General features: G+C 37.2%; 1 protein-coding gene across 2 annotated transcripts; it reads left to right on the top strand.

Moving 5' to 3' along the window:
- Positions 1-34,778: 34,778 nt before the first annotated feature.
- PATL1 (PAT1 homolog 1, processing body mRNA decay factor) lies at positions 34,779-63,395 on the top strand. 2 transcript variants are annotated; one of them, XM_063094401.1, is made up of 19 exons: positions 34,779-34,904; positions 36,844-36,955; positions 42,847-43,064; positions 43,372-43,452; positions 44,235-44,429; positions 45,359-45,460; positions 45,937-46,026; positions 46,235-46,452; positions 47,747-47,836; positions 49,936-50,116; positions 50,993-51,116; positions 51,680-51,777; positions 52,381-52,440; positions 53,877-54,025; positions 55,045-55,204; positions 58,726-58,881; positions 61,054-61,145; positions 61,234-61,383; positions 61,706-63,395. In XM_063094401.1, exons 1-19 carry the CDS (start codon positions 34,890-34,892, stop codon positions 61,725-61,727), a joined length of 2,313 nt encoding a protein of 770 aa, XP_062950471.1. In that variant the 5' UTR covers positions 34,779-34,889; the 3' UTR covers positions 61,728-63,395. The 2 variants fall into 2 exon arrangements, with proteins under 2 accessions (XP_062950471.1, XP_062950470.1); XM_063094400.1 differs by lacking the exon at positions 34,779-34,904 and adding an exon at positions 35,259-35,363.
- Positions 63,396-72,089: the final 8,694 nt, after the last annotated feature.

The following is a 72,089-nucleotide window of genomic DNA, read 5'->3' as shown; positions in this document are numbered from 1 at the left end:
CATAATGATCTTCCTTAACTTTTTTTTTAACTTCCTTGGTTTGAAGTCTACTTTATCTGATATAAGTATAGCTACTCCTGCTCTTCTTTGTTTCTATTTGCATGAAATACCTCTTTCCATCTCTTCACTTTTTCAAATGATGTGTGTCTTTATAGGTTAAGTGAATATCTTGTAGGCAACATATTATTGGATCTTGTTTTATAATCCATTGAGACAGTCTGTGGCTTTTAATTGGGGTATTTAATACATTTACATTTATAGTTATTACTTATATGTAGGAACTTTTTACTGCCATTTTGTTACTTTTTTCTGGTTGTTTTGCTTATTTTTTTCCTTTTTTCCAATCTTATTGTCTTCCTTTGTGATTGAGTGGCTTTCTCTAGCAGTGTATTTTGATTTCTCATTATTTATTTTTAGTATGTCTCTTCTAAGTTTTTGTGTTATGCTTATCATGAGGCTTACAGAAAGCATGTTATAGTTATAACACATTAGACTAATAATGCCTTAACTTTGATTTCTAAGGAAAAAATGACCGAAACCAACTCTATGCTTTGACATCATTCCTTCTGACTTTTTGACATTTTGTTGTTTCAAGTTACATCTTTTAATACTACCTATCTTGTATATGGTTGCTGTATATGTTATTGTGTTGTTTGGTTTGTCCTTTAGTCTTCATACTAAGTATGAAAGCAGTTTATTCACCACACATATGACACTGGGATGTTCTGAGGTTGCCTGTGATCTTACTTTACTAATGAGTTATGTACCTTCACATGTTTTCTTCCTACCCTTTAGTGTTGTTTTCTTTCCAATTGAAGAACTCCCTTTAGCATTTCTTGTAGGACAGGTCTAGTGTTGATGGATTCCCTTAGCTTTGTTTTTCTGGGAAAGACTTTATTTCTCCTTCATATTTGAAGGTTAGTTTTGCTGCATACAGAATTCTTGGCTGACAGTCTTTTTCCTTCAGCACTCTGAATATATCATCCCATTCTTTTCTGGCCTGCAGAATTTCTACTGAGAAATCCACAGAAAGACATATTGGAGCTCTGTTGAATGTTGTTTTTCTTTTCTCTTGCTGCTTTTGGTATTCTTTTTTTGTCTTTGTTTTTTGATAATTTGATTATGATGTGCCTTATGGTGTTCCTGTTTGGATTGAATTTGATTGTTGACCTCTGAGCTTCCTGTACCTGGATGCTGTCATCTTTCTCCATATTTTCAGCCACTATTTTCTTGAAGATGCATTCTACATCTCTTCCTTTATATTCTCCTTCAGGTATGCCAATTATGCGGAGGTTATTTTGCTTGAGGGAGTCCCATATTTGCTGTATTTCTGTTTCATTTTATCTTATTCCATTTTTTTTCTCCTCTGATTTGATAGTTTTTTTTTTTTAAAGATGACTGGGAAGGGGATCTTAACCCTTGACTTGGTGGTGTCAGCACCATGCTCTCCCAAGTGAGCCATGGGCTGGCCCACATGTGTTCTATCTTTGAGCTCACAGATTCTTTCCTGTTTGATTAAGTCTGCTTCTGAAGCTTGCTATTGAGTTTTTCAGTTCAGATAATGCATTCCTTATTTCTAGAATTTCTATTTGTCTTTTTAAAAATTGATTCAATGTATTTGTCAGTTTCCTCATCCTACTCCTGGATTGTTTTCCATATATTATTTAATTTTCTCTCTGTATTTTCTTGTGACTCCCTGAACATTCTTAAGAGGGTTATTCTGAATTCTCTTTAAGACATTTCATAAATTCACTGTTCTTCTAGGTCCACTGCTGGTGTTTTGTTTCTCTGTTCTTTCTCAATCTTTGTGTCTTTACATTGATGCCTGGGCATTTGAGGAAACTGCTACCTCTTCTAGATTTTACAAATGTCCTTTGGTGGTATTAGACCTTTACTGGCTAATATTAGAACTTTGTCTCTGTACAGTTTTTTCTTTAAAAAAAAAAACTTAAAGGGTGCACTGGAACTAATTTGTTGTCCTTTGGTTAATTCCAAAATTGGGAAAACTTTCTGTGGTGACCAGCACTTGAGCTCTCTGGTTCAGGTAAATTTCCACTTTGCTGTTGTTTCTATGGGGAAGGCTCTTTTTGTGCACATTGAATTTTAATTGTAAGCCTTTTAATCCCTTGCAGATCTTATGAAGTAAGATGCACAGAGGCTGTGTGGAAATTCTGCCTGGGACTAAGTCTTTCCAGCAAACTATGGCCTCTGCAGTTCTATCACCCTGACCAGTCTCCACTGAGTGGGACTGTGCTGACAGGATGGCAAATCAGCCTCCCGCACTTAATCCCAATGTTTCCCTGGTACGTCAGCCTCCACTCCCCTACACTCCAAATGTTTCCCATGGGGTGGGCCATGCACATGTCCCTCATGATGACTCATCAGTCTCTGGTTGGTTCCTTTCTTCAGTTGTCTAGAGCCATTGGCTCCTATATGGGTCCATGGGTATCCTCTCAGTTGTCTCACTGGCCTGGGTGCTGGTATTGTGCACTCCAAAGCCCTCTTTTCCCCCACAGACTTCAAACAATTTCACACAAAGGGCTGAGCTGTGGCTTTTGCTGGCTCCTTCTCCATGTGGTGCAACTTCTTCCCACCCTTCACTGGGCTGGCTCCGAAGTGGCTGGGGCTCAAAACAGAAGGAGAGATCTTTTTATCCCTCCCCCAGCAGCTTCTCCCACCTTCACTAACAATGCAGGTCTCTCCTCCTCTTTCCCTGAGCTCCAGTGGTCCCAGGTTGGCAGTCTTTGCTTTTCAATAGTTATAAATTGATGTATTGTAGGGGAGAATAATGCTAGGGACATCTATTCCACCATCTTGATCAAAGTGCAGATTTTATGACTTGAAATCCTTTTTCTTTTGTTATATTAAGCTGCCTTTAGTCTGTACCATTGTGGCTGTTATAATTGTTACAGCTTGTTATTGATATTATGCCATAATAATTTTATTAGACATTCTTTCTAGTAACATTTACTCCATCACCCCTTGTCTTTTTCATTCCATATTCCTTGTGGTCATATAACCCATAGAAGAGGATCATTTTTAGGGTCACTTGGCTAATGAAGCATCTTTCTGAATTAGTAAAAGATGCTTCTTTTTCAAGTTAAAAAGTAAAATTTAAGAAATTGTTTCTCAATTACAGTTAGAACAATGAATTCCTTCTGTATAAAGTATACTGATTAAACTTTTGAACATAAACAATAGAAAATTGAATTTTTAATCATAATAAGTAGTAACTCAAAGCTACTAGGATTTAATAAATATGAAATATTTGTACATCTCAATTAATGGAAATAAAATGTTTGTAACTATTTCAATACTTACTAGTTATAATATCTCATTTTCTAAAGAAGTCATTACTAGATTTGACCATCATCTTTCTCATGTCATTGTAAACCTTAAGTTTTTAATAAATATTAAGTATGAGAAGCTATGTTCTCCACCAGGATCTGATATTAGCAAAGTTAAAAATGACAGTTAAAAATCCTGAGAGCCAGATAGTATTTGAAAAGGTGCTTAATAAATTATTACTATAAATATACTGTCCTATTTCAACAGGATTCTCATACTAAAATTTAGAAAACTATTTAAGGCTTTTAATTCCTTATATTTTGAATTTACATCAATGTCACATTCCTTCTTGTATTACTCTATGTCACCTACACATTTTTACATATGGCTCCAACAGTTCATTTTCTTCACAATTCTGCAAATTACATGTCAACTATGAAACTGAAAAGACCACAAAGTTCTCATAGCAATTCAAATCTTTCTTTGAAAGATAATATTGTTGTATTCAGTACAGAAAAACAAGAAATTGATTTGAAACTACATTTTAAATAAAGATGAGCTGATTGTGGTATTCAGAGTTGAAACGAAAATGAATGTTGCTTTTATTATTATTTAATTTTTTAGGTTGGAGATGTTGCCATTAGATTCAGAGACTCTGAAAACTATATTTAGCATCAATAATATACGTATTATGTTAATATTATTGGGTTTTTTCCAAGAGAGTTTCTTGATCCCTTCAGTTGCTTCAAAAGCATTATGTAGAATGGTTGACTACATCACATTTCTTAAAAGATTAATTTACATAAAATATTATTATAAATTGTAATCTGGGAAAAGCAAATTTAAAATAGGTATTTTCTAAGGTATACCTTTGGCTTGAAATCCAGGAACTATATCCATATTAATATCATCAGCAATTTCTTTTTTATTAATACTTTTTATCTGCTTTATTGAAGCATACTTGACAAATAAATTGTATATATTTAAAGTGTACCATGTCATGTTTTGATGTACATATGTATAGTGAAATAATTACCATGAACAAGTTAATTAACACGTGCATCACCTTACATAGACACCATTGTTTTTTGGCTTTTGGTTTGGGAGCCTTTTTTTTTTTTTTTTTGGTGAGAACACTAAAGATTTCCTCTCTTAGCAAATTTCAAGTATACAATACAGTATTATTCAGTATTATTAACTATAATCATCATGCTGTACATCAGGTCTCCAGAATTTACTCATAATCAAAAGTTTGCATGCTTTGACCAACATCTCCCCATTTCCTCTATCCCCCATCACCTGGCAACCACTATTTCATTCTCTATTCCTGTGAGTTCAATGAAGTTTTTTTTCTTTTAGATTCCACATAAATTATACCATAGAGTATTTGTCTTTCTCTGCCTGACTTATTTATTTATCTATTTATTTATTTTCTGATTGAATTAGCAGAAATGCCTGGCTTCTTTCACATACCATAATGCTCTCCAGCTTCATCCATGTTGTTGCCGATGACAAGACCTCTTTCTTCTTTACGGCTGAATAATATTTCATTGTATATTTATATGCCACATTGTTTTACCCATTCATCTGTCAACAGACATGTAGCTTGTTTCCATATCTTGGCTATTGCAAATAATGCTGCAACAAATTTGGGAGATATCTCTTCAAGATATTGATATTGTTTCGTTCAGATATACACCTGAAATTGTGATTGTTGGATCCTATGGTAGTTCTTTTTTTTTTTTTTTAGGAACCTCCATACTGTTTTCTATCATGGCTATACCAATTTACATTCCCACCAACAGTATACAATAGTTCCCTTTTCTCCACATCCTTACCAAAACTCCCCAATCAAAAGACATACAGTAGCTGAATGAATTTTTAAAATCAAGGTCCAACTATATACTGTCTGTAAGACACTCACTTAAGAACACATATAGGTTGAATGTGAAGGGATAAAAAACATGCAGATGGTAAACAAAAGAAAACAGGGATAGCTATTCTTGTACCAAGCAAAACAGATGTTAAGTCAAAAACAGCCACAATAGACAAGGGTGTCAAGTAGTAGTAAGAGGGTCCATTCACAAGGAAGAGATAACAATTATATATATATATATATATATATATATATATATATATATATATATATATATATATATATATTGAGAGAGAGAGAGAGACCCAATATCAGAGCACCTAAATATATAAAGCAAACACTAACAGATCAGAAGGGAGAGATAGACAGCAACACAATAACAGCAGGAGACTTCATACCTCACTTCAACAATGGATAGAACATCTAGACAGAAAATTGATAAAGAAACAGCAAACTTAAACAATACAATAGATCTAATGAACCTAATAGGCATGTACAGAATATTCCATCCAACAGCAACAGAATAGTCACTCTTCTGAAATGCAAATGGGACATTCTTGAGGATATATCACATTAGGCCCCAAAACAAGTCTTAACAAATTCAAAATAAAAACCATATTTTTTTCTGACCACAGTGGAATAAAACTAGAAATCAATAGCAGAAGAAAAACTGGAAAATTCACAAATATGTGAAAATTAAACACACTCTTGAGCAACTAATAGATCAAGGAAGAAATAAAAAAGGAAATAATAAATTATCTTGAGAAAAATGAAATGAAAACACAATGTACCAAAATTTATGGCATGAAGCAAATGGAGTTCTAAGAGGTATGTTTAAAACATTAAATGCCTACATTAAAAAAGAGGAAGATCCCAAATAAACAACTTAATTCCACACCCCAAAGAAATGGAAAAAGAAAAACGAAGCCCAAAGTTAGCAGAAGAAAAGAAAGGATAAAGATTAGAGCAGAAATAAATGAAGTAGAGAATAGAAATATAATAGAAAGAATCAACAAAACTAAGAGCTGAATTTTTCAAAGAATTTAAAAAATTGACAAAACTTTAGCCAGACTAAGAAAAATAGAAGACTCAAATAAATAAAATCAGAAATAAAAGAGGAGATACTACAACTAATGCTACAGAAAATATGAAGTATCGTATGAGACTATGATGAGCAACTATAAGCTAATAAATTGAATAACCTAGAAGAAATGGATAAATTCCTAGAAACATACAACCTACCAAGACTGAGTGATGAAAAAGAGAATGTCTGAACAGGCCTATAACCAATGTAGAGATTGAATCAGTAACAAAAACCAATCAGAAAAGCCCAGTACCAGATAGGTTCGTTGGAAAATTCTACTGAACATGCAAAAAAAAAAAAAAAATTAGTGGCAATTCTCCTAAATATCTTCCAAAGAGTTGAAGAGAATGTAACACTCCAAACTCATTTTTTAAGACTAGCATAACCCTGATACCAAAGCCAGACAAAGACATCACAAGAAAAGAAAACTACAGAGCAATATCCTCTATGAAAATAGATGCAAAAATCCTCAACAAAATATTACAAATTTAATTCAACATCATATTAAAAGGACTATATACCATGACCAAGTGGGATTTATCCGTAATGTGTAAGGATGGTTAAACATGTGAACATCATACAGCAGATTATAAGAATTAAGGATAAAAAATTATATGATTACCTCATAGTTGCAGAAAAAGCATTTTGATAAAATTTGACATCCTTTCACATTAAAAACTCTCAACAACCTGGGAATACAGAGAAATTACCTCAATGTAATAAGTCATATATGAAAAGCCAACAGCTAACATCAAATTCAATGATAAAAAACTAAAAGCTTTTCCTCTAAGATCAAGGACAAGGCATGGATGCCTTTTCAACGTAATACTGAAAGTTCTGCCAGAGCAATTAGTTAAGAGAAAGAAATAAAAAGCACCCAATCAGAAATTTTCCAAAATTTGTCTCTGTTTGCAGATGACATGACCTTATGTATTGAAAACCCTAGATTACACACACACACACACACACACACACACACACACACACACACACAAAGTTACAATTAATAAATAAATTTAGTGAAGTAGTAAGATCCAAAATCAACATATGAAAATTAGTTGCACTTTTATTTATTTATTTTCAGTGGCTGGCCTACAGGGATTGAACCTTGGACCCTGGTGTTATCAGTACCACGCTCTAACCTAATGAGCTAAACAGCCAGCCCAGTTGCATTTTTATACACTCACAATGAACTAGCTGAAAATGAAATTAGGAAAATAATCCCGTTTACAATAGCATCAAAAAGAATAAAATGCTTAAGAGTTAATTGAGGAGGTAAAAGACTTATACATTAAAACTGCAAAACTTTGATGAAAGAAATTTTAAAAGACAGAAACAGTTGGAAAGATACCTTGTGTTTATGAATTGGAAGACTTTATGTTGTTAAAATGTCCATATTACCCAAAACAGTCTACAGATTCAATGCATTTCCTGTTAAAATCCCAGTGGCATTTTTTACACAAGTACAAAAAATTTTTTTACTTCACAAAAGAACCAGAACAGCCAAATCACAAAATAACTCAAATGCCAAAGCAACCTTGAAAAGAAAAAAAAAAGCTGGAAGCATTACACCAACTTATTTCAAAATATATTACAAAACTACAGTAATTAAAACAATATAAAGAGAGACAGGAAGATGGCAGAAGAGAAGTTCTCTGGTTCTAGTTCCCTTCACAGAAATACAACTAGGAACTATCTATCTATAAGAAAACCTTTGTGACTATCTTGGAACTTGGAAGTGAGGCTGAGACACCTCCTTGGAGCACAGAACTGAGAAAAGCCACATTCCAAGGGTAAGAGGAATAGTTTCACTTTGACCACATAGCCCCTCCCTCCAAGCCAGCACCCCACCACACAGAGAGGATTCCATTGGGTCGACAGTTTCTACAGTGGGAAAAGGGAGTTGGAGGTCGATATTCAGCTTCTCCACCATTCTGGAACCCTTTGTAGGAGGCCTACTCCTGTCTCACCTCATGGTGAACATTGGGGATATTAGCAAGGCTAGATCACCTCAGGTCAGTTAAGAATGAAGAACAGAGGTGGGGCTCACAGCAACTAGCACATGAATCTCGCTTGACAGTGGCTCTGCATCCTGGCCAATAAAAGTGCCCCACAAGAGAAACCGGCCAACAACATTGCTCTACAGTAAGCACAGTCAAGAGGTCTGCAAGGCTCAAATCCTTAGCCACCTTCTGCAGATCTTGCAGGTTTAAGAATATCTGCATCATCTGGCCCCATCCAACCCCTGTGGCCGAGCAGTGACTTCACCAACCTCAGCATCATGCTTAAGCCTTCCTAAGGTGGGAGGCAAGTGCAGGTCTGCAAACACCTGTGAAGGGAAGCATCTGCACTTGCCCAGTGCAAGTGACTGAGTGGCAACCCCATTATGCTTTCTGCAGACTTTCCCAGGCTTGGAAGCAAGTGCATGTCAATGAATATCTGTTCATGGGAGCCTCTGGCTCCACACAAACCCACTGGCATAAAGGTGACTCCACAAAGCCCTGGTGCTCTACTTAAAGTTTTCCCAGGCCAGGAGGCAATCATGCATCCACACATATCTGTGGAGCATAGTCTCTGGCCCTGCCCACCCTGAGTGGCCTAGCAGCACCTACAGAAACCTTGCCCAATGTAGTAGCTCAGCCACATTGCCCTATCTAACTACAGATTCCAAACAACAGTACCATCCAGCCAGGGAATACATCCTGCAAACCTGCACGATCAGAGGTAACTACAGAGCCCAAACAACTGCTCCACTTAACAGTAGAGGATAGCCAGTGGTCTCACCAGACCACAGAGCACAGCCAGCAGTTTCACTTGAACTCAGAAGACAGGCAGCAGCCCAGTCTAACCAGACAACCTAACAGGAAGATCTGCTTGTCCAGAGTCACTACGAGTTGACTCATCTAGAATCCCAGGCTAGAGTAAATAGTGATGATAATATACTGCCAAAGAACACCTGCAAAGGCCAGAAAATATGGCTAGTTTCTCAAATGCACAGACACCAATACAAGAACACGTGAATTGCCAAATTATCAGGGAAATATATGACACCACCAAAAGAAACCAATAAAGCTCCAAAAAAGGATGCAGAAGAAATGCAGACCCATGAAATGACTGAAAAAATCTCAGAATAATCCTCTTAAAGGAGTTCAAGCAACGACAAGTATATGGATAGAAAATTAAATGAAATTTGGAAAACAGTTCATGAGAAAAATGAGAAGCTTGACAAAGAAATAGGAACAATTTTTAAAAACCCAAATAGAAATCCTAGATAATAACTAGGATCAATAACAATAACTGAACTGAACATTCCAATAGAAAACTTCAGTAGCACCCTTGATAAAGCAGAAGAATGAATTAGTGAGCTTAAAGACATTTGGAATTATCTAGCAAGAGGAGCAAAAATAAAATAATAACAATAATAAAGAATGAAGAAGGCCTAGCAGAATTATGGGACACAACCAAGAGAACTTACATTACCATAATTGTAGTTCATGAAGGAGCAGATAGAGAAAAAGCCTAGAAGTCCTATTTAAGTAAACAATGGCTGAAAGTTTCCCAAATCTGGGAAAAGATCATTACATTCAGGTACAGGAAGCTCAAGGATCTCCAGTCGAATTCAACCAAAAGAGGAATTCACCAATGTACATCATAATCAACCTATCAAAAATCAAAAACAAAGAAAGGATTCTGAAAGCAGCAAAAGGTAAGAAGCATATCATGTTTGAGGGACACCCAATATGGATATCAGAGATTAATCAGCAGAAACCCTGCAAGGCAGTAGGGAGCAGTACAATACATTTGAAGTACTTAAGGAAAAAAAACTGCCAAACAAAAATACTTTACTCAGTGAAGCTGTTCTCAAGAAATAAGAGAGAAATAAAAAATTTTCCATACAAAGACTAAAAGTTAATCACCATTAGGCCTGCCTTATAGGAATTGCTAATAATTCTTTAAGTTGAAGTGAAAGATTGCTAATTAATAACATAAAACATATAAAAGTAAAAAACTCAATGGTATACTTAATACATAGTCCTATTCAGAATATTCTAACACTGTAAGAGTGGTGTGTATAGCAATTTTATCTCTGCTATGATGGTTAACAGACAAAATTATTAAAAGCAACTGTAACTACAATAAAATGTTATGAGATATACATTACACAAAGATGTAAATTTTGACATTAATATCATAAAAGGTGGAAGGGGGGCAAAAGTATAGAATTTTTGTATGCAATTAAAGATAAGTTGTTAGCTTAAAATAGCCTGTTAAATGCATAAGATATTTTATTTAAGCCACAAAGCAAAAACCTATAGTAGTTGCATAAAACATAAAAAGAAAGAATTCAAATCATATTACCACAGAAAACTATCAAATTACAAAGGAAGACAGCAAGAAAAGAAGAAAGAAATGATCTACGAAACAAACAGATTACAAAATGACAGTAGCAAGTTCTTACCTGTCAATAATTATCTTGAATGTAAATGTATTAAATTCTCCAACCAAAGAGCAGCCCGATGAATCTAAAAAAATAAGACCCAACTATATACTGCCTACAGGAGACACACTTTACTAGGAAGGACAAACATAGACTGAAAGGTAAAAGATCAGAAAGGATATTCCATGCAAATGAAAACCACAATGAAGGCAAGGGTAGCTATAGGTATACCTGACAAAATAGACATTAAATCAAAAACTATAAAAAGAGACAAAGAAGGCCATTATATAATGATAAAGGAGTCAGTTTGTCAAGGGGGCATGACCATGGTGAATATGTATGGGTCTGACACTGTAGCACCTAAATATATAAAGCAATTATAAAATGATCTGAGAAAAGATATAGACTGTAAAGCAATAGTAGTAGGGGACCTCAAACTCCTTTCAACAAAGAACAGATTATCTAAACAGAAAATCAACAAGAAAACATTGGACTTGAATCACTTTAGACCAAATTGACCTAACAGACATACACAAAACATTCAACTCAATGGAAATGGAATACATGTTCTTCAATACAAAACATTCTCCAAGACAGATTATATGGTAGGCCACAAAACAAGTCTTAACAAATTTAAGACAACTGAAATAATATCAAGTATCTTTTCCAATCACAATGTCATGAAATTAGAAATCAATAACAGGAGATATCATAGAAAATTCACAAAATAGGGAAATTAAACAACATGCTCCTAAACAACCAATAGGTCACATAAGAAATCAGAAAGGAAATCAAAAAACACCTTGAGAGAAACAAAAGTGGAAACACAACATACCAAAGCTTATGTGATGCAGCAAAAGCAGTCCCAAGAGAGAAATTTATAGCAATAAATGCCTATATCTCCAAAAAAAAAAAAAAAAAGAAAGAAAAAGAAAAAAGGAAACACAAAAAAATCCAACATGAAACATCATGGAACTAAAAAAAGAAATTACTAAGCCCAAAGTTAGAAGATGGAAGGAAAAAAACAAGGATCAGAGCAGAAAAGAAAAATCAACAAAACTAAGATTTGGTTTTCTGAAAAGATAAATAAAATTGACAAGGTTTTAGCTAGATGAACTATTAACAAAAAGAGAGAAAACTCAAATAAATAAAATCAAAAGTGAAAGAGGAGACATTAGAACTGATACCACAGAAACACAAAGGATCATAAAAAACTACAATAAACAGTAACACAACAAAAAATTGGATAATCTAGAATAGATAAATTCCTAGACACATGCAACTTACCAAAAATGAATCCTGAAGAAACTGAAAATCTCAACAGATTAATAATCACTAAGACGATTAAATCAGTCATAAAAAGTCTCCCATCTAAGAAAAGCTCAAGACTGGATAGCTTCACAGCTGAATTCTACCAAATATTTAGAGAATTAATACCAATCTTCCTCAAACTCTTCCCAAAAATTTAAGTGAAAAAATACTTCCAACTTATTTTATGAGGCTAGCATTACCCCAAAACAGACAGGGGAACTACAAGAAAAGGAAATTACAGGCCAATATCCCTGATGAATATAAATGCAAAAATTCTCAACAAAATACTAATGAACCAAATTCAGCAACATATTAAAAGAATCATTCACCATTATAAAGTGGGATTTACCCCTGACATACAAGGATGATTTAACATACAAAAATCAATAAATGTGATAAACCACATTAACAAAATAAAGCATAAAATCATATGATCATTTCAATAGATGTAGAAAATTTATTCGACAAAATTCAACACCCATACATGATAGGCCACTTATTTTTAATATAGTGCTCAAAGTCCAAGCCAGAGCAATTAAGCAAGGCAAAGAAATAAAAATCATGCTAATAGGAAAAGAAGTGAAATTCTCTGTTTGCTGATGACATGATCTCATATATAGAAAACCCTAAAGATTCCACTGAAAAAAACAATTAAAAATGATAAATTCAGTCAAGATGCAGTACAAAATCAAAATACAAAAATGAGGAATATTTCTACAGACTTATAACAAACTATCTGAAAAGGAAATTAACAAAACAGTCTCATTTACAATAGCAACAAAAAAATACAGATAAATTTAATCAAGGAGGTGAAAGATTTGTACACTGAAAACTATGAAAAACTGATGAAAGAAACTGAAGAAAACACAGATAAATGAAAATATATCCCTTGATCATGGATTGGAAGAATTAATATTGTTAAAATATCTATACTACACAAACCCATCTACAGATTCAATGTAGTACTTACAAAAATGCCAATGTCATTTTTGCAGAAATAGAAAAACAATTCTTAAATTTGTATGGAACCACAAAAGACCTCATCATAGCCAAAACAACCTGGAGTAAAAAGAACAAAGCTGGAGGCAACACACTTCCTCATTTCAAAACCTATTACAAAGCAATGTAATCAAAACAGCATGGTACTGACAGAAAACAAACACATCACCCAGTGGAACAGGACAGAGAGTCCAGGAATAAACCCATGCTTTTACAGCCAATTGATTTTTGACAAAGATGCCAAGAACACACAATGGGGAATGGACAGTCTCTTCAATAGTGGAATTGGGAAACCTGGACATCCACATGCAGAAGAATGCAATTGGACCCTTGTCTCAACCATATACAAAAATCATCTCAAAATGTATATTAAAGACTTAAACATAAGATCCAAAACTATAAAACTACTGGAAGAAAAATAGGAGAAAATCTCCATGACATTGGTCTGGGCAATGATTTTTTGGATATGACCCCAAAAGCACAGGAAACAAAAGCAAAAATGGACAAATGGGATCGCATCAAACTAAAAAGTTTCAGTACAGCAAAGGAAAAAACTGTGTGAAGAGACAACCCACAGAAAGGGAGAAATTATTTGCAAACCATGCATCTGATAAGTGGTTAATATCTAAAATACATAAAGAACTCAAACAACTCAATAGAAAGAAAACAAATAACCCAATTTAAAAACGTGCAAAGGACCTGTACAGATATTTTTCAAAAAAAGACATACAAATGGCCAACAAGTATATGAAAAATTGCTCAGCATCACTAATCATTAGGGAAATGCAAATTAAAACCAGAAGGAGATATCACCTCAGACCTGTTAAAATGGCAATTATCAAAAAGATAAAAGAGCAAAACTGTTGTCAAGGACGTGGGGAAAAGGAAACCCTTGTCCACTGTCAGTGGGAATCTAAATTAGTACAGCCATCATAGGAAATGGTATAAAAGTTCCCCCCATAAAACAAAAGAAAAAAAAATCTTATGATTCAGCAGTCCCTATTCTGGGTATATGAGGGTACTTCAAAAAGTTCAAGGAAAAAATGGAATTGAAGGATAATGTGAATTGTTCCATGAACTTTTTGAAGATCCCTCATATATCCAAAGGAAATGAAATCAGTATGGTGAAGGGATATCTGTACTCCCATATTCACTGTAGCATTTTTCACAGTAGCCAAGATATGGAATCAACAAGTGTTCATCAACTGATGAATGGATAAAGAAAATGTGGTATATATACAAATACATAATGAAATAATATTCAACCTTTAAAAAGGGATGAGTCCTGTCATTTGTGACAACATGGATGAATCTGAAGGACAGACCCTATGCTAAGTGAAATAAGCTAGGCACAGAAACACAAATATCACATGATCTCATTTACATGTGGATCTAAAAAGTTGAACTCATAGAAGTAGAGAGTTGAAGGATGGTTACCACAGGCTGGGGGGATCAGGAGAAAGAAAATGGGGATTTGTTGATCAAAGTGTACGAAGTCTAAGATACACAGGAGAAATAAGTTTTGAAATCTATTGAACAGAAGGGCAGCTACAGTCAATAACAATGTATTGTATATTTCAAAATAACTAAGAGAGTAAATTTCAAATGCCTCACCATAAAAAATAATATGTAAGCAAGGTGATGGATATGTTAATAAACTTGATTTAATCATTCCACAATATATACCAAAACATTACATTGTACCCATAAATATACACAATTATGATCTGTCAATCAAAATTAATATCAATTAAAAAGGAAGAAAATCCTGCAATGTGCAAAAACATGGAAGAACCTTGAGAATATTATGCTAAGGAAAAGAAGCCAGTCACAGAAGGTCAAATACTGCATGATTCCATTTATATGAAATAAGGTATCAAAATAGTCAATGTCGTAGAAGCAAAGAGCAGAAATGTGGTTGCCATGGACAGGGGAGAGGGGGTAATGCGGAGTTGCTAATCAACAGGTATAAAGTTTCAGTAATACAAGATGAATAAGTTCTAAAGATCTGCTGTGCAACATTTTGCCTATAGTTCTGCCTGTTATGGTACACCTAAAAATCTAAGAGGATAGATGTCATGTTAAGTGTTCTTACCCCAATAAAATTAAAATTTTTAAAAAAGAGAGAGATTTGGGAAAAGAATTTTAAAGAAACACCAAAAAAAAAAGTGTTATGACTACACATGAAACGAGAAACTATCTCTGAACTATTTACCCCAATATTTGGGAACTGGTATCCTTTACTTAGATGTGTTGAGTCTTTGTTTCCAGTTATTCCAGTTTACCATTAGAGTTAATTTAATACAAATTCAACTTTCCTCTTGATTCTGATGATTATGCCTTAAGGTCACAGTGTCATTTGAGAATTATTACATCATGCCCACATATATGTCCCTAAAGGTCCTAACTTCATGTAATAAGGCCCAAGGTAATGAATCTGGGGAATGAGTAATTATTACACTTCAGCCTTGGTCTCCTGACAAATCTCTTGCTCCAGTGTCAACACTCAAAACTCCAGCTTCCATTTCTGCTTCTTGTTCAAGTTTTGAAACTAATTATTACTTGTTTCCTTTTTTTAAAACCCAAGGCCTTTGGTTATTCCCTCTACCACCTTCGCTCATTAAGATGAATGGAAACAAGCAATGCTTTAAGTACTTCCAGATTCACCCCTTCTAATGTCAAAGTAATGACATTTAACATATGTATAGTACATTCCAAATACAAAGTTCTTTCTAGAATACTATCATTTTTATCCTTTTAACAGCATCCCTATGACTATGACATTAGAGTAAACATGTCAGATTAAGAAATGGAGCATCAAGACAGTTAAAAGATTTGCCCACAGACATTGAGCTGGTAAGAGAAGTCTAACTTCAACTTAAATACTCTGATAAAGTTCAACTCACACTGAAGGCAGGATATGAGTTGCCAAAGTGGTCTGTTTGTATGTATTGTGTAGTTCTAAAATGAAACTCCAGAATCTACTCTGCCATCACCTTTATGAAAACTTGGATTCCACATTTTAGTTGATCCATTTCTTCTCTGTAAATTTGTGCGCAGAGCATGAATACCCAGAGAGACAGTAAATAAATCAACCAAATGACTGTATGCAAATGCTGGCATTATGCCTTCTATGAAAAATTAGTTACTATTTCCAAATGTTTGGATTAGTCATTTTGCCATTGTCTGTCAGAGAGGCAGGGCCCTTAAAGATGATCTAATTCGACCTCCTAATATTTGCAAAAAAAAAAAAAAAAAAAAAATAGAATTTTCAGAAGGGTACAAGGCTAGTTAGTGCCTATAGTAGACCTAGAACCCAAGCCAACCTGATCATCACCCCAGTGCTCTTTTCCAAGTGACCAAATTAAACTAAAGAATAAGATAGTTTCCCACAGTGCTATCTAGAACATGCCATTATGGTTATCTACTTTCAGGTTCCTGCTAGGAATTTGGTCTCAGAAATAATATTTTACAATTGTGTAGCAAGTTTTTATTTACAAAATGGTTTCACGTGTACTTGATCTTCCAAACCAAAATGTTCCTAGTTTGGTATTATATTTTCCTCTTTTGGCAAAAGAAAAGTACACCTAGATTCTGTGAGTTTGAGCAATTTGTCCAAGGTCTTCTGATGGCAAATATAATGCTCTTTCTACTTTTTTTGCTTTCTTTTCAGTAAACTAGTAATAGGAATACTAGGAAAGATGCATATTAAAATAGACAATCTGATTTGCCCATGGATTTGAGTTTATGTTGAAATTTAAAATCATTATTTTCATTATAAAAGTAATCCATAGTTATTAAAGAAAGTGTTTAAGTGGATACAAATCAGAAGTTTTCAAGTGACCTTTATTCCCACCACCCATGAATGACTATTATTAACATTTTGTTTATTTTCCATTCCATCTCTTGTATAGCATGTTAACATAGATGTAATTATACTGTATCCTCCTTCACTCAAATTTATATTCATTTCCTATGTCATCACAAACTCACTGCTGACATAGGTTTTGATACTTGGTTAAGATTCTATCATGTGCTTAAGAAATTGTTTGTTCAAGGAATTGTGGCTATGCTTTAAAAAATAAAAATCTTATCTCTTACAGGTAGATCCTAAAGTATGTGATATCTAGGAGTTAAAATAATCCAATTCAGAGGAGTGAATGGAAATACAGATGAAAAAACGGTAGCCAGGAGTCAATAACTGTTGAAGGTAGAAGCTGGGTGATAGATACATGGGGGCTCATTGTACTCTTCTTGATACTTTAGTGTTTTGACATTATTCACAGTAAAATACCCCATCATGTGATTGTAAAAGTGTGTGGTTGAGTTAGACTGTTGTTCTCAATTCTGTTGCTCTCAGCTCTCTCCCTCTGCCACGTAACCTTGTGGTGCCCTACAGGAGGTAAAGTACATTGGCCAGCTGTATTGATGTTGGCCTCTGACTAATGAAATGTTAGTTGACATGATGTAAGCAAGGCTTCAGACATGCTTACCGAGTTTGGCTGATCCTCTTCCTGTATCACAATGAGGAGGGCATGCACCAGGAAGCAGATGACCCTTTGGTCTGGTCACACAGCTGTCCCATCTGACACACACAATCTTCTGTCCAAATAAGTAAATAAATACGAAATGCTTATAAGTCACTGGGTTTGGGTAATCCATTTTGGCAGCAATAGCTGATTAATACAAAGAATCAAACCATTCCCCTCAAACTTAATACTTTATATGTTTCCAATGTTTCAATAATACTAATAATGGACATTTTTTGTAGGTAAAGCTTCTCCACTATTTCTTGTCATTAAATTCAGATAGAATATTATGATGCTATTATATAGATAGGCTTAGAAAGTTTTATTAGTGGATTTTTTTCTGAGACGAAAATAATGAAACGAATCAAAACAAACTATTATTCTCCATTTGTTGATGTCAGAAAGATTATAAATATAGGTTTTTTTCCCCTTCTAACATTTGAAAGATTCTTTCCTGTTTCTCATGGCACTTGGTAAAAATTGCCCCTCTGTTACTGTGATGTAAGCAAACACCAACTCTTTTTTTCTATATCACTCAACACTTTGGCCAAATGTGTGAGTGTGTTTTTACCACCAAACAACTATCCTATTCTTAATAGACACCACCTGGGTGTCCTACAATTTAACTCAATTCGGGCACTATTTACCTGGAGATAGCGAGGAAGAAAAAGAGTTTTATTTTTTACAGTTCTGGAGTCTGGGAAGTTCAACATCCAGGAGTGCACCTAGTGAGTGGCTTCTTGCTGGTAGAGACTCTCTGCAGAGTCCTGAGGTAGCAAAGGGCATTACATGATGAGAGGAATGAGTGTGCTTGGCCAGGTCTCTCTTTCTCTTCTTACAAAACCACCAGTCTACTCCCATTAATCCATTAATCCACTTTAATTCATTAATCCATGAATGGCTTTGCCCTCATGACCCAATCACCTCTTAAAGACCCTACCTCTCCATACTGCCACATTGGGGATTAAGTTTCAACACAAGTTTTGGAGGGGACAAATATTCAAACCATCATACTAAGAAATGAGGCAAAATGCATTAGAATAAAAGCAACGGGGATCCAGTATTCAGTGTTGCAACAATTTATGAATAATTATTTGAAAAAGAATTATGTGGCCTCTCTAAGTCATCATTCTGATGAGAATTCTAAGTGTTCTGATAAAAATTCAAACGATGTTTTGTTTCTGTTGTATCCAGAAAAAGAATAGGGTATAGAGTAAGGGTATGGGAAAGGGAAGAAGGAGGGGAAACACAGGACAAAGAGGATAAAGGAATAGTTATTGTTGTTCTGGAGGCCAGGGAAGTCACACACACACACACACACACACACACACACACACACACACACACACACATACATTATAAATTTATAATATACATATTACAATATATATATTATATATATAAATACTTTATATAACGGACAATATTTAATATAACAGAGAAAAAAGAAGAGAATGAGGAGTGATGATGAAGGAAATGGAGGAGGAGATGAGAAAACAGAAGGGGAAGGAGAAACAGCAGCTATTCCTGCAGATTAGGGTGAAGGTCAAAATGTGTGTGTGTGTGTGTGTGTGTGTGTGTGTGTGTGTGTGTTAGTTCTTTTCTACTGCTTATAACAAAATATCTGGAACTGGGTAATATATGAGAAAATGAAATCTATTGCTTACAGTATCAGAGGCTGGGAAGTCCAAAGTCCAAGAAACACATCTGATGAGGGTTTTCTTTGGTGATGGTTTTACAGCAATTCAGGGGTCTCACATAGCAGAAAATGGCAGAGTAGAGAAAGAGAGAGTGACTCTTAGTGTGCTCCCCTTTTGAAGCGCTCTGAATGCCCCTGACCACCATTATTAATCCATTCATTATGGCACGGTCCTACAATCTAATCACCTCTTCAATTACCCACCTTTCAATTACCATAACAGGATTTTCCATCCTCAACTGTTACAGTGGGAATTAAGCTTCTATGAGGTTTATATGAACTTTAGGGGACACAATTCAATAAATCCACAGCAGAGTATATATTTGTGTGTGTGTGTAGTGTTTTCAATATCTAAAGCCATTGCTATGATATTCAGATATATCCCATATGTGTTTCACCCAGGAGCCAGTCTTGCACCTAGAAAGCCAGAAGATGGTTTATCTCCTAGTTCATGTTTCAAAGTCTTTATATGCAGTTTGGAATTATTTCCACCCATGTGCAGTTCAGCTGTGAACACATGTATTAATTAAAAATTTTATTGGGTCACAAGCCCCTCCCTCTCAAAAGTCTTCCTGGTGCTTTCCAGTTCTCTGGGATTTTCCTGTGCTCCAGACCAAGCTCTGTGGCTGCTCCTCACGTGCACACACATCAGATACCAATGCCACCACCACTGACAAGGTGACCACAAGCTGTACCTGGCCCCAAAAGTGATCCCCCTGCTATGACATTCACCATGGGAAGAAAAGCTGACATAGTTCACAAGAGCCTTCATCAGTGAAGACCCCAACAGCCCTTGGTGCCACTAGCCATTGAGAACCTCTGCAATCTTTGCCAATGCAGACCATAGCTGAGAGAACTGCAAAGGCACCAGGCTGCTGGGCCTACCCCAGGACCAGAATGCCACACTCCACACAGCTGTTGCCCTTGTACCCATCCCCAGGTGAAGGTCTTTACCCAGCAAAGTAGTTCATAAAGTCTATAAGAGGTGACTGCTTCATCAAATGCATACAGCCTACAAGAAACACTAAGAAAACATTACACCACCAAAGGAACACAATAATTTTCCAGTAACTGACCACAAAGGAATGGAGATCACACACTGCCAGGCACAACACTCAAAATAATTATTTTAAGGAAGCTCACCTGTTTCAAGAGAACACAGATAGACAACTCAATTATCAGGAAAACAATCTACGAACAGAACAAGAAGTACAACGGAGAGATAGAAATCATAAAAAAAAATTAAAAGAACCAAAGAGAAATCTGGAGAGCTAATGAATACAGTAAATGAAATTAAAAATTGATAGAGAGCATCAACAGCAAACTTGCTGAAGCAAAAGAAAGAATTTGTGATTTTGAAGACAGGTCATTTGAAGTTATCTTGTCAAGGAAAAAAAAACAGTTAAAAAAGAATGAGAAAGCCTATGTGAATTATGGGCCACAACGAAATGGAATAATATTCACATTATATAGATTCTAGAAAAAAAGAGAGAGAAAGGGAGTAGAAAGCTTATTTACAGAAATAATGGCTACAACATTCCAAGTATGGGAAAGATATGGACATCCAGGGAATGTGAAGCTCCTAAGTCCCTGAATAGATTCAACCCAAAAAAGACTTCACCAAGATATATTATACTAAAAGTGTCATAAAAAAGAATGAAATTCTCCCATTTGCAACAGCATAGATGAGCTTGGAGAAACTTATGTTGAGTGAAATAAGCAAAGCACAGAGGGATAAATACTACATGTACTCACTCATAAGTGGGATCTAAGAGAGAAAGAAAGAAGGAAAGAAAGACCACAGTGGTGCATTAGACTTGCAGAGAGAGAGAACACACCTTAGGATACAAAGTGGAGTGGGAGGGGGATAAGGAGGAGGGGGAGGGGAGTGAGGAATAATTGGGTGGGGGACACAGGGTACAAATGCAATTTGTGGTAATGGGCATGCTTGCCAGTGTGAATCTGGCCTTCACATCTTGGACACGAGGGGTGACAACCAACTCTGTATCTCATGAATATTCATAACCAATAAAAAACTGCCAAAAAACAAAGACAACAAGAGAATTTTGAAAGCAGCAGGTGAAAAGAAACTCATAAAAAGGAATCTCCATAAGGCTATCTGCAGATTTCTCAGCAGAAACTGAGAGTGGGATGATATATTCAAAGTGCTAAAATTACAAAAAAACTGCCAAGCAAGAATACTTTACCTGGCAAATCTCCCTTTTGGAAATGAAGAAAAGATAAAAATTTTCCAAGACCATCAAAAGCTGTGGGAGTTAATCAGCACTAGACCTGCCTTACAAGAAATGCTAAAAGGAAGGAGTTCTAGTCAAGATGGCAGAATAGACAGTCCCCAGTGTCACTCTTCCACACAAATCAATGAATTTACAACTATAAAACTGTAACAACAGCCAAGCTGGGGCCTCTGGAGCTCAGGGGAAGAGGAGAAGAGACCTACAGAGTTCATGAAGGGGGAGAAGCCATGATGAGAGGAAAAAAAAAAAGACTCGGAGCATTTCATGCTGTGGCTGCTTTAAGGCTAGTACTGCTGAGTGCATGAAGCAGGAGCTGGCAGAAGCTGCAGCTGTGCCCTTTGGATGGAGTTGCTTGGAGGTGGCACGGGAGAAGAGGGCCTTGATGGCCTCCAGGACAGCAAGACCACTAATAGGGTTCCCATGAACCCACACAGGAGTGAAGAGCCAAAACAGCTGAAAAAGGGGAACAATTCAGAGGCCGATGAGTCATCACAAGAGACCAGCACAGGGCCTGTCCCCTGGGAAGTGTTTGGAGCATGGGTAGTGAGGGAGATGGGCCCACCCGGAGAACACTGGAACACAGCAAGAACAGTCGATCTGCCCCCCCAATCAGTGCAGGACCACTCAGAGGAGACTGGTCAGGAATGCAGAATTACATGGGGTGCAGTTTGATGTAAAGTCTCAGGCCCATATCAGAGTTTCTACACAACCCAGGTGCACCTGGTTTCTGGAGAGCTGAAAGTACCTATAAGGTCAACCATTAAACCCTGAGTTGCACAAAAAGTCTTCCCTAGGGAAACAGCAGCAAAGCAGCAATTTCATTCAACCACAGAGCTCAAGTACTTGTTCCCACAGGAAGTTCCCGTGTTAGAAGTAAGCAAAGGACAAAATATTAGTTACAGCCCAGGCATACCATCAGCATCTCAGGGCCCACCAGGGGACCTGAGGCACGAAGCCAGGGACCAGACGCCCCACCCACGTATAGGCGCACCACCAGCACCTCAGTGCCCTGCCCAGGGGCACGGGGCTGGGTGCTGGGGACCAGACCCCCTGTCCACAACCAGGCATACCACCAGCACCAAGGAGCATGCCAAAAACATCACCTCCATGTGGGTGGCCCACCACAGCTACCACAATAACCACAGCTGCCATGAAAGTGGCTAGATGTCACAACCACCATGCAGATGGTCTGCCAGCCACTGGAGTGCATCAACATAAGGAGAGTCACCAGCAGAGATCAAAGAAAAGAATAAGATGTCCCTGTCCACAAAGTCCACTACAGAATGACAGAAGAAGCATGTGCTCTATGATAATATTGGAGGACCTAAACACACCTTTCACCATTCAACAGATCATCTAGGCAACAAATCAACAGAATAACCATTACTCTTTTAGAGGGAGAGAAGAAATCTAGGTTTATCAGTGGTGGGAGGGGGGAGGGAGAGGGGTATAGATAGAGATTGGACAAGGGGCATAAAGAATAAGTACGATTTATAACAATATACATATTAGTAATATTGAAAAAAGAATGCCCATTAATAATGGTTCTATTCAACATCATACTGAAATTACTAGCCAGTAGATGGCTAAGTCAAGAAATAGAAATAAAAGCTATGAGGATTAGAAAGGAAAAAAAAAAGAAATTCTAAAAGTTCTTTAAGCTAAAATGAAGAAAGCTATCTAGTAACGTGAAATACATGAAAGTGTAAAACTCACTGATAAAGTAATAATTATGGTCAAATTCAGAATACTATAATAACACAATGATGGTATATAAATCACTTACCTCCTGTGTAATGGTCAAAAGACAAAAGAATGAAAAATAACAATATCTACAATTTTTAGTTGATACATAATATAAACAGATGTAAATTGTGACATCAAATACATAATGGGGGAAGAAAAAGGGTTGATTTTGTATGCAATCAAAGTTATTATCAACTTAAAATAAACTGGTATAAGATGTTTTATATAAGCCTCATGGTAACCACAAAGTAAAAACCTGTAATAGATACACAAAAGATACACAGAAATGAGTCAGTGCATACTACTATGGAAAATAATCAAATCACAAAGGAAGACAGCAAGAGAAATAAATGGAAAAAAAGGAACTATAAAACAGCCAGAAAACAATTAAAAAGATGGCAACAGTAAGTCCTTATCTACCAACAATTACTTTAAATGTAAATGGATTAAATTCACCAATCAAAATACTTGGAGTGGATGAATGAATTTAAAAAAATCTATATGCTGTCAATAAAACATTCACTTCAGCTTTAAGGACACACATAGGCTGAAAGTGAAGGGATGGAAAAGGATATTCTATGCAAATGGAAGCCGAAAGAAACCAGGAGGAGCTATACTTACATCAGACAAAATAAACATTAAGTAAAAAAACTGTAACAGGAGACTAAGGAGGTCATTAACTAATGATAAAGGGATCAATTCATCAAGAGGATATAAGAATTGTAAATATATCCATACCCAATATTGGAGCACCTAAATATATTAAGCAAATATTAACAGATCTGAAATACAGAGATGACTCAAATAAAATCATAAGTAAAAGAGGAGACATCACAACTGAGACTAAGGATCACAAAAGATTACTATGAACAATTATACACTAACAAATTGAATGACTAGAAGAAATGTACAAATTCCTAGAAACATAAAATTTACCAAGACTAATCATGAAGAAATAGAAAATCTGAATAGGCGTATAATCAGTAAGCAGATTCAGTGATCAAAATCAGTAAATAAAAATCTCCCAACAAAGAGCCCAAGACCAGATGGATTCACTGGTGCATTCTACCAAGCATTAATGCCAATTGTTTTCAATCATTTCAAAAAAAAATTAAAGAAAAGGGAACACTTCCAAACTTGTTTTACAAGGTCAGCATTACCCTGATATGAAAGCTAGACAAGGACACACAAGAAAAGAACATTACCAATACCCCTGAAGAACACAGATGCAAAAATCCTCAACTAAATACTAACAACCAAAATTCAACAGCACAATTTTTTGATGGATGATGTAATCTTTTTTAAAAATTGAAACATAACTATTGTATATATCTGCAGGGTACAGTGTTGAATATCAATACCTGTATGCAATACGTGATGCTCAAATGAGGATAATTAGTATATTCAACCGTACACATTGTAATCATTTTTTGTGGCCCTTTTCTCCCTATAACCCCCCCTCACCCCTCCCACCTTTGTTGGCTTCAGTTCTGTTCTCTCCTATTGAAAATTTAATGTATTATTGTGATTGCTGTATCTTTCTTTTATTTACTTGTTTATTTGTTTTTTAACTCCCACTTATGAGTGAGGACATGCAGTAATTCTCTTTCTGTGCTTGGCTTATTTCACTTAACATAATTTACTCTAAGTTCATCCATGCTGCTGCAAATGGCAGATTTCATTATTTTTAAGTCAGAGTAGTATTCCATCGTTAACAGATTTTTCTTATCCAGTCACCCACTGATGGACATTTAGGTTAGTTCCAACTCTTGGCTATTGTAAACAGAGCTGTGGTAAACATGAGAGTGCAGGTAGCCGTTCAACATGATGATTTCCACTCCTTTGGGTATATAACCAAGTGGGATTTCTGGATTGGATGGCAGTTCTATCTGCAGTTGTTCGAGGCACCTCCATACTGTTCTCCATAATGTCTGCACTAATTTACAGTCCCACCAACAGTGTAGGAAGGTTCTCGTTTCTCTGCATCCTTGCCAGCATTTGTTATTCTCCATCTTTTTAGTAATAGCCAACCTAACTGGGACGAAATATCTCAGCACAGTTTTGATATGCATTTACCTGATAGTGATGTTGAGCATTCTTTTCATGTGTCTGTTAGTCATATGTATTCCTTCCTTTGAGAAATGTCCTTTGTCCATTTTTTAAACAAGTTATTTGTTTTTTAACTTTTAAGTTGTTTGAGTTCTTTGTATATTTGGGATATAAATCCCTTGTTGGATGTATAGTTTGCAAATATTTTCTCCCATTCTGTAGGTTGTCTTTTTGCTCTGTTAACTGTTTCTTTGACTGTGTAGAAGCTTTTTAGTTTGATACAATCCCATTTGTTTATTTTTCCTTTTGTTGCCTGTGCTTTTGGGGTCTTATTCATAAAGTCTTTGCCCAGTCCTACTTCCTTAAGTGTTTCCCCTATGTTTTCTTTTAAGAGTTTTATAGTTTCTGATCATATATATAAGCCTTTAATCCATTTTGAGTTGATTTTGTTATATGGCAAGAGGTATGGGTCTAGTTTCATCTTTCTACATATGGGTGTCCAGTTTTCCCAGCACCATTTATTGAAGAGGCAGTCTTTTCCTCAGTGTCTGTTTTTGCTGCTTTTGTCAAAGATCAGTTGGCTGTAAGTATGTGGGCTGATTTCTTAGTTCTCTATTCTGTTCCATTGGTCTGTGTCTTTATTCCAGTACCATGCTGTTTTGATTACAATAGCTTTGTAGCATAATTTGAAGTCAGGTTGTGTTATGCCTCTGGCTTTATTTTATTTTATTGCTCAGAATTACTTTGGCTATTTGGGGTTTTTTGTTGTTCCACATAACTGTTAGGATTGTTTTTTCTATTTTGTGAAGAATGGCATTGGTATTTTGATGGGAATTACATTGACTCAGACCATTTTGGGTAGTATGAACATTTTCACAATGTTAATTCTTCCAATCCAAGAGCATGGAATATCTTTTCATCTTTTTGTATCCTCTTTAATTTCTTTCAGCAGTGATTTGTAGTTCTCATTGTACAGATCTTTCACCTCCTTGGTTAACTTTATTCCTAGGGGTGTGTGAGTGTGTGTGTGTGTGTGTGTGTGTGTGTGTGTGTGTGTGTGTGTGTGTGTGTGTTATAAATGGGCTTGTTTTCTTGATTTCTTTTTCTGCTAATTCCTTATTGGAGTATAAAAACATTACTGATTTTTACATGTTTATTGTGCATTCTGCAACTTTACTAAAAACACTTATCAGCTCTAACGGGTTCTTTTTGTAGATTCTTTGGGTTTTTCTATATAAAGGATTATGTCATCTGCAAACAGGAACAGTTTGACTTCATCTCTTCCAGTCTAGATGCCCTTTATTTCTTTCTCTTGCCTAACTGCCTTGATTAGTACTTCCAATACTACGTTATATAGGAGTGGTGAAAGTGGGCATCCTTGTCCTGTTTCTGTTCTTAAGGGAAAAGGTGAAAGCCTTTCCACATTCAGGATGATATTGGTGGTGGGTTTGTCACATATGGCTTTTATTGTGTTGAGATACTTTCCTTCTATACCTAATTTGCTGAGAGTCTTTATCATGAAGGGATGTTGAATTTTGTCAAATGTTTCTCTGCATCTATTGAGATGATCATATGGTTTTTATTCTTGATTTTGTTGATGTGCTATATCACATTCATTGACCTGTGTATGTTGAAACATCCTTGCATCCCTGGGGTGAATCCCACTTGATAATGGTGTATAATTTATTTGATGTGTTGCTATATTCCAACAGCACATTTTAAAAGATCATTTACTATGACAAGTGGGATCCATCCTAGGGATGCAAAGATGGCTTGACATATGCAAATCAATAAATATGATGCACCACATTAACAAAATGAAGGAAAAAAATCATATGATCATTCCAATAGATGCCAAAAAAGAATTCGACAAAATTCAACAACCTTTCATGATTAAAAATTCTCAACGTATTAGGTATTGAGGGAAATTACCTCAATATACTAAAACGCATATATGACAGTCCCATAGCTAACATCTTATTCAAATGGTAAAAAGCTAAACACTTTTGCTCTAAGATCAGGAATAAAACAAGTATGCACACTCTTGCCACTTCTATTCAGCATGGTACTGGAAGTCATAGCCAGAGCAATTAGGGAACAAAAATAAATATAAGGAATACAAATTAGAAATGAAGAAGTACAATTGTCTTTGTTAAAAATTCTACCAAAAAAAAAAAAAAACACAACTGTTAGAACTGACAAATAAACTCAATAAAGTTTCAGGATACAAAATCAATATACAAAAATCAGATGCATTTCTATACACTAACAACAAACTGTCTTAAAGAGAAATTGAAAAAGTAATCCCATTTACAATAGCACCAAAAACAAATCAATACTTAAAAATAAATTAAATCCAGAAGGTAAAAAAAAATCTATACACTAAAAACTGTTAAGACATTGATAAAACAAATTAAAGAAGACACAAATAAATGGAATGATATCCCATGTCCTTGGATTGGAGAACTAATATTGTTAAAATTTCCATACTACCCAATGCAATCTACAGATTCTATTTAATTTACATCAAAATTTCAATGACATTTTTCACAGAAATAGAAAAAACAATTCTAAAATTCATCCAGATCCACAATAGACCCTGCACAGTCCAAAAAATCTTGAGAAAAATGAACAAAGGGGGAGGCACCACACTTTGTGATTTCGAACTATAATACAAAGCTATAGTAATCAAAACAGTATGGTACCAGAACAAGAACAGACACATAGAACAATGGAACAGAATAGTTAGCCCATAAATAAACCCACACACATATGGCACTATGTTTGAATGTTTTAGTCCCCTCCAAAAATTCATGTGGAAACTTAATCCACAATTCAACAGTGTTGGAGAGTGGGACCTTTTGAGAGTTGTTTAGGCCATGAGGGCTCCTCCCTTATTAATGTCAAGTAGACTTCAATAAAACTAAAAAAAAAAAGTATTTTAAAAAGCCATCATAAAAGAGCTTGTTGGTGTGTGTTTGCACCTTTTTGCCCTTCCACCTTCCTTCATGTGAGGTCACAGCACTTCTCCCTTTGAAAAATGCAGCATCGAGATGCCATCTTGGAAGCAGAAAGCAGTCCTCACCAGATAGCCCAACCTGCCAGAACCTTGATCTGACCTTTCCAGCCTGTGTAGGTATGAGAAATAAATTTCTGTTCTTTATAAAGTACCCAGTCTCAGGTATTTTGTTAGAGCAGAACAAAACAGACTTATGGGTTGCTTTAGTCCATTTTGTGCTGCTATCACAGAATACCACAGACTGGGTAATTCATAATATGGAAATTTATTGGCTCACAATTCTGAAGGCTGAGAAGTCCAAGATTGAGGGGCTGGGCTCTGGGAAGGGCCTTCTTGCTGCATCATAACATGGTAGAAGCATCACATGGAAGATGGCAAAGATAGGATGAGTTAGAGAGAAAGGGGAGTTGAACTCTTCCTTTTATAAGGAACCCACTCCAAAGTAATGGCATTAATCCAGTCATGAGGGCTCTGGCCTAATCAACTCTTAAAGGTCCTACCTCTTTTTGTTTTGTTTTTGTTGTGTGTTTTGGTGGCTGGCTGGTACAAGGATCAGAACCCATGACCTTGGTTTTATCAGCACCACTGCTCTAACCCACTTAACTAACCAGCCAGCCCAAGTCCCACCTCTTAATGCTGTTACAACAGCAATTAAATTTCCATCACATGCTTTTGGGAGGACACATTCAAACAATAACATGGGTATATATTCAAAGGAAATGAAAACAGTATCTCAAAGAGTTATCTGCACTCTCATGGTCATTGCAGCATCATTCACAATAGCCAAGATAAGCCAACAACCTGATTACCTATCAACAGATGAATTGATTTTTTTTAAATGTAATGTATAAATATTCAATGAAATTATTATTCAGCCATAAAAAAAAAATCCTGCCATTTGCCACAACACAGATAAATCTGGAAGGCATTAAGTTAAGTAAAATAAGTCAAACTGAGAAAGACAAATACTGTATGTTATCACTTATATGTGGAACCTAAAAAAAAAAAAAGTAGTCAAACTCATAAAAGCAGAAAACAGCAGATAATGGTGGTTGCCAGGGGATGGGGGATGGAAAATGGAAGAAATGGGGAGATGACAATGAAAGGGTACAAACGTTCAGTTAATTTCTGAGGATCTAATGAACACCCATGGTGACTGTTGTTAATAATACTGTGTTGTATATATGAAATTTGCTGAGAGTAAATCTTTATCATTCTCACAAAAACAATGGAAACTATGTGAGGTGATGGATGTGTTAACTTTATTGTGGTAATCATTATACAATGTATAGGTACATCAAATCATTGTGTTGTACACTTTTAATATATACAATTTTATTTGTCAAGTATACTTTAATAAAGCTGGAAAAAGTATAAAAAAAGAAATCGCTGATGAAATAATACAGATATAGTTTCTAAAATGCAAACCAAAGGTACATTTCAGAAAATAACTGTTTTAAATTCACTTTTCCAAGTTATAATTTGGCATATTTTTATGTAAATTAACCTTTTAAGCAACATGATTTAGGCACCACAATCCATTCTACATAATGCCTTTGGAAGTAATTGAAGGAACCAAGAAATGCTTTTCACAAAAGCAAACCAATGACATTTACAAACAACAAATTCTTAATAAATATGTATTAAATTGAACCCCCTGCAAAAAAAAAAAAGTTTAATATAGCGATATTATGATATATTTTGGTTTTCATATGTGGTTCCTGGCTCGTTCTAATCTTCCTCCCACCTTTCTGTCTTGGAGCTAGTAATAAAGAAATTCTCTGACCTACCTTGTCTGACTGTAGGTCCTAAGACCCCCATTTGAGAAGGGGTCCTGCCCCATACCTGGGAGGAATGAATGCTGCACAGACAGGCCAACAAGAATCTGAACAATCAGGCCTTGATGGGCTTCCCCACCCAGATTGTTAGCATTAGATTATAACTTTTTTGTCCAATCACATTTCTACATGGTTATCCAAGTAATCAAGCTTCCATAAAAACCCAAGAGCACAAGATTTGAGGAGCTCCCATATAGTTGAACACGTGGAGGTTCCTGGAAGTTGGTGCACTCAGGGAGAGCATGGAAGCTTCACCTATACCCTCCCCCTATGCATCTCTTCATCTGTACCCATTTTAATATCCTTTATAACCAAGTAAACATAAGTACGTGTTTCCCTGAGTTCTGAAAGTCAGGTTAATCAAACCCAAGGAGGGAGTCATGGTAAACCCAATTTATAGCTGGTTGTTCATAAGTTTCAGAGGCTTGGGCTTGTGACTGGCATTTGAAGTGGGGGACAGGAGACTGAGACTGCGACCTTTGGTATCTAACACTATCTCTGGGTAGTGTCAGAATGGAATTGAATTAGAGGACACCCAGCTGGTGTCTGCTGGAGTATTGCTTGCTTGATAGTGGGGACAAATCCCCACACATTTGGTCACATTAGTCAGAAGTCAGTCTTAGTGTTGATAACTGTGCTGTGAGAGCAGAGGAAAGACAGTGTGTTTTTTCCCACTCACTCAAATATAAGCAATAGTTAGCCAAAATATAATTTTCACAAAGTTAAAAACAGGATTCTTTTTCAAATGTATTATGAGCATGTGCCAAAAATTTGTCATTAATGAAAGAACCAGAAGGATGGTGAAACTGATTAAAAGGAGGACATAAGAAATTATAAACTGCATATAATGAGGAAAAAATGCTAGAATAAAACTCAAAAGTTAAATACAGTATAATGTTGGTTAATGTTTTACAGGGCAATAAAACTGACCTCTTTGAGATTATCTTTTCCACCAAAATGAAATCATCTCCACTGACAAAAATAATTTGCAACATATTAATCTTCTCTAAATTAACATCTGACTTTACTGAGTCTGGGCCTCATTAATAGTAAATAGTAAGTCAAACAACGTTAACTTCCATTTGGGCAGGCCCCCTTAGGCAGGCTTGTTAGATAATGTTCTTAATATAACACTTAAAGGACAGACAATATTCCTTTTTCTATATTTCCATGTTTTATTTATTATTCTAAAACAGACTTGTTCCAGTTATCTATAAGTGAGTAATAAACTACTCCAAAATTTTGTGGCTGAAAACTACAACCATTTTATTATATATCACAATTTTATGGGTCAGGAATTTGGGAAAGGCTTGACTGAGTGATTTTTCTGCTCCACATGGCACTGAATGGAGTCACTCAATATGCAGTTGGTAGCTGAGCTGGTATGGAGAGTCCCAGACAGCTTCATTCACATACCTGGTATCTTGACTGGAATGTAAGCTGAATACAGGTGGATCCATTTCCATGTAGCCTCAGGGCCTTTCCATGTGATCTCTTCAGCAAGGTAGCATGTTATTTTACATGGACTTTCATCGTCAATCTTCGTAAAGACTAGACCCAGAAATGGCACAATATCTCCTCTCCCATACTCCATTGGTCAAACCAGTGACAGGCCAGTCCAAATTCAAGGAAAGGGGGAAATAAATCCCACCTCTTGATGGGAGAACTGACAAAGAATCTGTGGCCCTGTTTAATCTACCACAAATTTTGCCTTGTAAATACTTACTTTCATTTGATAGGTAATTCTTTTTTCCTAAGATCTGTTGCACCAAGGGTTCCCATCACTTTCTGAGAGGTGTGTCATAACTTTCTTGACATGAGAAATAACCCTGTGTGCAGCCCACTACTCTTCTCTTCTATAACTTCTTAAGCACTCATGGACAATGTGCAGTCTCAAAGTGTAATCTCAGAACAAAAAGCATCAGCCTCACATGAGAATTTGTTATATATGCAGATTTTCAGGCCTGACTGTTTACCAACTGAATCACAAACCTCAGGGATGGGGCCCAGTAGTCTGAGTTTCAACAAGCCCTCCTGGTGATTCTGATGTATACTAAAGTTTGAAAACCACTGTCAGGGATGAACATTACTTGATGAAAATATCATCTGAAACTTGTCTCACAGGAAAGTAAACCTCATGGTATGTGTTTTTTACCACATTTTTTTTAAAAAAAGAACACACAGAGTCTATAAATACCACAATAGATTATTTACAGCTTCTGGGGAAAGCACAGAGGACACCAAAGAAAGCCAGTGCGGTGGCTTTCCCTAACAGGTGCCTTTTCAGTTGTCAGTAGCCTCTTCCACCTACTTGGCACACAGAAAAGACACCGCTTCCACCCATTCAAGGGAGAGTTCAAAAGGTGTCATACCTTACGCCTAAGAATCACTTGCGAAAAGAATTTGTACCCTTTCCATCTTTATAATGGGCCTATTATACAGCCCAAAAAGTACATTACTCTCTTAAAGGCATTCTCAATTTCTCTCACAGACAGATGTTGCATGAGAGAAAATGGAAAATTTTGTTGATCTTGTCTATGACACCTTGTCTTCTGTTTAATTTCTGCTCTGCATTATTCCTTGTCTTGTACTTTCTTTGAGTTTATTCTATAGTTCACTTATATTCAGGCTTTCCTATTTTCTAATATAAACTGCTTTAGATGTATCTTAAAAGTTTTGATACATTCATACATTTATCATTCAGTTGTAAATAGTTTCTATTTTCCATTATGTTTTCTTAATTAGTCCATGAATTAGAAGTTTTTTAAAATTTCTGAAAATGATTTTTTCTCACCTATTTTTACTATTGATTTCTAACATAATGATCAGAAAACATGATCTGCAGCATGAAGGAACAGCAAACTTTCTATAAAGGGCCAGACAGTAAATGTTTTACACTTTGTAGGCTACAATGGTCTCCATTGTAACTAGTCTACTCTGCCCTTCTAATACTAAAGCAACCAAAGACAATATGTAGATAAATGAGGATGGCTGTATTCCAATAAATCTTTACTTACAGAAACAGGCAGCTGGCCAGATTTAGTCATATTTGGCTACCCTCAGTCTATATGGCACCAATTCTTTGGAATTAAGATTTGCTGTTAACGTAGTACATGTTTTATAATGTTCCATGCATGCTTGAACACCAATTATTTTATCCACGGCCTGCTCCACTTCTTTAAGTTTTAGGCCTAGACCATGTAAACATTTCTTCTGTTATTCTGACATAGTGATTAAGAGACTAGGGTTTTGGAATCGGATAGACCTCAGCTGCCAGCTTTGCCTCTTGTCATTGGGTGTTTTGAGGCAAATTACAGGTTCCTCATCTATGAACTTGAGAAAATAACAGTACCTACCTCGTGGGATAGACATAAGGAAGGATGCAATGAGATAATCCATATAAAGGACCTAGCAGAGTGCCAGACAGCTTTCAATCATTATCAGTAGTAGTATTAGCAACATCAGTCATTGAACCACCACTCTGTAAGAAAGGTATAATCACATCTATTTTACGAAGAAACTACAGCTCAGAGATGTTTAGATAACTTGCCCAAAGTCTCTTAGCCAACAACAAAGCACCGATTCTCACCCAGAACTTCTATTTCCAAATCCACTGTTTCCAGTACTCAAGCTCTGATTATTGCAGTCACACTAACACGTAAGGAATTTACTGTAGGCCGTTCCTAGGCGAGGCTGCATTTTAAGACACCCAGAGAAAGGGGTTGCGAAACACACAAGAATTAGTTCTTCCTGGTGTAAGTTTGATCCTTAAGGGAAAAAGAGTGCAGTGAGCTCAAACGGGATCAAAGGGCATGGGAGATGCTAGAGGAGGTAACAGTCCACCAAACAGACTTCTGGAACCAGGTGCCAAGGCTTATGAGCTGGACAAATTCTTTTTGGGCTTGATCGTCTAGGGAAGTGGAGTCACGCGGCGGACCCGATGACCTTGCTGTGTATCGGCCACGCAGCCCACGGCGGAGCTGCCCTTTACGGGTCTCCAGCTCCCCATGCCTGACGCGCCTGACCTAAAAATACCATCCTGGTTAAATCTCCGGGAACATGCGCTGGTTTTTTTAAAAAACGGGCGCCGTCGTCATTTTGAGCCACATAAATCACAGCTCTGGCTTGCTGTTGATTCCGCAAGCAACGTGCCTCTGAAAGTGGCGACCAATTCTGCCTTTCGAGGACCACAAATTTTCCTCCTTTTTTTCCCTCCACAAAGCGCAGACCTTCACGTGAAGGCCCCGGAGCAGCCCGAGGAGCGTGTGGAACTTTGGAAAAAATACCCCAGGAATCTCCATTTCCCCCAGCCCAGGTTAAGCCTGGGACTCTTCAAAGCCATATCTTGTGACAATCACAAGGGTTTTCTCCGCCCCGTCAGTGACGGAAAACCCGTGACTGGCCTCCCGGCTCGGAGCTCAGCGCCAGGCGGGTGTGGAGAGACGGGGGCGGAGCTGCAACTCCGGAACGCCCGGAAGCCCCGACGGGGAGCGCGTGCGCAATCTCTCGCCATGGGACCTCCTTCCCGCCGCTGAGACTAGGAAGTGGGACGCCAAATCTGTCCCCGCGCAGCCGCCGCTGCTGGGCGACCGCCCTGCCCGAGGCGCGCCTGCGCACGTTATCACGCACGCTCCGGCGTACGGCAGCGGCCAGGGGTCGCGAGCCGGTGGAGGATCCGCGCGCGGAGGAGCCGGGGGAGTCAGCGCTTCTTCCCTCCCTCCCCCACTCCCCTCCCCACTCCCTCCCCCCTCCCCAAGAATGTTCCGCTACGAGGTGAGCTGTTGCGACCGGAAGTGACCCCTCCCTCCCTCACGCGCCCCTCTTCCTCTCTCACCCCCCGCGCGCGCCTGTCCCGTGCTCTTGGGGGGAAGGGGCGGGCTGCGGGAGCCGCGGGACAGAGCGGACCGCCACCGGCCTGGGGTCTTGGGTTTAATGTGAGAGCTAGGAGCTGGTTTCAGGGGGCGAGACTGTCCCATCGGTGGCTGCTCGGGCGAATTGGTCTCTGTTTAGAGGTGGGGAGGGCCCGCTAAATGCCGTAACCTGACTACTCAGCCCTCCCACCACCACCACCTTGGTAGGAGCCGTGGAGGGGACAGGACTGCACCTACCCGGTGGCTCTACTTGAGGAAGAGTCACCTGGGAATGCCCAGAGACGAGTTTACCGCCCTGGACCCGGAACTACCCCTATCCCACCCCCAGTTACAGACACTGATCCACACAAGCAACTGTCAGGTCAGGGGGGCTTGAACTTGCCTTTTAACTGGGGCCCTAAACCGTTTCCTGAAGAGGACTCCGAGTTAGGAGGGGGGCGTGTCCAGCAGAAGTTCATTCTGGGCGAGTGGAGAGATGTGGGTTTGGTGACAGTCCCGGGTATGTAGCAATAGTCAAGTACTGACCCTGTCACCAACTCACTGTATGACCTTGAGCGACTGCTAATCTTTGGACCTGAGGTTCCTGAATTTTTAAAATGAAAGAACTGATGTAGATCCCAAAGAATCTTTCCAGTTTAGAGAAGCAGTGATTTGGTTAAGTAGATCTTTGTGATTTGGGAGGAAGTACTGCTGGAAGTTGCCTCTGATGAGGAAACAGTTGCATGCATGCTTTGTGTAAACTTGAGCGGTCTCTAGGATGGGTAGAATGGCCCTTTGGCCTAACCTTTCCTTTGGGAACATCCTAAGAGTGAGCCATATATATATATGTACGTTTGTGATATACCAGACAAGGTATATCACAAATGTACTTACGAATAAAGTGTAGAATTCTGATCCTGAATGTTTGAAAATTGGGAACAGATATACTTGATAGGAGTGATCAAAGACCAAACTGACTATGTAAATGTGGAGAAAGATGATGAGATGCAGTGGGCAGAAGTTGCAGAAAGAAAAGAAAACTTGGAGAATAAATCAATTGAATAAAACTGAAGTGGAGAGGAGAAATGTTTAAAATGGAACACACCTAAGATGTTATGGTGATATCTAGCTTTTTTTTTCAGCAATCTACAATCTTGGTGGGAATCTTTGCCTGGTTTGAGCCTCATGACAACTCTCTGAGATAGTTGGTATTGTCTCTGCATTACAACTAAGAGACTGAGGCTTAGAGCCTAGCACAGAGCCTGAGACTCAATAGGTTCTCAAAAGGTATTTGATGGGTTAATCAGAAAGAATGTGAGTTGCCCGTGTTCACACTACTTGTAAGAGTGAAGCCAGAACTTGAACTTGCTGTATCACAGCTTTTCCAGAATTTACTTAATTGTGGTTGAAAACTTAAGTTTTCTGTTTTATCACCATAGTTTAGGCCCATAGGAAACAGAAGGGGAGAAAAATGAAAAGTGAAGACAGGGGAAGGGAATAATAAAGTAGTTGAGAAGACATGAATATAATGAGTAAGGTGAGAATTTTGTTGGAAAAGATACATAAAACTCAAGGAAGATAATAAAGTGTTCATTTTTAGTTTGATAAAATAGAGAAATGGAATGCTTGGGGAAAAAAAAGTTAAGTGAACTAAGGAATAGGAAATAGAAACTGAAAGAAAGAAGTTACTGAAATCTTCCAGTGTCAGGGAAATCGAGGAGTAGAAGAAACTGACATCTTTACAAAAAATCATAAGGAGGCTGTTATGTTCCTTGAGAATGTAAGATGAGCATTTTTAGAACCTTTTTAAAATGAGGATATGAATTTCATGAATAGCTCATTTCTTCTCTTTTTTTTTTTAGTCTTTAGAGGATTGTCCTCTAGATGAAGATGAAGATGCATTTCAGGGCCTGGGAGAGGAAGATGAAGAAATTGATCAATTCAATGATGATACGTTTGGGTCAGGTGCAGTTGGTAAGTGACATCTTCCTCTTATAATATCAACTTGCCCTCTTGCCCTTTCCAAGTGCTCTCTTTTATAAGTGCTTTGTCTTATTAGGAATAACCTCATTCTTTAATTTGGCAAGATAGGCTTCTATTCTTGATCTCAGTCACAATAGTTCACCCTTCTCTGGAAGTATCTTCCCTGCTCTTCTGGGCCTTTTTTTGCCTCACCTATAAAACCAGGTATTGTCTAAGCCTTGTCCCTTCCATCTATGTGATCTGTGGCTCTAAGTTGCCACTACTAAGGAATTTAAATGTTTAAAGAGTTAGACACTTAAAAGAAATTTAAAATAATTCTAGATGAGGGGAATTTTTATTTCTAAAACATGGACACTAAGGAAAACTAGTGAACTAGTAGACAATTCAGATATTAATATATGGGATTGTGTGTTCAAAAATTCAGTCTATCACTATTATATTGCATAACTGCTGTTGTCTTATAGTATCTTCAATAAAATAAAAAGCTTTTTATACCAAGAGTTTTGGTGATAGAAAGTCTTCATAAGTTAGAAAAGCGTTGTGCACATATGAAATATTTTTATATTTGGATGTAGATAAATACTCTAGGAGTTGGAAAAAGTTTAAAAAGTTAAAAAGCCAAATTAAACTTATAGGCCACAGGGTTATAAATACTGAGATGGAAAATTTAGGAAGCAAGCTGTGTGATAAAGTTTGACAATGAACTTAATTTAGAACAAGTTTAGAGCAAGTGGACTCATAAGTTAAAATTTAAACTTAAGTATACTTTAAAAAAAAAAAAAGAATAGGTAAGAGTCAATCCAGATATGTTTGCTTCGGCTATTGGTGTTACAAAGCAGCAATAACTGCTTATGTTGGGATGCATAAATATATGATTTCGTTGGAATTGCAGCACTTCTGTTTATGCAACAAATATTCCCAGTTAAACATAAGAAAGAAAAGGAAATTTAGTGGTAGTGGGTAATAACAAGATGTTGAGTATCAAAAACAAGTAAGAAGTCTTAAAAGTATTATAATGGGTACTGGTTTTTCAGTGACCTAAACAGCTTAAACTTATTAAAGCTTAGATTGAGTGAATGAACTGGCAAAAATGAAAAAGTTTACTGTTGAAAATCATTTACAAAATTTAGTAGAGAACTAAAACTTTGCTGTGATTGGGAGCAGCAAGAAGAATGTTGAAAGTAGAAGCTAGACTCATTACGGAAGGGAATCAAAGACCTTTTATATTATAGCCATGGTTTAAGAGGAGATTGTCCAGGAGGATGACATGATTCAAGATGCTGTCGTCTTTCTCTATGTAGATCACTGGGGAAGGGACATAGAGTAGAATTACAAAAGAAGGAAACTAATTGAATTGCAAATTCTGTTTGGAAGATAGTTTAGTAATAACCTGTAGAATATGATAGAAGCTACAAATATTGTGTATTTGTTTATAGAACTCTTTTTCTATTATAATATTGTACTGAATGTTAACTTTTTCAATAAATTTCTCAGTATTAAAATGAAGTTGATAGAATTGATTAATACATATTATATTAAGATGAGGCAGCATAGTAATATGTTCTCATTTTTAACCTGGATAGAAGAGGAATAGTCTCGCCTTCTCATTGACTTCCAGAGTGCTATGGATAGTCTTTTTTTTTTTTTTTTTTTTCTGAGTTGATTCTTCAGAAGATGGGAATAATATTGCCTTAGAAAGATGTTAGAGTGTGCCGAACCATATTTTATATGATGGGAAAGAAGAAAAGTATGCACAGGTTGACAAAGAGCTTAGGGGTACACAGCAAATGAATGGATAGGAAAAAATAAAGGCAGTGAGATAGCATGTGGTGAGCCAGCTTTGTACCCTAGGGCAAAAGAGTGATTAAGAAGGACTTCTTGGTCAACAGTTTATAATGGAGAAAAGATTTCCAAAGTTGAGCCCTTTCCATTGAGAGCGTAGGTTACTTGAAATTTAAAGTAAAACTCTTAATTTCTCATAGCACCTTGTTATAAATACTATAAAAAGGTAATTGCTTTCTAAGTCACCATGTGACTTGTTTGATACCCCTCTCCAGGTAGACGTACAGCTGGTGTAGAGCCTTTAAACCAGGGGGTGAAATGTCAGACCTTTGACACATGTTTTCACTTGATGATTTTTAATTCATGAATTGGGCAACTTGAATAATACCTGTTAGTATAGTGGATATTTTAGGTCACTGGCTACATATGCTCTGATGTCATCTTTCTCTAAGAAACTAGTCACTGTCTTCTGCATGAAAAAATGTTTGCATGATCTTAGAGCAATAAATGGTGTCTCAGTAATCCACCTCATTCTCTAAAAATAAAAGTACACTTACATAGTGCTTGTTATGTGCAAGGCACCATTGTAAGTGTTTTACATATATTATTAATCCTCACAGCAACCTTGTGAAGTAGGTACTATTATTATCCTCATTTTAACAAAAAGAAAAAAGGAAACAGTGACAGAGAGGTTAACTATAAATACAGTTAGTGTAAACTATGAGTTATGTTAAAACAGCCTTTGGAGAATCTTTGGAAATCTCCTTCCTCTACTTGGAAGGGCTCTGCATTCTTTCTACCTCCCTTTTATTGATAGTTGCTGTAATCTTTAGGGACTGAGATTGCCTTAAAATTAAATCACCTCTACTTCTTTTTGTTTTGTTTTTAATCAAAAATATTCCCACGATGGGCCTTAAGGGCATTATTTACAAGTATAAGTTTATAGAAATAGCCAGAAATTCAGTAACCCACATTAGGGTATAGATTAGTTCAAGGAATAGATAACTTCTTTCCCTTCATTTCTGTCCTCTTTATCATTTTGACTGGTAATGAGTTGAGGTCGTGTTGGCATATCTAAGTAACTATATTTTTCGGTCATTTGAAAAAGATGCTCAATTGGTTACAGCATGGTTCTGATAATGCCAACGTCCAGGGTTTGATCCCTGTAACAGTCAGGGGGGAAAAAAGATACAGAGTTAAATTCTCTATAGTAAGGACATGAGATCTCCAACAAACCACCTTAGATGTTTTTTTCACAAGAGGAAGAAAAATCTAAAATGATGATGATATTCCATGGCATAGATTCCTTTGCTTACATGTTTGAAAGCATAACAGTCAACTCACAACAAATCCATTCTCATGGAACATGGCTATTTAACCAGTGTTTTTAAAATGTTATTAAGGACAGATAGATTATCTATATTTGGTAGGATCTGGTAAAGTTAGCACACATGAATGTAGGAAGTGATGACTGAAGACAATGCAAATTAGAACTCTGTTACATTAGAATCAATCTGTTAACAAATTAACTTCTTAAATTTAGAAAATAAATGTTTAAAAAAATCCCTGAATTCAGGATTATAGACTCTCACTCTTGGCATTGCTGACTTAGTAAAATTGCAAAAAAAAACCCCAATTTATCCTTTCTCAGCTTACTCTTCCTTATCAAGGATGACAAATATTAATGTCACAGTTGATTTTTAATTACAGTATTCTTTAAGAGTATTTATTTCAGATGACTGGTCATTTAAATTAATACTGTAATTTTCATCAAAAGTGGATTTTACCCTTTTTGAGCACATCAGGGTGTACTATCAGAGACCATCATAATTAAATGGCTACCTTAAGTTCTTTTCTGTAAGATGACATTTCAGAGGAAGAGTGCCACCTGATTGGGCACTCGGGTATAGGGAAGCTGTTGGGTCGGGAAGAAAATCCCTCATGATTAGAAAGAAGAGCCATGTCCTAGAGGCTTAGTTAGGGATATTTTTGTATTTCTTGTCTGAAACCTTTATCCCAGTGATGGCAAAGTTATCCACAATTTAAGGGATGCCTTTGTCACAACTAATACATTCAAATCTACCACAGTGCCCAAAGACTAGACAATGGGTCTTATGATACCAAAATTATAAATTTAGAAGTCCCACTTCCCTCATTTTTTTGATCTCTAGTCTTATGTGATACATTGTTATATGATAAAAATAGCAAATGTTAAATGTCTATAGTCTGACGCTGAAAAGGAGTTGGCCTACCTAAATATTCACTTAAGATGTTAAGGTATGTATAATGTTCACTGTAGTATTGTCATATTGAAAAACTGCAAATAATCCAAATGTTTTTCAGTAGGAGATAAGTTAAATTACAGTTTACCAATAGAGTAGAATCTTACATAGGTATTATAAAGAATGAGAAAATATTATCAGTAATTATATCTGTGTATGCATACCTGAAAAGTCCAAGATATATTGCCTAAATAATAAGAAACAAGTTAAACTTCATAGTCTGCATTTTTAAAAACTTAACATAGCTGTGAAATTATGGGGAGCTATCACTTTCTAAGTTATATATTTTTGTGATGTTTGAATTTTTTTAACGAACGTGTTTTCTGTGTAGGCAGAAGAAAGAAAGTCTGTGTTTCTAGGTTAGGTATAAAGGCAATTACCTGTTACCCTTACCTGTTAAATTTTATAGAACATATAAAACATATAATTAAAATAAGAGTAAAATACATAACATACAAAAGAATACATTTTGTGTGTGAGGGGTTAGAAAGTAGTACATGTTTAGGTGAGGTAAAAGTAGAATTAAAATGAGGATTATTTAGGGAACGCTTTAGTGAGGAGGGAGAGGTTGTTGCATTTGAATGCTAAAAAGAGCAGAACTGTGAGTAGAGTTTTAATGATGGAAGCAGAATGGAATGATTAGATTGAAGAGAACTGGAATGAGAGATGTGATGAAAGTAAGGTTTAGTTCTAGGGAGACTGATAAAGGGTTCTGAAGATTTTAATCTATGCTCTAAGAGGACTCAAAAATAATGCTATGTCAGCATAATAAATGAGAAACCAGTCTTAGTGTCGGAGCTATAGACTGCATAGTAGTGTGCAGGAGTAGCAAAGGCATAGTTAAAATAGAAGAGGAATTTACCCTGATCCATTACACCACTATCACCTGTCTCTTGACGTACTGTGGTAGCCACCTGACAGGCTTTCATACTTCCAGTATTGTGTCCTCCCGCTCCCAACCTGTTTTCAGCACAGCAGCCAAAGTGATTCTTTCAAAAAGTTAAGCCATGTCAAAACTTCCATTAGCCTCCCCATTTCAGTCAGAGTGGCCCAGAAGACCCTGAATGAGCTTCCTCCAACTGACTCTGACCTCATTGTTTTCCTACTCTCCCTTCCTTGCTTATTCCATTCCAAGCACAGTCCTCCTTGCTGTTTCTCAAAACTGTCAATTTCTCACTTAATCTGCCTTTCTTTTTCCATATCCTGTATCATTTTTATTTCTTAATATAGTTTCTAATTCACTTTTCATTATATTTATTATCTATTATCTGTCTCTCCCCTGCTTGAATGAAAGCTTTGTAAGGGTGGGATCCTTGTCTGTTTCGTATGCTGTTGAATCCCATGTGCTCAGAACTGTGCTTGTCACATAATAGATGCTTACCAAATATTAATTGAATGAAACGAATGATTGAAAAGCTTGTAAAGAAGAAAGCAATTATAATTTGAGAGAAAGTTGCATGCTAGCACTGTAGGTTTTAAAAAAAACTTCCTTTAATGTTTTTGTCTGAAATGTCATAGAATCTCAAAATCAGCAGGTGATAGTATACATATCTATCACAAGTTTAAAAATCAGTTTCGTGTTTTAAGTTGTTATTCCAAGTGTTTGGATTTTATTCCTGGTATGATGTTATTTGTTCTCAGTAGTGAAAAGCCCTCTTTATGTGTCCTTTGGTTTAAATCTTACTTTGTGTTAAAACTTAACTTTTCACCTATCTACTGGAGTTGGAATTGTTCATTTGGTTAACAGAAGAATTTCATAAAAACTTATATTGTTCCAGTATGAACTATATTTCTTACATGAACTGTATTGTCTTATAGATGATGACTGGCAGGAAGCACATGAGCGCCTGGCAGAATTGGAAGAGAAGCTGCCAGTGGCAGTTAACGAACAGACAGGCAATGGAGAGAGGGATGAGATGGACTTGTTGGGTGACCATGAGGAGAATCTGGCAGAAAGGCTCAGTAAGATGGTGATTGAAAATGAACTAGAAGATCCAGCTATCATGAGGGCAGTGCAGACCAGGCCAGTTTTGCAAGTGAGTAAGTTACTCTGATTTGAAGACTATAGCTGACTAATAATTAAAGTGAAATATTGAGCTTTGCCATTTTATTTCGTCTACCATAATGAGAGAATTACATATGCCATAGAAAATTGATAATACAGTTCCTGATAATGGCAATTCTAGAGATGAAGTTGGGGAGTAATGTATATTCTGGAACAGTATATTTCTTATTCTCAAGCAGTTGAGGCTCCTTTGGACCTATGTTTCCCAATAGCAGATAAGTCACCCAGAGAGCCCACGCTGTTCCAGACTTTGTGTGTGTGTTTTCCTTTTTTGTTAGCCCCAACCTGGAAGCCTGAATTCCAGCATCTGGGATGGATCTGAAGTTCTGAGGCGAATCCGAGGACCACTGCTTGCTCAGGTATTAAATACTTTCTTTTTATATACAGTTCCTAAAATCCACAAATTTTAAGTAGGCTTTTATTGTCATTCTTTCCTCACTGAATATATGGTTATATGTAGGTATATCTCATTTTCCAGTGTTGTGTCAACTACTCCATCTAGCACTTAGACAGCTGTGCCTGGTGATGTACATGCCCTTCCTCAGCCTTGAGGGTAAAGGTTGAAAGGGAGCCTTAGGACTCAAATTTGTCAGTGTATGATTTGAATTCCTTTTTTTTTAATTGAAATGTAATTGGTTTATTCATATTTGTGGAATACAGAGTTGAATATCAGTACCTGTGTACAATATGTGGTGATCAAATCGGGACAATTAGTATATTCATCATTACACAGTGTAATCATTTTTTGTGGCCCTTTACCAATTTCTTGCTAATGAATTACTTAAGAAGTCATTTCTAGGCAAAACTGTAGAGACAGAGACAGATCAGTATTTACCAATGGTTGGGAGTGGTTGACTACAAACTAAATGTTTTTGTAGGATACAAAAGGATACAAAGGAATTTGGGGGAGTGGTGTAACTGTTCCATATCTTGGTTGTGATGACAGATTCACTCCTCTGTGTATTTATCAAAACTCAGAGAACTATGTACCAAAGAGTGAATTTTACTATGTGTGAATTAAAAATAAATAAAAATTTAAAATATAATTTCACAAGATATTTTTGGCATCTGTAGAGGTTATTAAAACATTTCAAGTTAGCCAATTTTTCTTTTTCTTTTTTTTTACCACTTCCTCAATTAGGAAATGCCTGCTGTGTCTGTATTAGAATATGCCTTGCCTCAGAGGCCCCCACAGGGACCAGAAGACGATCGAGACCTTTCTGAGCGTGCATTACCAAGGCGGTCAACTTCACCTATCATTGGGAGTCCTCCTGTTAGAGCTGTTCCCATAGGCACCCCACCTAAGCAGGTGGCTGTACCCAGCTTCAACCAACAGGTACCTCTCATTAACTGGCACTCAGCCCAGGATATTGGGAATCTGGGCAAAATTATTTGGGAAATTGGTGATGCTGGGAGGAGGGTGGAAGTTTTGGGTAGGCGTTAGATTAGAAAGAAAAATAGCCAATTAGAGGAGAAGTTAGTACAACAGGAGACACATTCCCTAATACCCTTTGCTGCTGCTGTTGCTGCTGCCTTTTAATTCCGGGAGAAAAAGGGTAGTTGACCACATTTAGTGCATATATCCTTTTTAAAGTGTTTTGCTGGCTGCCCAAAACATTGGCAGAGAGATAACTGAAAGCTGGGGGGAGTGGGAACACACAGCGCTGTCCACATCCCTTTTTACCTTTAAGATATCCCTGCTTTCCCTAGAGCCTGTGCAGTCCTGTTCCATAGACTTTCCTCCACCTGAAACCAGCAGCTGAAAAGGAAGGCCAATTTGGAAGGTATGGGGGGAGGGTGGTGTTGGTATGGCCTAGTTAGGCTCAGTATCCTATGAAATGGTGGAGTCACAATGTATCACAAAAGTGCTGAGCATGGCGGCCATATCACAGGGGCTTCAGAATAGGACTTAGTTAATCCTCCAGCTTTCTTATCATGCCTTCTCCCTCACTGCTACCAAAATATATCCTCTTGGAGAGAATTTGCAAGTCAGAATATCTGCTGGTACCTCCCTCAGATAGCATGGAAGGGTGGGGATAACTGGAGAATTAGCTAAATCTTCCTCAGTTAAAACTGACACTTTTCTTGATTTGTGAGAGGAAGTGACCATAGGTTTTATATTTGTACCCATAGCCATAGAAATTTGCTTAGAAGTAGGGCTTTGCATTGAGTTCTGTGTCTCTACCAGTACTTGAGGGGAGGGAGTGTAGGTGAAAGAAAAACTGATTTCATTGAGTGTAGTTGTATATATGTTTGTCCTGATAGATTCTGTGTCCGAAGCCTGTCCATGTTCGGCCCCCAATGCCACCACGTTATCCTGCTGCCTATGGTGAGAGGATGTCTCCAAACCAGCTCTGCAGCGTCCCGGTATGTCACTTTACAACTTAACAGGAATGTACAGTATTTTTTTTTTTTTTTTGATCACTACCTGTAGGAGATCACTACCAATGTATAGAATTGCTGACATCTCCTCAATTATACAGATTTTTTATAATTTCCATACTGGAACTTCTGGATCTTATTGTCTCCAGGTCAGAGGATATGGCTCATCATATTCACTTGTTTCTTACTCATTTATTTTTAAATATCTAAGCTCATTGTAAATGTCTGGTTTCCTGCTATTTCAGTCCCTCATTCTACTGCTTTCTTTTTCATGTTTTATGGTCATTAGGTTTCATAATTTCTAGCATTACTCTTTTGTATATTTCCTCCATGGAAAGCTTGACTCTATAATTTGAGAGTTTTTATATCCAAGTTTATACTGCATTTCTACTGAGTTACCTTATTATATTGATTTATCTGTTTTATAATATGAGTATGATTTTTTTTTTTTTTTTTTTTAGAACTCTTCCCTCCTGGGTCACCCTTTCCCTCCTAGTGTTCCTCCTGTTCTGAGTCCCCTCCAAAGAGCACAGCTTCTTGGAGGAGCACAGGTGAGCCTGTGATTAGTCCTACCCATAAAGAATTCTACTTTCCTAAGGTTCATTAGATGATACCCCCCCTTTTTTTAAATCACTACTACTTCCTGTTTTTTTCTTTACTTTTTCAAAGTTATTGATGGAAACAGCATTCACTTTTCTGTGGATGAAAGCAAGGAGGCTTGCCAATTAACTAAATCTAAGATTTTGTCCTACTTTGTAGCTGCAGCCTGGACGGATGTCTCCCAGCCAGTTTGCACGGGTCCCTGGATTTGTTGGTAGTCCTCTTGCTGCCATGAATCCCAAGTTGCTGCAAGGGAGAGTTGGGCAGATGCTTCCCCCAGCACCAGGCTTTCGTGCCTTCTTTAGTGCTCCACCCCCGGCTACACCACCTCCCCAGCAGCACCCTCCCGGCCCAGGACCCCATCTGCAAAACCTAAGGTATACAAAACAATTACCACTGTTCATCCATTGTCAGCCAAGTCCCTTGATCGTTGATGTTTAGTTGTATAATATAGAAGTCTCTTGGTATTTATTTGCTAAGTGTTATATTTTGAGATGTTATTGGATCCTCAGGTTGAAAAATATGGAAATGTTTGACACTCTCCAGGGTTTCTTATGAATATTTCCCCCAAGAGTCACATGCTTCCTGTGTACATTTGCACATTACAAGTTAATAACCTCTTTTATTTCTTCTAAAGTTTCTTAGGTCTCACCTCATATTCATTTTACAAATACACACACACATACTAACAAGTACACATGGTGCTTATCATTTAACAAAACTTGTCATGTTGGTGCTAAGGAATAGAAATATAAATGCTGTGAAGTCAACTAATATCAATACTAGCTAAGTTGCTTGCTTCTACCTTCCAGTTTTATAACAAAAGGAGTTAAGTTTCTGCTTAAGTGATATTGTGTTTTTTTACATATCATTATATCAATCAGGGTTCTGAAGAGAAATAGAACCAATAGGATATATGTATGTTGGGGGGGGTATTATTTTAAGGAATTGGCTGATGTGGTTGTGGAGGCTGGCAGGTCTGAAATCCATAGGGCAGGCCAGCAGGCCAGAAACTCAGGTAAGTGTTGAAGTTGCAGTCTTGAGTTTGAAATATATAGGGTAGGCCTGTAGGCTGCAGACCCAGAAAGGACTTCTATGTCCTAGTCTTGTGGCAAAATTCCTTCTGCTGGAAACTTGTTTTTGCTCTTAAGTCTTTCAGTTGATTTGGTGACGCCCACCCACGTTATCCAGGGTAATCTCTTTTTCTTAAAGTCAACTAATTGTAAGTGTTAAGCACCTCTACAAAATAACTTCACGTCAACATCTAGACCAGTGTTTGACTAAGTAAGAGGGGGTACCATAGCCTAGCCAAGTTGACGTACAAAACTAACCATCATGTATGTATTTTCTATGTCATTTATACATAATTGAAGCTGAATACATTAAATCTATTAAGAGACTTCTGTTAAACAGTTAAGCACAAAAAGAGTCATACTGCTTTACTGCTAATTCACTCAGATTTCATTATCATCCTTTTAGGAACTGAAAATTGGTCTTTGTGGAAGAAGTGTAAAAATGTGGCTATCTTTTGCTTCTAGAAGTTCTCCTAGGAATAAATGTTAATAGTCCCTTGAGTGAACCCGTATGAAAGTATCCTATACCAATAACATTCTTTAAAACTTCAAATCATCAGGATGACAGAATTGAGAACTTCTTTTCCTTTTTTCTTAGATCTCAGGCCCCAATGTTTAGACCAGACACAACTCACCTTCATCCACAGCACCGCCGACTCTTGCATCAGAGACAGCAACAGAATAGAAAGTAAGTGCTCTTCCTCTTATTTTGTGGCTTCTTAATTCAGCTTTTAATTTTGACAGTGTAACTAACCAGATGCTAATTAATTTAGTTTAGGTTTTAATAGGCTTACTTAGTATTGAGCTTATTTTGCTGGTAAAGTCAGACCATAAATGCTGTATTTTATGTTTTTGTTGCACTAGCTTTAAAGGATGAGATTTTATCAACCAACTTCCAAACGATTATAATTCTGTTGATCATAAATCAAAATTAAACTTTAGATCTGGTTTTTTTTTAAGCCAGAATTTTATACTCACTCCTTATGGGATTCTTATCATACCCTTAAACTACCTTTTGTTTAACCATCTCAGAGGTAATTTTATTTTATTTTATTTATTTATTTATTTTGGCCTCAAAATAAGACTTAAAATGTTTAAAAAGGCTAAGATCATATAAAATATGTTCTCTGACCATAATAACAGAAGGAAATTTATTTTATTTTATTTTATTTTTTATTTTTATTTTTTTTAAATGACCGGTAAGGGGATCTTAACCCTTGACTTGGTGTCAGCACCACACTCAGCCAATGAGCGAACCGGCCATCCGTATATGGGATCCGAACCCGGGGCCTTGGTGCTATCAGCACCGTACTCTCCTGAGTGAGCCACGGGCCGGCCCCAGAAGGAAATTTAGAAAGAGGTAATTTTAAAATACAGTGGCCAGCCTTGAATTTTGGCCTTATGTGAAGCCAGTAGTCATTCAAAAGAATAAGACAGGTAAAGCCTTTGTTTTCATGAAGCTGATATTCTATAATCATTCATCTATATAAAATAAGGAAACTAAACATAATTGTCAGTTTTCTTCAACCTTCAATTTATTGTTCTGTGAGTATGTGTGATTCCTCTTCACTTTCAGAAACATTCCAGAATATTTTTTGCCGGGGGGAAAAGACCCATAAGAACTCTTATCAGGACATAAAAAGTACACTCTAAAGGGAAAGATTAATACATTTGACTCCATTAAAATACTAAACTTCTATATAACAAAAGACATCATACACAAATATGCAATTTCTAGTAGAGGTAACCAAGTTAGTTCATAAGAAAGTAAAGATGTTCAAGCTCACTTGTATCAGAAAAATGCAGATTAAAATTAGATAACATTTATTATCATCAGACAAGCAAAACTTGAAGTGTCTCAGTACTGTCATTGTTGGCAAGGATGAAGTATAGGGCTTCTTGAGAAAGAATTTGGCAGTAGATGATAAGGTTGAAGATGTGGATATACCACATTCTACCGGTTCTACTTTTCAGTATATACCTTGGTATATTATCAAAAATGGATAAATATGAAAAGCATAATATTGAGTAAAGAAGCAAAGAAGCAGAATTATAAGTACGGTACTTATTATGTAAAACAAACACACAATAATGTGTAATATTTAAAGACAGACATGTAAGTAATAAAAGTATAAAAACATTTCAGGGAGGATACATTCTAAGGGCCAAATAGGGCTTTCTCAACGAAGGAAAGGAAGCTGGAAACTGGGATCCAGAGGGGTGCAAAAGGGCCTTGAACTATAAATGTAACACTATATTACTTTGATATTACTTTTTACAAATCTGAAGCAAATTCAGCCAAATAAATTTTTTTTACTAAGTCTAGGTGGTGGGTAAATGGATGTTTGTTATATTATTTGCTGGGCATGTCTCTACATTTGAAATATTTCATGATTTTCAATGAGTGAGAAAATCATATAGACTTTGGAGTCAAATCATGTTTCCAAATATCTTTGCCACCAGATGTACAGCTTTGGACAAGTTATTTCATCTCTGTCGGCCTCAGTTTGTTGTCTTAAGTGGAAAAAAGGAAAACTACCTACCTTATAGGGTTATTGTAGGGCTTATACAGAAGTCCATGCTAGAAAGTGCTTAGCAGTTTTATTTCATTGAGTATATATTATATAGCTCTTTACTTTTAAATTCTATTGAGACTCAATTCTTTTTCATTCCTCTTTTTAAAAAAGCAAAGGGGATTTTTTTTTAATTGGCCTGATTTATTCCTATATTGTTTAAAAGGCATAATGTGCCCACTTGGAGTGAATGTGACATGTGTTTGTTTTTCAGTCAGCATCGGAATCTCAATGGTGCAGGTGATAGAGGAAGTCACCGGAGCAGTCATCAAGATCATCTTCGAAAGGACCCATATGCCAACCTCATGTTGCAGCGGGAAAAGGATTGGGTCTCTAAAATCCAGATGATGCAACTTCAAAGCACTGATCCCTACCTGGATGATTTTTATTACCAGGTAAATACTCTGCTAGTTTTGAGTATAACAGTTTGGCCCCTTACACTGGTGAGGGTATTCATTTAAATATTGGTAGAATTAAATATTGGTAGAATTTTCTTTTGAGGTAGTCTTCAAGTAGATAAGAATTGAGTAAGCAAATTCTATCCTCTTTTCAAGCTGAGAGTCTCTCGTGCAATTCACTAAAAGGTTTGCTTATACGCCTTTTAGTTCTTACATGTGGAGGCTCTTGGACCAATGTTTTCAATTCCTTTTGGCATCAATAACCTGGTTCTTTAAATTAAAAATATTGGCAGTCTAACTTTAAAGACATTTCCATTGATGATTTGGTCGCTCAGCAATACATAGGTGAGCTGACAGTAAGGCAAGTTGCTCAGGACGCACCTGAGATAGGGAGCAGTTGCCCGGGGAGGTAGGCAATCAAGGAACCAGACCCAAAGTTCTGTGATTTAGCACAAAGCACTAAGCAACTTTATTCTCTGCAAGCAGGCTTTATATATATTTTAGCAGGCTCTCAACCCCTGCCATACCTCCCTGTCCCCTAGGCAACCCCAAAGGATGTTAGCTGTGGTTTGCAGTAAATCCTTGCTAGTTCTTACTGACACGGTCTTTTGCATTCTTCATATTATCTCAGTCCTGTATAACAACAGTGACTCCATCTTTAGTTCGTGTTCTCCTTAGTTTCCTCCAATGATTAAATTTTTTGAAGGCTGGGAGTTTTTAATAAAGTCAATTTATAGCAATCTAACAAAAATTAGAGATCAGTATATTTCTAGAGTTCAAGTTATGTTACTGCCACTCGTATAAATTACTTACTTAATGGTAAAGGCATTCTGTGCCCTTTTTTGTAACTGAAATCATCTTCTCATGTGGTAGAATTACTTTGAAAAACTGGAGAAATTGTCAGCTGCTGAAGAAATGCAAGGTGATGGTCCTAAAAAGGAGCGCACCAAGCTCATCACCCCTCAGGTGGCAAAACTGGAGCACACCTATAAGCCAGGTAAGGTTCTTATCCCCAGCCGCATAATAAGAGAAATTTGAGATGCTGCCGATATGATAAAATATAGATAACTATACAAGGGTACTTCAAAAAGTTCATGGAAAAATAGAATTAAAATATAACATGAATCTTCCTATGAACTTTTTGAAGTATCCATGTATATGTGGATGGAAAGATAGAGATATTTGAAAACAATTTACAAAGTTACCATTTTCCTTAATAAATGCAAAGATCAACCTTTATTCAAACATGGAACGGTTTGACAGGTAACTTTTTAGGTCCTTTTCTACTTGATATTCCATAACTTTTTTAAAGCTATTATAATTTTTAGTACCCTTAAAACAGTTAAGGAGGAATACTTAAGGTTTTTATTTTGATAATTGTTGCAACAAAAAAAAAAGGAGAAAGGGTATATTTTCATAAGGGATTGCTTAAAATTATACATAGTTTTTATAACAAATTATTAGACTATGAATAAAGAACAGAGAAAAGTAAAGATTTGTGAATGCTGCCTGCCTGCATTGCTGAGTTTTTATTTTGTTGAAAATTTTTTGTCCTTGCAGTGCAGTTTGAGGGTTCTTTGGGAAAGCTTACTGTCTCTAGTGTGAATAATCCCCGAAAAATGATCGATGCTGTTGTGACATCTCGGAGTGAGGATGATGTAAGTATTAGCAGAACTGTGTGTTAAGAACATCTGGGTGGTCACCACTTCTTTTGGGGCCACTTTGGAATGAGGTCAGGCAGGATGGAGTTGTGTATAGTCTAACCTGGAGTTTTCCACCTGGCCTGTCATGGCATTCTGGTTTTCCACAGATGTGTTACAATATTAACACCTTCATTTCTAAGGCAGCCAGGGAGGGCCTAGGAAAGCATGAGTCTTTGGACTGAGTAATTCTGGCTGCAAACAGCATCTGTTTACTCCAGTTTGCTGTTTTAAAAACTTACCATTTTCTAGGGCCAGCCCATGACTCACTTGGGAGAGCGTGGTGCTGACAACACCAAGTCAAGGGTTAAGTGATGTCTTCATCCTTTACTACGTTCTATAATTACCCTTTCCCTATCTATGAATTTAGTTTAATAGGTTGTGGTGGGTTGATTCAATCAACTCTATGACCTTTGTTCCCACTAGTGTCCGTTTTATATTATTAACTTTCCGAGAGTCAAGATTCTCTTTTCAGAGTATTTTCACAGATTTCACAGGTGCACACTTGGTAAATTGTAACAGAAGAAAAGAGTTCACATTGAATAGTCTTGTCTTTTTTAGGAGACAAAAGAAAAACAGGTTCGGGACAAGAGAAGAAAAACCCTTGTCATAATTGAGAAAGTAAGTTTTAGAATTTGTTACTAGAGTTAGTTTCAAATAAGGAACTCTCAAATGTATGTGTACACAAAAAGTGGAAGAATGAACAATCAATCAGTGTTCTTTGGTTTTGATTAATGAATATATTCTTGTTAAGTGCCTGTTGTGTACTTGAACACTCTAGGAAGCAGTGTGGTTTACCTCACCTATGGTGTCATGGAGAGAACACTGTAGTTAAAGTTACAAGTACTGGGTTTTTGTCCAAGCTTGTTCAGTGAGCAGTTGAGTATCTTTGGGCAGGTCATGTTTCTAAGCCTGGTAAAATGGGAATAAAAATTACATTGTTCTGCCTATGGATGAATTAAGTCAATTAAGTTAGTTCATAGATATTTATTGGGTACTACCTAGGTGCTGGGCACCATTCTAGGTGCTGAGGAAAGTGAGGTAATATATAGACAATTGGTTTGTAAAGCATAAATACCACATTGCAAGGCCATAGAACTTAGTGGTTAAGAGCACATACTCTAGAACCAGGTTGTAAATTATGCTTTTCCATTTCTTAGTCTGACTTCGGACAAGTTATTTAACCTTTCTGTGCTGTCCTGTTTCTTCATCTGCAAAAATGAGATGTAAAAATGGAGATGGTAATAGTTCAGGTCAAGTGTCTCTTATCTGAAATGTCTGGGACCAGAAGTGTTTCGGATTTTGGATTTTTTTCAGATATTGGAATATTTGCATATACATAACTGGGTGAGCATCTCTAATCCTAAAATTCAAAATGGTCCAGTGAGCATTTCCTTTGAGTGGCATCTGTCAGCGATACAAAAGTTTTGGATTTTGGAGCATTTCATATTTCAGATTTTTGGAGTAGGGATGTTCAACTATTATGTATGTATAATGTATGTGTATTTTTGTAAATATAAGGTAGTACTGTGGCAGTAATACAGATTGCTTTATAATACAGTGCTATTGCTGCTGGAAAACTTGGAAAGTGTAATTATTTTACTATCTTTACCTGCTAGATTAGAAGTCAGGGAGGAATAAAGAATGATGTTTGAATAGCTTTTTAAATTATTTCACTATGTTTTTTGTATTTAAAAGAACACCTTTTTTTTTTTTAGTCTCAATCCTAGTATATAGTCATGCACCCCGCACAATAACATTTCAGTCAATAACAGACCACATAAACAACAGTGGTCCCACAAGATTATAGTAGCTATGCAATATAGCCTAGGCTGTACCATCATGGTTTGTGTAAGTACACTCTATAATATTCACACAATAGTGAAACTGCCTAATGATGTATTTCTCAGAACATGTCCCCATCATGAAGCAACACATGACTATAATGAGTTTTCACTCTTTTGTTTTTATCTGGTAGTGCTAAAGTATGAACTTGTTTATCTAATATTCTGTGATACTGACATAGCATACTGTGGCCTGCTTTGTGTCTTCCTTAGACCTATAGTTTACTTCTTGATGTGGAGGATTATGAAAGGCGTTATCTCCTAAGTCTAGAAGAAGAGCGACCTGCCCTGATGGATGAAAGAAAGCACAAAATTTGTAGCATGTATGACAACTTAAGGGGGAAATTGCCTGGACAAGAGAGGTAAACATTATGCACTTTGAGGAAAACATGAGACTAGCTGGGCTCCTTCCTCTGACACACAGAGCTTTACACATTTCTGACTTTTGGGTGTCTTTCCCTTACCATCTCTATAAGCTCAGAATCTCATTTTGAAAACTTCATTCAAATGCCACTCTATATAAAATATTTCCTAATCCTTCCCAGCCAGGAAGGAGAATCTCTTTATCCTGAATTCATTTATTTGCCAAATACGTACTCAGTATCTACTAGGGACTGTGCTAGGTTCTGGAGACTTAGTGGGAAACATTATTGGATTTTTGGTTTTGAACTTAAGATTGTACCTGGTTTATGATTATTAGCATGTTCAGCCTTGTAATCTTTCTACATTTGCTTTCCTAGTAAAGTGGGAAGTATAAACATTTATGCTTCTTTGGGATTTTCATAGAATATGTGTATGCTGTGGAAACCAGTTAGTCTTCCAAGAGAGACTAAGCTCTTTAACAAGTCTGTTTCTCTCATCATCTCTCTTCTATCCATTATCTGGAACAGAATCATGCTAATGGTAAATGTTCTATAAATCCCAAATATTTATTTGATGAATGCAAGAAAACTATGTTTCCTAATAAACTCCCTTTTCCTTTGCTCATTTGTATTAGTCTGTTTTCTGTCACTTAGAATACCTGAAACTGGGTGATTTATAAAGAAATGAAATTTATTCCTTACAGTCTTCAGGTATTACTCTGTAAACCATGTGATATTTGTGTAGTCAAGTTAATAAAGGAAATTAATGCATATAGTTGGACCAAGTATTTTTTAACACATAATTTGTGAAATGATAATTTTCTATATTCATGAAGCCTGAATATTTACTTTCTATTATTTCGTTGTGAGTTAAAGAATTAATTCTCACTATTTTATAGCACAGATGTTTGTAAAGTGAAAATAAATACAGTGTATTCATCTGGTAACATCTAAGAAAAAAAATGAGGATTTCATATGTTGCTCTGGGTGACTTAAGTTGGGATTTTTTTCCCTTGCAGGCCAAGTGATGACCACTTTGTACAGATCATGTGTATCCGAAAAGGGAAGAGATTGGTTGCCCGTATTCTTCCTTTCCTCTCCACAGAGCAAGCAGCTGACATTCTCATGACAACAGCCAGGAACCTCCCTTTCCTTATCAAGAAGGATGCACAAGATGAGGTGATTCACCATGTGGGGCATCATTCCTTTGAGTCTTTGTAGTTAAGATTTCTAGAATCCAAACTTACTTTCTTCCTCTTCTCCCTTTTGTGTCGTTTTGTCTAACCTCTGCTACTATGATTTGATTATTTAAAGCAAAATGTTAAGTACTCCAGGCCTATATTTTTAATCCCATATTTGGTTGAACAGACCATGTTTCTAAATGTAAGGAAAGCAGCAGTTCTATCTTACTTAACATTGTGAATATGTGGTCTGGATCAGAATCACCTGTGAAGCAGATAATTCAACCCTACCACAAACTGTTGGATCAGAATTTGCAGGAGGATCTGGGCTTCTGTTTCTTTAACAAGGTCCCAGCTGAATCTGACTCTCACCGAAGTTTGAAAACTTCTGGTCTTGCTAACTTTGCTGGATATAAAATATCACTCATTGGACTCTTATCAGTAACAACATTAGCGTGTAGACTTAATTGAATGGTGTACCACAGGAATCAGCAGTGCTGATTTGAATAATTTTTATCATGATCTAAACTGGGCTGGATCAATGAAACACAGTTTTCATGTTTACAAGTTAAGCCTTAGTTAGAGTTTCTCTCTGCTTATCCCTGTCATAGCACTTGAAAAATTAGCAAAATTTAGAACAATCTCAGGAAATTCAAAACAAGAAATAGATAAGGTTAGGACAAAGGACTAGTATTAATAAGTATGAGATTCAGAATAATAAAATGTGTGGGAGTTAACCTGTTATAGTAGACTACAAGTTGAACAACAACCATCCAGGTAATCAGTCCCCTGAAAACAAACAGTGCCATGGATACCTAAGTGGTATACCATGAAAAAGTTGGAAATTATTCCTTCTGTAGACCCTAGAAACTTTAGTATCTGCAAAAGAAATGAATGAGAAGTTTAGGTCTTGTCATTGGAAAAAGTGAAGTGGGATGAGACAAATACAGTTTTTAAAGATTCCAAAAACAAAAAATGGTTTGGAGGAAAGTTTAAGGATTCGAGGTTTATCCTGGAAAAAATAAAAGGCTAGACTAGAAGGTAACAGCTACCGTTGAGCCTATAAATTGTAGGCAATGAGGCAGTTGGTTATTCATGATAATCTCACAGGAATACATCAATGGAAACAAGTTTGGGAGAGTTTTTTTCATTCAGCAAATATTTATTGAATACTTCTATGTATCAGGCACTATATTCCTTCTTAGAAATACAGCACCTAGTTCTAGGTGCTAGGAGCTACAAATACAAAAATGCCTGCCTTTGTGGAGCTTACCTAATGAGGAAAACTGGTGAGGCTGAATTTTTACCTGGATGTTAAAGAGTAATGGACCATGTCTCTAAATACTGTTTTCTTGAAGTGATAGCTGGTTTCAGGTCTGAGGTATAAAATATACAAGATAATTCTGGAATACCTTGTGCCAGAAAACAAAGCAGCTAACAGATCACTAGGGTCTTGTTTAAGGGATAGCAACTTGAAGGGGCTCCTGTTGGCCAAAAGTAGGATAATTTGTATCAGAAAGAAACATTAAAGCAGTGGATTGGAATTTATCAAGTCTATTTAATCTAATGAGTTTATAATGATACCAAAAATATATGAGTATTGCTCACCTTTGGAGATTACTAGGCTATCAACTCATTGTTCTAAAAATTGGCAAATAAAAGAAAAGAACCAAGCATTTATATGTCCTGCCATTCCATAACAACTAATTGTCATGGTAACCAGCAAGTTGATAACACAAAGTTCTTCTTTAAGGAAGAATTTTAGCCAATAAATGCAAAAGGAATGATAAAATTAGAAAATAACTATTTTGCAAGTCTTGATGGAGAAGCGGTCAGTCAGGTTAATCTGGACAGCAGTCATTACTGGCTGCTAAAAACATTAGGTGAAAAGTGGACAGGGAACTTTACAATGGTTGGAACAGGGTGACAGCGCCTGAACCCACTGATGCACTGTTAACACCATTAAGAGTGGGACACCTGAACACTATGGGCTTCTTGACGTAATGCGATAGAAAGCACACAGCTCTATCCGTAGAGTTTCCTTGCAGGCCCCTCCTGCACCCCCCACCCTCCTCATTGAACCTGGATCTAATCAAACCTGTAATTCTAACTATCAGTTTGTAGGGAAAAAACAGAGGATAGCAGAACCTGCTAAGTGACACCACAGAGATGCCATTAGCCAGATACAAACTATGAGACAAATAACCCAGTTTCTTCAACAAATAAATGGTGTGAGAAAAGGAGGTAGGCAGTGGCAAAGGACCTGTGACAGATTTTTAAAACCTTAGACAAATGCAATGTATGGATCTTGTTTGAATCATGATTAGAACAAATAAGCTGCTAAAAGTTATTTTTGAGACAATTGGAGAAATTTGAATTTGGAGTAGATGTTACATGATCTTAAATTGTTAATTTTGTTAGGTGTGATATTGTGAGACTTTCTTTGTTAGAGATAAAAACTGAATTTTTTTTCTATGAAATGATATGATATAGGAGGAACATGGATTTAATGATATTGGCAAAATGTTAGCAGTTTGGTTGTTGTTGAAATTGGGTGGTGGATATATGAACTTCATTATACTGGTCTTTGTACTTTTGTATGTTCTTTTAAATCTCCATAATAAAAGCTTTGTTTAGGGTACTTGACCACAAAAAGTGGTCTACTTTCCATCCTTGGATGCCATTCAAAGTAAAACCAACCGTCACTTTTTATACCATGGGCATGTGTTATATATAATCTAGTCACATTAGTAGTCTGTATTTTTAACTTTCCAGTTTGGGCCACATGGCAAAAATGGAATGAATGACTAGAAGGCTAGAATTCAACAGTGCTGGGGTCTGGTTCTAGCTACTAGCCATGTAACTGAATGTTGAGGTTCTGATCACTTAGCTTCTTTAATAATCTACAAAAATCAGTCAGTCATTTCTTTATTTCCTCACTGAGCTTTTATAAGGCTAAAACAAGTTGTAATTAAGTCTGAAAATACTTCTCAGTAGTTCTGTATAATTCTGAACTTAACCTATATTCTCATGATATATTGAAATTGCCAGTTAACCACGTCTTTGCCACTATACTTTAGATCCCTGAGGGTCTATGTCCTGTTTACCATTTTGTTTTTAGCCCACTGTGCTTGACACTTCGTAGACATTTAAATATGTGTGGAATGAGTTAAAATATTGATGTTTTAGCATGAGTCTTGGTATGTACAAGTGTACTTCAAAAAGTTCGTGGAAGAATTCATATTATCTTTCATTTCACTTTTCCATGAAATTTTTGAAATACCCTCGTATTTGAGAGGTGGTTTTACACCCTTGGTTCACACAAGTATTGGTGTTTCCAATGCAAATTGAGATGACAAAGTTCTCAGTAGGTACCTTAGAATCCATCACCCCTTTTTTCTTAAATCTTGCCTTAAGTGGTTGAGTATACATGTGAGCATCCTTCCATCCATGCCTACTGATGGAGGGTAACTAAAGTAACAACTGCCAGGAGGTAATGCTTTTATTTACTCTTTGTAGGTGCTGCCATGCTTACTGAGTCCCTTCTCTCTCCTCCTCTATCATCTTCCATCAGTGACTGTCACCAGCCTTCTGCAACAGCTAATGAACCTACCTCAAAGTGCAGCTGCACCAGCACCCTTCAATCCTCACCTCACTGCTGTGCTCCAGAACAAGGTGGTCTTGCCCTTTTACATCCCTGAACTTTCTGAGGCATCTAAATTTGAGTTATGGATAAAAATAATGGCTGCTATGGCTGTGGCTACTTGTAAAAAAGGCTTCTTTCAGTCGGGGATTACATTAAGCTCCTAGTAACAGAGGCTAGAAATAACAGTGGTTCCAACAAAATAGGATTTTATGTATCTCATGTGAAATAAATCTGATATAGTAGATCCACTCAGTGGCATCAGGGACCCAGGCTCCTTCCGTTTTTCTTTGCTGCCATTCATAGCAGTGGCTTTCACGTTCATGATCCCTTATGGTCCAAGATGGTTGTGGGATTCAAGACACAGTTTTACATCGGGAAGAAGAATGAGTGTGGAGGGCAAAAAGGTATGGATTAGCTGTCTGTCCTCCTTACTGGGACCTTTTCAGGAGTTCTAACCAACAACTTCTCAATATTAATTGCCAAGACTTAGTCACATAGCCACGTCTAACTGCACGGGAGGCTGGAAAATATCTTTTAGTTCACACCATTGTCACAACAAAGTCAGAGTTCTAATAATGAGGAGGAAGGCATATTAGGTAGGCAGTTAGTGTTCTCTGTCATAAGACTATAAAGAGTAGAACCTCCCATTTCATATTTTATTTACATCAGATTAAAGATCCAGAGATTCCTAGGAGAAGCTTAATAAGGGGGAAAGAATGTGAGTTTTTAGACCACGTTTCAGTCCTTGCCTGCCACTTTTAGCTTTGTGAACCTGGACAGATTATTTCACTTTGCTGAGCCATAGTTTCCTGATCTGTAATGTGGAGGTGATGATGTAGACTTTCAGTGTTGTCCTGTACTTAGATGAGATGACAGCTGTGAATAGGTCAGTACAATGCCTGGTATATAGTAGGTTCTCATTAAGGTTTATTCTGTACCATAGAGATGAAAAAGTAGTCCCAAGGCCTCTTTCTCCCTTGCACCTGAAAACCTGCCAAACATGACTCTGAAGGGCAGTACATCAGAGACAGGTGACAGTGCCTCAGGGGACATAAGATGGGGTTCTGGAGTAATCAGTGATGTGCCTCCTGTTATTTGGTGAAGGCAGTAGAAAATCATGAGATAAGACAAGATTATATAGCACAGTGTTTTTTTTCTGATGGTAACATGAAGGGAAATTTTGTAGAAAGACAAGGTTATCTTCTATGAGGTGAACTCAGAAAGGTGGGATAGAATTCCAAAATATTGTCAGCTTCCCTTTATGATTCATTGTGGCTTCCTACATTTAACCTAGTACTTCTTGTCCCTATTTCTGTTTTCATCCTATGCCACTTTAGACTATATATTTCCTGCTTTTAGTGCCCACTGAATAGAACAAAATTTTGTGTATCTTAGGCTCTAAAGCATGTTGCTGAATTTTAATAATCCTAGATATGGTTGAATATATGTTTATCCTTTCTCTTTTTATTTTTTAGACTCCTATTAACATCCTCCCTAAGTCTTTATATTTTCAGATAGGAGTGTCCTTTTTTTTAAGAAAATTTTCTCTTTATACCCTGATTATTTCAGTTACCCTTTTTTGTAGATGTTCTTAACACCTTTTTTTTTTTCTTCTTTTCTTTTCTTTCTTTTTTTTTTTTTTTTTTTTTTGGTGGCTGGCCAGTACAGGACTCCGAACCCCTTTTTACCTTGGTGTATAAAACCATGCTGTAACCAACTGAGCCAACCAGCCAGCCGCCTCTTTTTTCTGAATTCAAAATATTTTACCCCATTTACTGTTTTTTCTTTTTTCCATGAACTTTAATTTTCTGTATCAAAGTTTGTCTTCATTTGACTTTTGTTTTCAATTTCATTTCATTTTCCATTTCAGTTCTTGTAAGTAGGAGAAAAGCCAAATCCCACATTTTCCACAGAAGGGAAAAATCATCTTTTTCACCTCAGGGTGGGGAGCAAAGAGCACTGTGGGACACCATGACTTTCCATTTCCATTGACTGTATTGGTCATTGCTGTGCCAGAGTACATGCTGGAGAAAGACACAGCTTCTCAGCTCATGTTTGTGTTATCTGTGTCTGGTTTCACAGAACACAGCAGTGATGTCATTTTGATTTAGTGCTGTACCTCATCTAATGCCAGAGTTCCCTAACAGTGGTGGAGGAGGAGATTTAGCTGCAGTGTTGAGTTTTATTATCTTCCTTTGTAGTTCGGCTTGTCCCTTCTCCTCCTCCTCCTGAGCCGTGGGGAAGACCTGCAGAGCTCAGACCCTGCTACAGAATCAACGCAAAATAACCAGTGGTCAGTGTTTCTTCTCTTATTTTAAGTTCTTTTAGATAACCTTTTTATTTTATTTTCTCATATTGTTATTACGGGTTTTCCCTGTCAGGATGGAGGTGATGTTTATGGCAACCCGAGAACTTCTCCGGATTCCCCAAGCTGCCCTGGCCAAGCCAATCTCTATACCCACAAACCTAGTGTCCCTCTTTTCTCGTTATGTTGACCGGCAGAAACTGAACTTGCTGGAGACAAAACTGCAGTAAGTTTGAAAAAGGAGGGCTTCATGTTTCACTAAAGTTGGTACTTTAGAAGTTATGATTGGGTGCATGGAGGGATACAGCTGAATTTGGTGGAAGAGATTAAAGACTTTTATTAGTTGATTCATGTATCTACTAGGTACAGAACCTTGTACTGGGTGCAACAGTGCCCTCCTAGAAGTTGACTAAATGCTAAGAGTGAAAACATACTGTGGATGTTTTGTTATGAGAATTCTTATAAGGATGTAACTTTAATGCAAAAGATTGCCTTCTGTTTTAATTCATTTATACAAATGTTTCCTTTCTCTTTCTTTATACCCTTAGGCTAGTTCAGGGGATACGATAAAAGATCTCCAAGTGTGTCCTGTATCTCCTTTTGGCTGCCACCTGCACTGCTGCCGTCACCAATAGAGTGTTTTTAATGAGGGAGGGAAGGTAGCTTATTCCCCAAAGCAAAGTTTTGTGGGATCAATTCCTACTTACAGGGGTTATCTCTAAATGCCAGGTATTTCCCCACTGCTCTATGAAATTTGGCTGGGTGATACTTCTGCTGGTTTCTTCTTTACCTTCTGTGTTACAATTCTGCATGTCCTACTTTTACTCAATTCTTCTCAATTTTGCATTTTCTTTTGCCCTAGAGTCACAAATATAACCTCTCCCTTTATCCCACCACCACTACTCCAGTTCAGAGTAGATAGTAGCCTGCCAAAGGATTTCTTCCCTAATCCTACTGAAGTCTTTTTTTCATTGCCCCATATTAATATGACTGTAGGAGAGCCAATTAGTAGAAATCAAGACACAGACAGATACACACACACACCCCTATACATATCTTTGTGTGATCTCCAGAGTGTTCTTAAAGAATGAGTTTTAGATTGAAAAATATTTAGTTGACACATACCTCTAAAGACAAACCAGCTGATCTATTTTTAGTCTGTTTCTATTCTATCTTGTATTTAATTTGGTGGATTCTACTTGTTTTAATATAAATACAGGGTATGTAGCACGTTTAATAAAATCAGAACTCTTTATTGGCTAATACCAAGCTCTAGGCCGAGAAGTCATTTTTCTCCTCCCCACCTGTATTTCCTTTGTTTCTGTCCACTTTCATGGAAACAGCACATGGTTAAGCCTTTTTCCTGCTACAATTACAGTGTACCTGAGCCTGTCCGCTCAAGTGCATTTAATATCAACCAGTCTGATCCTCACTTGCAGCCTGTTTCCACAGTGTAGCTTTTTGCACAAGCACCCTTGTCTTCCTGAGACTACTTCAGTAAGCCGTGCTTTTACTTTTCTCTTCCCATTTTAATTTGGTGACATGGGTAGAAACCTCCAGGTGCAACCATGGAATCTAAGTTTGGCCTGCTCTGCTCTTTAGCCTCCTTCACAAAATGGGCAGACCTTCTTCCTTGCTGCTCCATCTCACCCAAGTCCCATTCCTAGGCAGCCAAGGGCCTGGGTTTGAATCCTAGCAGGGACAGCTGGCCATGATCTTTTTTACTTACCCCCTCCCATTTAGCAGTCATCCAGGATAAGGGGTTTTGATCCCTACTGATTACAGCCCTGAAGAAAATTAAATCTGAATTAATTTTACATGACCATCTTGATCTACTTTCTGCTGTTCTCACCTTTTCGAATGTAGTGGAGAGGGGGAAGACAGGTTATGATATTTAAAGAGGATAAACATTTTGCACATACATGTATTGTACAACAGTAAAATCCTCTTATAACTGGCTGTCCTTGTTCTCCGTCTCCATTTCTTCTCATTCTGTAGCCCCAGGTCCCACCAGCTGTTTCCCCAGTGACATTACCTAGCTCCCTCTACCATTATCTACTGACGATTTCCACTTTCCTACCTTCCCTTCACAACTGATCAAGTGAATACTTGGTTATTATTTCTTCCTTACTGTGCTTTATCTTTTTTGTTTGGTTCTAATTAATGAAAATAAAAGTTTCTAAATTTACATTTTTATAGGGTATTGTAAATAAAAATAAATTGTATACTTGAAGAAAATGTGTGTCTGCATTTCTACTTCCTACTTCTGAACATTATTTTTAATGTGTTTCTAGCATATTTAGATAGACTGGCAAACTTCTTGATGTTGGGGATTGGTAAGGAAATTATTACCTAATGCTTTTACCTTTTTATTTTGCTGTAAGGAAAACAGATAAATATTTTTATATGGTACCTTTCTCTTTAAAAGCCTAGGATTGAGGGCTGGCCAGTTAGCTCAGTTGATAAGAGCACAGCCTTGTAACACCAAGATCGGATGGGTTTGGATCCCTTTACTGTCAACTGACAAAAAAAAAAAAAAATAGAGGCAATAAAAACCTAGGATGCTTTCAGTCCTCCCCATCTTAACTACAAAACAGAATTATAAATTTTAGTAGATACACTGTAGTTCATCTTCTCCATCCCATCTATAGGTATATGTGAATCTTTCCCCTGAATTTTAAGAGACTCATGTAGCCAGCCCAGTTTGACATTTATCTGTATGGTTAGTATTTCCTTGGCGCTGGCTATATTATATCTCAAAATTCAGCTCCTCAAAGGAGATGCAAAAAGCGTGGTCATTCTTTATAGTAATTTATTTTAATTATTTTAGACATGAGTATCCTTTGTACTTGAATATGTTCAAGATAAAAGAATCAGTAAACAAGTAGAGGAAGGCAGAAAAAAGTTTTAAATGATAAACGGGAAGGGAGATAATTTGACATTATTGGGCCCCTACTTACATAAAGCTTATTTTTTTCTGATGAGGGGACAGGCTCATTGGGGTTAAATATATTGCCTGGGGTGACGGTGTAGGGGACTCACACAGGGTATTATTGCTGTGAGGGAGTAAAGTTATATTCTGGTAAAAGATTTATTCTCACCTCTTTTTTTTTTTTTTTTTTTTTTGTCCTTTTCGTGACCGGCACTCAGCCAGTGAGTGCACTGGCCATTCCTATAGAGGATCCGGAACCCCCGCGGCGGGAGTGTCGCTGAGCTCCTAGCACCGCACTCTCCCAAGTGCGCCACGGGCTCGGCCCTGTTCTCACCTCTTGAAAGAACACATGGTCTCATTAGATAGCCCTGCTTTGTTAGGGTGGACTGGCCTGGGGATGTCCTTACATTCTCAGAAAACTAGATTCAGAAGGGAGGAAAACCTCAGAGAGCATATAGTCCAGAACTCGCATTCAGTATCAAAGGAAGCTGAAGCTTTGAGTGCAGTGACGCCCAAAGTATCATGGCTGGTTAGTGGTAAACCCAAGAAAGGAACTCAGGTGTGATGCTCTCTGCTGCTCTTTAGACTGTATTTCTCCACCACAGTATGAGAAATATTCGCCCTAGTCTAGAAAATTTAATTTATGCTTTTTGTGAGAAGACCAAAAAGTGCTTGTACTTTATGAATATAACAATAGTTTATAATAACAATATCAATTTTTTTTTTTTTTTTTTTTTTGGCTGTTCGCTGGTACAGGGATCCAACTCATTTTTGAGTCATGTAGTATGTACCAGATATAGTTCTAGATGCTTTAAAAGTCATTTTTAAGCCTCAAGAGTAACCAAGGAGGACAATATTAAATTCCCTACTAATATAAGTCAAAATCAAATTAGATGATGCACTAAAATAATTTACAATAATGTGGCACAGAGTTAAAAACTGACATCAATGTATGAAATCTTAAGAAAAAGATGACTGATAAGTAATAGGTAATAAATCCTAATGGATAATAGCTAACAAGCTTTTGAATAAGAGCTCATAAAAGAAAATGCAAGTGAATAATACTGTGAAGTTCACCCCCGCTAGTAATCAAGAGAAATAAAAACAATTTTTAACCTATCAAATTCATAAAAGCTTTAAAAAATAATGCTAATGAGAATTTGGGCCTGCCACTCACTGATGGGAATAAATTTCTACATTTCTGGAAAGTGCTTTGGCAATGTGAAAAGCTTCAAAAGTATCCATAGGATTTGATCAGTTAATTTGGCTTTAGAAATCTAAGGAAAGATTATAAAGCAAAGATGCATATCACAGCCTTATATATAATAGAAAAATCAGAAATAACCTAAATGTCCAACATCACAGTGGTTAAGTAAATGATAATCCATATGTCATGGACAATTAGAGAGGCATACTATTTAATCGTGGAAAGTGTTTATGATATAGTGTGGGGGGAAAGCTTATGTGCTTTGAATCCAATTTTTTTTTTTTTAAGGAAAATGCATATATGATTAAAAAAACAAAAAGAATATTGGAAGGATATGTTCCTAAAGGTTACTGGTGTTTATCTCTAGGTGATGGGATTATGGGGGACTTCGTTTTCCTTTTGCTTTTCAGTAATTTCAAATATTTTTTACAGAGAAAATGCTTGGTTTTAGAAAAAAAATTCTTAAAAATTGTTTTTGAAGAAGTTACATAGGAAAATACTAAGAATATAATGTTAAGTAAAAACTAGGCTCTCTGTATGTAACATAGAATGGAGAAAAAATATATGGAGGGAAGAAAATGCAATTGAGGATGACCAAATAGCAATGGTTGCCTTTAAGGGGGAAGGTGGAGGAGGGGGTCAGGGAGGGGGAGGATTTTGTTTGTAGGTCCTTGTTCCAGCTTTTCCATATTTTCCAAATTTGTCTTCAATGAGCATATATTTTATTACAACCATAAAAGACGGTTATTCTCTTAAAAACTGCTAAAAATGGTAGCCATCTATTTCTAGTGAGAAAATAAGTTCTAGCAAGGTGAGTGTCTAATCTAGTTGTGCTTGACTTCATAGCCAGTGCATTTGACTGTATAGCAGGTGAATATGCTAGGAGTCTGAAAAAGTCATCTGAAAGCAAGGCAATTATCCTGAGAGATGTGGTCGGCTATTCCATTATGAATTTTTAAGATGATATTACCACTTCAGGGATAAAGAGCCAGTTTAACAAATCCAAGCTATATCCCAATATTTACACTGTCGCATTTTTTCCAAACTTTGGCTTTTGAATCATCAAAGTTGCTCTGATAAACATTAGGAAGGCCAAGACAAGACTTTCTGAATTTGACAGTCATCTACTTTTGGATGGTAATGGATGGTAATTTTCATTGTGTGAAAAGCAGAAGTGGGAGATTGAAGAGGTCTTAGATTTTTTCTCTTCTCCCAACTATGCTTAAATACATTACTATGGTGATTTCTAAGAAATTTGCATCTGGGTTTTTAGGAAACAAGTTCTTATTGTGTTTGTTTTTTTTTTGTTCGGGATCCCAACCCTTGACCTCGATGTTCTAACACCAAACTCTCTCTGTCCAACTGAGCTAACCATCCAGCTTGGATTCAGAATCTTAAAATCACCAAACAGCATTGTTTTGACCTTCCTTCTTGCATCAGAGTCACAGTTGCAAGTAGATTGCAGGTCTCATGACAAGTTTGCTTTCTATTTTGCAAATGTTGCACATAAGGCTGTTCTGAGGAGCTTATTTATTATTCAGTGTGACTCTCCAAGCTCCCAATTTAGCTAAGTTCACTCTCCAAAGCAATATTAACTGAAATCAGACTTGAGGTCTGGGAAATATCTAGAAGGAAGCTAGGTAATGAGTGATGTGTGTCCTTTGCCAGTTATGAATATAAAATCTCTTTAATTGCTTCAATTGTACAAATCTGAAGAATGAAAAAGGAATCTGCATATAACTAATAAAGGGAAAGTATCTCAAATTCCACACCCCAGAAAAACCACTGCTAACTTTTTAGTGCATTGTCCTCCAAGTGATCTCTTTATGTCTGTGCACACACAGATAGAATTGTAGATATTTTTAGTTTTTTTTGTTGTTTTTTTTTTTTTAGTACATCATGGACATCTTTCGGTGTCAGTATATACAGAGCTACTCTGTTCTTTTTGATGGTCGTGTGGTGTTCCACTGTTGGGAAAATAGAATAGTTTGGTCAGGGCCCTCGCCTTGAGTCCAATTGGGTGTGGTTCAGCACATCCATTGTAAGCAAATTGTGTGTGTGTGTGTGTGTGTGTGTGTGTGTGTGTGTGTGTATTAGTGTGCATGCATGCCAATGTATCTTTTTAGTTTTGTTGCCATTCTTGTGAGAGAGAGAGAGAGAGAGAGTTAGTTTGGTGAGGCAGGTGGGCATGCATCGGCCTTGGGCATCCACCTGGCACAGCCATGCTTTGCAAGCTGTGGCTTCCAAGGACCTTTTGGTCGGTTACCTAGCTCATAGACCTGCGTGAAGGTGTCTGGTGACCCAGCCTGGCATGTGTGGGATCTGGTGGCACAGCCTGGCGTATGAAGGGTTTGTGACCCAGTCTGTGAATGGGCTTGAGGTGTCTGGGGGCTCCAGACCCAGCCTTAGCTCAACAATCAGCCCAGTCGGTTCAGGATTACCAGCAGGTAAAAGAACACCACAACTGGCATAGTCGTGGTCGAGTACCTTTACAATTGGCATCGTGAACAGGATCAAGAATGCTACATCCACTGTGTGCGATTGTGCCATAATTTATTTAACTTCTCCTCAGTTAATAGGATTCAGTATTCAAATACTTGTCAGTCACCATTGTGTATCCAACAAAAAACGAAGGTAAACCTACAGTATCACCTTACATTTCTATAGCTATTATATAGCGTACAAAGAACACACATTCATTTTCTAATTCAATTCTTTCTATAACCTTTTAAAATAGGGTAGGCAACTATAATTGTACAGTATCAAAACTAGGTGAGCAAGACCATTAAGCCGGTGAAGGCTAAAAGTGGGATTTAATCCTTAAGTTTTAAGCCTGACATCTAGTTTTCTGGATGCAAGAAGGCTGCTATTCCTGGACTCTTGCTTCATGTAGGAGCAGCTGAAAAGCTGTGAGGCTTTAAAGTCACATCTGCAAACTATTTTGATTGGATTTTAATGCCTTCACTCTCAGTAGGCAAAGTAAATAATTGCCTCTCAGTAATGTCAAAAAAGGGACAATTCAGGTTGTAATTATTGGGACCAACTGCAATATATAACGATCGGAGTCACAGGGACACAGCTGTCTGGTATGTCCTTTTGATTTAAACATTTTGAAAAGAGAAAAAAATAGGACTCCTTGCTTCCTCCTTCCCAATTTTTTTTTTTTTTTTTTTTTGGTTGTTGGCCAGTAAGGGGATCCAAACCCTTGACCTTGGTGTTAAAAGGCTGAGCTCTGACCAACTGAGCTAATCAACCAGCCCCTCCCAATATTCTGAAATGCATTTTCTTACATTAGATGTATTCAGTCAGAGGTGATTTGTTTGTTCATTAATTCACTGCATTAATATGTGAGCTCCACAAATGCAGAAATAGTCTTTCTTGTTCATAGCTGTACACCAAAACCCAGCACAGGGTCAACACCTAGCAGGCATCCAACAAATATCTGGTCATGAAATAGTCATACTATTAAGAAACAGAGCTTAATGGGGTTATTCAGAGAACAGATCTTGATGTAATAAATTAGCCTGTATGTGCAAGAACATTTCAAAATACGTTGTCACTAATTTTATCACAACATCCCCTAGGTCAGGGACAATTTGATAATGTAAGTCAGGCAAGCACTTGTGTGTCTCAGATTACTCCAGGTACAGTGGTGACAAAGACAAACTAAAACCCTGTTCTGTGGGTAGTGGAATCAAGAGTACTTAGACAGAGTAGTCAGGGAAGGCCTCGGTGGGCAGGTAACAGTTAAGCAGAAACATGAGTGGTGAGAGGGGGGAGGACAGCCATGCATGCATCTAGGAAGAGCACCTTAAGCAAAATGAAAAAGGCAGCCCTTGAGATGAGAATGAATTTGAAGAGTTCAAGCAACCACAGAAGGTCAATGTCCCTGGAGTGAAGGGAGTGGGGCAGCCAGTGACCACACAGGGCCTTAAAAGGATTTATTTTTATTGCAATGGGAAGCTGTGATATTGTGAAATTATATGTTTGGTCTTCATCCCAGTCTCCTGACATACAACTCCTAAAATCCTTAGAATCTCCAAAATGCTGTCTTTTTGTATGCTAATGATTGACTGATGGTTGGCAGCCCCTAGGTAGCTTCAGGATGAGGGGTGGTCACAGGAAAGAACAAGGTGGGACTTTATTTTTATTTTTTGGTGGCTGGAAGGAAAGAGGATTCATACCCTTCACCTTGGTGTTATAACACTGGGCTCTACCAACAACCTCTGTGGAGGGGAGAGGGGCTGGTTAAGCTGATCACCAACGGCCAATGATTTAATCAAACATGCCTATGTAATGAAACCTCCATAAAAACCCAAGAGGCCTGGGTTCAGAGAGCTTCTGGATAGCCAAGCACATGGAGGTTTCTGAGGGTGGTGCTCCCAGGGAGGGCATGGAAGCTCTGCATCTCTTCCCCCATACTTTGTCCTGTGCATCTCTTCATCTGTATCCTTTGTGATATACTTCATAATAAATGGGTAAATGTAAGTACGTGTTTCCCGGTGTTCTGTGAGCCACTCAGCAAATTAGTCGAACCTAAGGAGTGCGCTGTGGGAACTTCAATTTATAGCCAGTTGGTCAGAAGCACAGGTGGAAACAACCTGTAGCTTGCGACTGGTATCAGAAGTGGAAGGGGGACAGTCTTAGAGACTGAGCCCTCAACCTGTAGGATCTGATGCTATCTTCAGTAGATAGTGTCAGAATTGAATTAGAGGACACCCAGCTGGTGGCCACTATGGAATTGGTTGCTTGCTGGTGAGTGTTAGGTTCAGCGAGTCAGGTGCTATTTCAGCCAAGAGCTTATTCCACTAATGTAGAGGGGAGACTGAACCAGATCAGTTCCTCTGAAACAAGGAAAATAGGAGGTTTATAAGACTTTTAGGGAGGGTTCTGACAGAGTAATGGACAATTTCGAAATCAGTGGAATGCAAGGTGACACAGCCCTTGTGGTCCGATAACATCTGGTCAATTAAGGCATAAGGCTCTTGATTAGCTACTATCTCAGTACAAAGCATTCCAGCCTGAAGCATGCTAAATGCAGCCCACAAGACATTCCTTTGATAATAACAGTAATGTTTACCCCTTCCCAGGAGAGGAATCTCAGTTCCCAGAGAGGAAAGTGAAAGGGGGAGGAAAGCTGGAAAGCTGCTCAACATGGCTGTGCTGAAGCTAGGGTATCCATGAGACCCAATAGTGAGGAGAAACCCCCCACATATCTGGTCCCAGAAGTCAGAAGCTGATCTTCTGTGTTGATAATTGTGCTGTGAAAGTAGAGGAAAAACAAACATATGTGTGAGAAGGGGGCACTTATCAGAGAGCCTCACACTGTTATCCCTGGCCTACCGAATGAAGGGAATGCACCTTTAAAAGGGAAAGCAACTGAGGCAATAATTTTTTAGAAATAGATTTAGAACAGCAGTTACCTCTCGAAGTGTTTAGGGAAGTGGCATTGAGATAAGAATGTAGGAAACTAGTCATTTTGTATTTCTTATGTTAGGTAGTAGATTGATGTTAGTTTTACTGTTCTGCTTCATAATCTTCATATATCATATGCATCCTGTGTGTGTTTGGGGATAAATTATGTTTCCCCAAAACTCATGTTAAAGTCCTTACCTTCCAGTACCTTAGAATGTGACTGTCTTTGAAGTAATCAAGTTAAAAAGAGGTCATCAGGGTGGGCCCTAATCCAATATGACTGGTATCCTTATAAAAAGAGGAGATTAGGACACAGACTGACGCAGAGAAAAGATCATGTGAAGACAAAGGGGAAGACAACCTTCTAAAAGCCAAGAAAAGAGACCTCAGAAGAAATCCACTCTGTGAACACTTTCATCTTAGATGTCTAATCTCCAGAATTGTAAGAAAATTTTCTGTTATTTAAGCCACCCAGTCTGTGGTACTCTGTGCTAACAGCCCTAACAAACTAAGAAGTATAGGTGTCAAATATTTCATTAAAAAATTTTTAACTATTTTTTTAAATCCATAAGATAGTAGAAGAATATATACCAAACTATTGACAATGCTCATTTCTGGAAAGTATGATTCTGGGGAATTTTCATTTTCTATATTTACATTTCCGAATCCTCTATCTTTAATAATGAATATATGTATAATAGGTTGGTGTTTGAAGGGCAGAATAAAAGAAGCAAGCGACTCCATCCCCAGCCTGGCCGAGTGTGTGCCGATCAGAGAGGAACACGACCAGAGAGACCCAAGGTCTGCGGAGACCAAGTGCCCTGCAGTGCCAGCCTGCGACCCAGCAAGTACGCCTCCCTGCCGCCACCCGACTCCATCCCCAGACCAGCCAACTGCATGCCGATCAGAGAGGCACCCAGCCAGAAAGGTTCAAGATCCCCAGAGACTAAACACCCTGTCGTGCTAGCGTGTGACCCAGTAGGTAGGCCTTGCCGCTGCCACCTGATTCCATCCCCAGCCTGGCCAAGTGTGTGCTGACCAGAAATGCACCTCCCCAGAGAGGCCCAAAACCCAAGGCAACCATGCACCTGGGGCACCAGTGGTCAACCGAGCAGACACTGAGGCAGCCATGCCAAATTGGCAGCCCCAGCAGCATCCTAGCCAGACAATAGTGTAAACCACTGGATTGTGAAATCCCCTGCGGCAATGACTAAACATCAAAGCAAAGATACCAGAAATATGAAAAATCAAGAAAGTATACCACCAAAGGGTAGTAACTCTCAAGCTCTAGATCCTATAGAACAAGAAGCCTTGAAATGTCTGAAAAGGAAATTCGAGTGATAATTCTAAGGAAACGAAATGAGATACAAGAAAATTC

Source organism: Cynocephalus volans, chromosome 4 (assembly GCF_027409185.1).
Source record: "Cynocephalus volans isolate mCynVol1 chromosome 4, mCynVol1.pri, whole genome shotgun sequence".
NCBI lineage: Eukaryota > Metazoa > Chordata > Mammalia > Dermoptera > Cynocephalidae > Cynocephalus > Cynocephalus volans.
This window is presented reverse-complemented; position numbering and strand designations above follow the sequence as displayed.

Bases quoted from the DNA above. Each gene is read 5' to 3' on its own strand.
- PATL1 (XM_063094400.1), top strand. From the start codon at position 35,274: ATGCCCAGAGACGAGTTTACCGCCCTGGACCCGGAACTACCCCTATCC. The intron at 35,364-36,843 runs GTCAGGGGGGCT...TTTTTTTTTTAG, and splicing joins TCCACACAAGCAACTGTCAG to TCTTTAGAGGATTGTCCTCT. The intron at 52,441-53,876 runs GTAAGTTTTAGA...TGTCTTCCTTAG, and splicing joins CCCTTGTCATAATTGAGAAA to ACCTATAGTTTACTTCTTGA.